A 72089-nucleotide genomic window follows, 5' to 3' on the forward strand; every position below is an offset into this window, starting at 1 on the left:
TCCAATTATAACAGTACCTGATGTATTTTAGAGAGTTTTGGCATCAAAAAAATAACTTTACCTACTGATACCTGCAAAAGACATACCCACAGAAAGTCTACTGGAATGTTACAATTGCACTAAAGCTAAATCTCACTTGGGAGGGATGAATGGAAATATATTTGGTATTTCTATCCTGCCACAAGGCACAGCTCTATCCATGTGTGCATTTTTTTCCTCCTTGACTACACTGATAATTTTTAAAATATTTTATACTAAAATTATTCCCAGTTATTTCATATTTCTGGTTGTTTCTGTGAATGAAATCAAATTTTTATGTATTCCAAGTGGTTATTGCTTTTGACTTTCTATCTTGTATCTGACCTCATCAGTAACACCAAGAATCTTAAAGTAAGAATTTCTAGAACCATTTAGTAATTTTCTTTCGGTTCAGTATTTTTTATTTCATTCCCATTTCATGTCTTACTGTTTTGTCCAGAACTTCTAAAACCTAAGAGTGATGAAGAAGGCATTCTTATTTTTAAAAAGCAATGCCTCTAAATCTATCACTTGAGCATTCTGTGTGCCTAAAATTGTAGGGCTAAAACTGATCCTTATGTACATAAGCTAAGATAAATTCCAGATCGTTGAAATCCTTATTATGACCACATGAAAACTATATATGCATGACAGAATATTATTAAAAGGTATAATATAAATAGACCTAAAACTCCCAGTATCTGCGTAGGGAGAAGAAAAAGAGACTTTGGTGAAAATATCTGCAGCAAATACAACAAGGGTGGAGGAACATATAGAAATAAGTAAAGAGAACACCAAGACCAAAGCAGAATGAACAGACAATTCCAAGAGCAGTTTTACACCCGGGGAGGAGACATGGAAAAATCCTATACCTCACTCCTAATCAAAGAAATAAAAATGACATTTCCCTTCTGTTCAATAAGCTTAAAAAAAGGATACCAAACACCCAGGAAAATATATATCACTGGTGTGTCTGAAACTTGATGTAATTATTTGGAAATGAATTTTTCAAGGCAGGTGCTAAAAATAATCAAGCCAAATAATGTTGATTTTTAAAGTAAAAAATGATAAACATTTTAAATTAGGATGTTATTAGGTACACACACATCAAAACTCATCAAATTCTACAGTTCAAATCAGTGCATTTTTATTTATCTATGAGAAAAAAGGAAATCCTGCCACTTGCAACAACATGGATAGCCCTTGAGGTCATGATGCTAAGTGAGAGAAGTCAGAGTAAGACAAATACTATAGAATATCTACTATATGTGAAATCTAAGAAAACCAAAATCGAAAAGCAGAGAGTAAAATGGTGGTTTTCAGGGGCTGGAGGGTGGGAGCAAGGAGATGTTTAAGGGTCCAAATGTGCAACTAGTAAGTAACTAGACATGGAGACCTAACATAATATAGTGATTATAGACAACAAAACTGTATTATAAACATTAAACTTGCTAAGAGACTAGGTTTTAATTGTTCCCAACACCAGAAGAAAGGATAAATATGTGAGACAATAAGATGTTAGCTAATGCTAACTATGGCAATAAAAACGCATCCAGTGAATACTGTTGTACAGCTTGAACTTACACAGTGTTGTATGTCAGATATAACTCATTTTCACTGTACATAATTTATACCTCAATAAAGTTGGTTTAAAAAGCAAAAAACATTTAAAAATAATGAAATGGTCATATCTTTGCTTTCACCATGCAATTTCACTTCAAGGCATTAAAAATTAAATTTTACAGAATATTTAATGCGAAGAAAAAGTCTTATGATAATATTTAAGTAAAAAAAGCATGATAGAAAACCAGAATTTCCAATTATTTGTACAGGCTTTGAAATACATCAATATGTTTATGATGGTTATCTCTAGAAGGTGGAGTTCCAGATCAATTTTTTTACATTTTAGCACTTTCCAATTTTGCATAATACACGCATATTTAGTTAGATCATTAGAAAAGTAAAGTATTATAGATAATCCCATGGACAGGATTTCTTAAAATGTATTCATTCACTTGCTGTTAACACAGACAGTGGACCTACCATCTTTGGGAGACTGGGTGGCACCAGCCTCAGGACGGGCAGACACCACAACCCACTCCATTTGCCTGGTTGGGATCGGGGGTAACTCACTCCAGCATGGAGATCCCTCCTCAGTTTCCTGTCTTCCTCTCTCTGAAGCCAGTAATCCCTCCTGAAGACCAAACTCCTTAAGAAAACATTATGTGGCTTCTCCTCAGTCAATTCTTCAGCCCCTCCCACAGCCACATGGGCTTCCATTAATTCATTTCATCAGTCATTTATTCTGCACCACCAGCAGGGGGCCCCCTCAGCCCCACCTCCTCACCCTCCCATTAAGTTGACCCTTCATCCTCCAGAACTCAACTCCATGGTCACCTCTTCTGGGACACCTGGGGTGAGGGGGCACCTGCCCCAATCAATCACACCTTCTACCAGCCTTGCCAGAGCGCCCTGACTTCTTATTGCCTTGCGCTTGTCACCAGCTCTTATCCTGTGCCTGTGTGATTCTCTCATTAATGTCCATCCATCCCTCCCGCTGGACTATAAACTTGGGACAGCGGCCCCAGGTTCCGGTTTTGTATTTCTCGAGTATTGCATGCTCCCAGTACAGTGTCTGGCCGCTCAAGAAGTATGTGTTGGATGAATGAATGTTTCCTCATCTGTAAAATAAGAAGAGCCCACCTAGATTTCAATCAGCAGGGTTTAAAAGCCCAGATTCTGGAATCCTCCACTCCCTCCAAGGCTGGCTACCCCAAAAGTCCTGGAAACCCCAGATAATATCACCCTTGTTAACATATTCACAACTAGATCATCCTTCAATTCCCCAAGGCACCCAGGCCCTAGAGATTTAAGAGCAGGAGTGAGGTAGGAAATCTTGGTGAGTCACCAAAGGTGATTACTGATTTGGAAGATTTTTTAAAACTACTGTTGCATCTCCCAACGATGCAGTAATCAGATGAGCATGTGCCTGGCATGGGAAGAAACACACAGAGGTGACCTCTCTCCCTGCTCTGGGTCTCTGCAGGTGAGCAGGTATAATGGGAAAAACAAGTACCTCCTAAGGGCCAGGCACATTCTAAGTGCTGTACCTTTAAGTCATTTAATCCTCACCGCAACCTTATAATAACGTAGGTACCACTATGGTCCCATTTTACAGATGAGGAAAGTTGAGGCACAGAAAGATTTGAGAACTTGCTCAAGGTCACAAAGCTCCAGTGACCTTGCAGTTAACCACTGTGCTATGCACTAAAGCTCTATCCTCCACCCCTCCCCATTCCACCTGAGGTTTCACTTTCTGCGGTTTAGGTCTGGAAGCAGATGATTCTCCTTCCAACAAATTGTCAGGTCAGTGGTAGCCTAAGGCTAAGTCAGAATGCTTTGTCATCCACAGCACTTGACCTTATCAAGTAGGCATTCTATTATATCACATCCATAAAAGAAGGGTGAGTACAGTAGAATAAGATACTTTGAGAGAGACCATCTTCACATAACTCTTTTTATAGTATATTTCTATAGTTGTACTATTATTAGTTATTGCTGTTAACCTCTGACCATGCCTAGTTTATAAATCAAACTTTACCATAGGTACATGTAGGTATAGGATAAAAGGGTGTGAATACGATTTGGTATTATCTTCGGTTTCAGGCATCCACTGGGGGTCTTGGAACGTATGACCCTTGGATAAACAGGGACTAGTGTACTGCCTTTCATATTTAAAAAGCAAATGTTGCCAAAAAGAGATACAAATGACGTCCATTTGACCCACCGACTCTTGCTGAACAGTGCTTCCCTAGTGGAAACAGGAGGAAAATAGAGCTTGGCACCCTTGTGGGTCACGTGGCAAGGACTGGCTTCCCAGGCTGAAACTAGAGAGTGGTGGTGGTTATGGAATGAACACTGACAGGTTCCCCCTCGCCCAAGAACATCACTCACTAGTCTGCAGGGAGCTTCAGCTCTCTGTCCAGAGCTGTGGTCTTCTTAGCAGGAAGCCAGCCCAGCGCATCAATTATCAGGAACTCTTTAACTGGGACCCCAAACACCCTGATTTAACCCTGGATGAAGTGATACACATAACGTCCAAATCCTCATGACCCTGTGGCAAGCCAGTAAGTGGACAGCGACCCTGGGGACTGTGGCTGCACCACCAGGCCAAAGCATTGCAGGGGATTTCACGCACACTAAACAAAAAGAATGCCATCTCCGATGGAGCTCACCCACTGCCTCTCCTGGGCGCTCAGCACAGTACCTGGGCAACCGGTTCTGTTTCCACTGGGCTTAAAATAAAATCTAAACTCCTTACCATTGCTTCCAAGCCGTTGCGCGATCTGACCAACCACCTCCACGCCCCAATCTACCCTCCTGGGCTCCAGCCACACTAGTTTGCTTTCCGTGCCTTCTGTTCCCAGCTACTGCAGGCCTATGGCCTTTGTACTCGCTGTTCCCTTTACCTGGATTATTCCTAGATCTCAACCTGGCTGCGACCTTCTCATCATTCGGATCTCAATGCAAGCATCACCTCCTTTCTCCCAGGCCTTGGCCATCAAAGTCAGACTTCCTACACCGCGTCTCTCCAAACTGCAAAGAAACTATGCCTGGCCTTAGAACTCTGCCTGCCGCAGAGGCCATTCAACAAAATGTTTGCTGAATGCAAAAATGCTGAACCGGGGAGCCAAGATGGCGGCGTGAGTAGAGCAGTGGAAATCTCCTCCCAAAAACACATAGAGCTATGAAAATATAACAAAGAAAAATCTTCCTAAAATAGAGACCACAGGACACAGGACAACATCCAGACCACATCCACACCTGCAAGAACCCAGCGCCTTGTGAAGGGGGTAAGATACAAGCCCCAGCCCGGCGGGACCCGAGCGCCCCTCCCCCCGGCTCCCGGCGGGTGGAGAGAAACCGGAGCAGTTTTTTTTTTTGGCGAGCGCTTTTTGGAAGCCTTAGAGGGACGGGCCCCCGTTGCTGGGGAGGCAGGGTGGTGGGACCGGTGAGGAGGTGCCTGGGAACAGCGCCGGAGGACAAAGAATATCCCGCGTTTCTCCCTGCGAGACCTGGGGGCGGGTGCCTGAGACCGGTGCCTGAGGACGGAGGAGGTCGCGCGTTTTTCCCCTTTTTTTTTTTTTTTCTCTTTATGGCAAGCGCTTTTTGGAAGCCTTGAAGGGACGGGGACCCCAGTGCTAGGGAGGCACGGTGGCGGGACTGGTGAGTGGGTGGCTGGGACCGGCGCCTGAGGACAAAGAATATCCCCCGTTTTTCCCTGCGGGACCGGTGGGCGGGTGCCTGAGACCGGCACTTGAGGACAGAGGAAATCGCGCGTTTTTCCCCTTTTTTTTTTCTCTTTTCTGCGAGTGCTTTTTGGAAGCCTAAAAGGGACAGGGACCCCGGTGCTAGGGAGGCAGGGCGGCGGGACTGGTGAGCGGGTGCCTGGGACCGGCACCTGAGGACAAAGAATATCCCGCATTTTTCCCTGTGGGACCGGTGGGTGGGTGCCTGAGACCGGCACTTGAGGACGGAAGAAATCGCGCGTTTTTCCCCTTTTTTTTCTCTCTTTTTGCCAAGTGCTTTTTGGAAGCCTTGAAGGGACAGGGACCCCGGTGCTAGGGAGGCAGGGCGGCAGGACTGGTGAGCGGGTGCGTGGGACCAGTGCCTGAGGACAAAGAATATTGAGCGTTCCTTCCCTGCGGGACCGGTGGGTGGGTGCTTTTTGGAAGCCTTGAAAGGACAGGGACCCTGGTGCTAGGGAGACAGGGCAGCAGGACCAGTGCGCGGGTGCCTGGGACCGGCACCTGAGGAAAAAAAAAAAAAAAATCGCGTGTTTTTTCTTTTTTTTTTCCTTTCTATTCCCTCTCTCATTGTTGCTGTTGTTGTTTTGGTTTGGAGAATGCTTTTTGGAAATCTTAAAGGGGCAGGACAGGTCACTTAGACCAGAAGCAGGGAATCTGGGGATCTCTGGGCACTCTAACCCCCTGGGCAGCAGGGAGCACAGAGGCCCCTTACGGAGATAAATAGTCTCCTGGCTGCTCCCCCTCTAACGGGGCTCCACCATTTTGGAGGAACAGCCCCAGCCAGGCCAAGCCCACAGCAACAGTGGAGATAAACCCCAAAGCAACTGGGCAGGAAGCAGAAGCCCTGTCTGCGCACAGCTGCCCAGCACAAGCCACTAGAGGTCGCTATTCTCCCAGGAAAAGGCTACAAACCAACAAGAAGGGAAGCTCTTCCAGCGGTCACTTGTACCAGCTCTGCAGACTATCTCTATCACCATGAAAAGGCAAAACTACAGGCAGACAAAGATCACAGAGACAACACCTGAGAAGGAGACAGACCTAACTAGTCCTCCTGAAAAAGAATTCAAAATAAAAATCATGAACATGCTGACAGAGATGCAGAAAAAAATGCAAGAGCAATGGGATGAGATGCAGAGAAAAATGCAAGAGCAGTGGGATGAGATGCAGAGAAAAATGCAAGAGCAGTGGGATGAAGTCCGGAAGGAGATCACAGATGTCAGGAAAGAGATCACAGAAGTGAAACAATCCCTGGAAGGATTTATAAGCAGAATGGATAAGATGCAAGAGGCCATTGAAGGAATAGAAGCCAGAGAACAGGAACGTATAGAAGCTGACATAGAGAGAGATAAAAGGATCTCCAGGAATGAAACAACACTAAGAGAAATATGTGACCAATACAAAAGGAAAAACATTCGTATTATAGGGATACCAGAAGAGGAAGAAAGAGGAAAAGGGATAGAAAGGGTCTTTGAAGAAATAATTGCTGAAAACTTCCCCAAACTGGGGGAGGAAATAATCGAACAGACCATGGAATTATACAGAACCCCCAACAGAAAGGATCCAAGGAGGACAACACCAAGACACATAATAATTAAAATGGCAAGGATCAAGGACAAGGAAAGAGTTTTAAAGGCAGCTAGAGAGAAAAAGGTCACCTATAAAGGAAAACCAATCAGGCTAACATCAGACTTCTCAACAGAAACCCTACAGGCCAGAAGAGAATGGCATGATATACTTAATGCAATGAAACAGAAGGGCCTTGAACCAAGGATACTGTATCCAGCACGACTATCATTTAAATATGATGGTGGGATCAAACAATTCCCAGACAAGCAAAAGCTGAGGGAATTTGCTTCCCACAAACCACCTCTACAGGGCATCCTACAGGGACTGCTCTAGATGGGAGCACCCCTAAAAAGAGCACAGAACAAAACACACAACATATGAAGAAGGGAGGAGGAGGAATAAGAAGGGAGAGAAGAAAAGACTCTCCAGACAGTGTATATAACAGCTCAATAAGCGAGCTAAGTTAGGCAGTAAGATACTAAAGAAGCTAACCTTGAACCTTTGGTAACCACGAATCTAAAGCCTGCAATGGCAATAAGTACATATCTTTCAATAGTCACCCTAAATGTAAATGGACTTAATGCACCAATCAAAAGACATAGAGTAATAGAATGGATAAAAAAGCAAGACCCATCTATATGCTGCTTACAAGAAACTCACCTTAAACCCAAAGATAAGCATAGACTAAAAGTCAAGGGATGGAAAAACATATTTCAGGCAAACAACAGTGAGAAGAAAGCAGGGGTTGCAGTACTAATATCAGACAAAATAGACTTCAAAACAAAGAAAGTAACAAGAGATAAAGAAGGCCACTACATAATGATAAAGGGCTTAGTCCAACAAGAGGATATAACCATTCTAAATATATATGCACCCAATACAGGAGCACCAGCATATGTGAAGCAAATACTAACAGAACTAAAGAGGGAAATAGACTGCAATGCATTCATTGTAGGAGACTTCAACACACCACTCACCCCAAAGGATAGATCCACCGGGCAGAAAATAAGTAAAGACACACAGGCACTGAACAACACACTAGAACAGATGGACCTAATAGACATCTATAGAACTTTACATCCAAAAGCAACAGGATATACATTCTTCTCAAGTGCACATGGAACATTCTCTAGAATAGACCACATACTAGCTCACAAAAAGAGCCTCAGTAAATTCCACAATATTGAAATTCTACCAACCAATTTTTCAGACCACAAAGGTATGAAAGTAGAAATAAATTCTACAAAGAAAACAAAAAGGCTCACAAACACATGGAGGCTTAACAACATGCTACTAAATAATCAATGGATCAATGAACAAATCAAAATAGAGATCAAGGAATATATAGAAACAAATGACAACAACAACACTAAGCCCCAACTTCTGTGGGATGCAGCGAAAGCAGTCTTAAGAGGAAAGTATATAGCAATCCAGGCACACTTGAAGAAGGAAGAACAATCCCAAATGAATAGTCTAACATCACAATTATTAAAACTGGAAAAAGAAGAACAAATGAGGCCTAAAGTCAGCAGAAGGAGGGACATAATAAAGATCAGAGAAGAAATAAACAAAATTGAGAAGAATAAAACAATAGCAAAAATCAACGAAACCAAGAGCTGGTTCTTTGAGAAAATAAACAAAATAGATAAGCCTCTAGCCCAACTTATTAAGAGAAAAAGAGAGTCAACACAAATCAACATAATCAGAAATGAGAATGGAAAAATCACGACAGACTCCACAGAAATACAAAGAATTATTAAAGACTACTATGAAAACCTATATGCCAACAAGCTGGAAAACCTAGAAGAAATGGACAACTTCCTAGAAAAATACAACCTCCCAAGACTGACCAAGGAAGAAACACAAAAGTTAAACAAACCAATTACAAGCAAAGAAATTGAAACAGTAATCAAAAAACTACCCAAGAACAAAACCCCGGGGCCGGACGGATTTACCTCGGAATTTTATCAGACACACAGAGAAGACATAATACCCATTCTCCTTAAAGTGTTCCACAAAATAGAAGAAGAGGGAATACTCCCAAACTCATTCTATGAAGCCAACATCACCCTAATACCAAAACCAGGCAAAGACCCCACCAAAAAAGAAAATTACAGACCAATATCCCTGATGAACGTAGATGCAAAAATACTCAATAAAATATTAGCAAACAGAATTCAACAGTATATCAAAAGGATCATACACCATGACCAAGTGGGGTTCATCCCAGGGATGCAAGGATGGTACAACATTCGAAAATCCATCAACATCATCCACCACATCAACAAAAAGAAAGACAAAAACCACATGATCATCTCCATAGATGCTGAAAAAGCATTTGACAAAATTCAACATCCATTCATGATAAAAACTCTCAGCAAAATGGGAATAGAGGGCAAGTACCTCAACATAATAAAGGCCATATATGATAAACCCACAGCCAGCATTATACTGAACAGCGAGAAGCTGAAAGCATTTCCACTGAGATCGGGAACCAGACAGGGATGCCCACTCTCCCCACTGTTATTTAACATAGTACTGGAGGTCCTAGCCACGGCAATCAGACAAAACAAAGAAATACAAGGAATCCAGATTGGTAAAGAAGAAGTTAAACTGTCACTATTTGCAGATGATATGATACTGTACATAAAAAACCCTAAAGACTCCACTCCAAAACTACTAGAACTGATATCGGAATACAGCAAAGTTGCAGGATACAAAATCAACACACAGAAATCTGTAGCTTTCCTATACACTAACAACGAATCAATAGAAAGAGAAATCAGGAAAACAATTCCATTCACCATTGCATCAAAAAGAATAAAATACCTAGGAATAAACCTAACCAAGGAAGTGAAAGACTTATACTCTGAAAACTACAAGTCACTCTTAAGAGAAATTAAAGGGGACACTAATAAATGGAAACTCATCCCATGCTCATGGCTAGGAAGAATTAATATCGTCAAAATGGCCATCCTGCCAAAAGCAATATACAAATTTGATGCAATCCCTCTCAAATTACCAGCAACATTCTTCAATGAATTGGAACAAATAATTCAAAAATTCATATGGAAACACCAAAGACCCCGAATAGCCAAAGCAATCCTGAAAAAGAAGAATAAAGTAGGGGGGATCTCACTCCCCAACTTCAAGCTCTACTACAAAGCCATAGTAATCAAGACAATTTGGTACTGGCACAAGAACAGAGCCACAGACCAGTGGAACAGATTAGAGACCCCAGAAATTAACCCAAACATATATGGTCAATTAATATTTGATAAAGGAGCCATGGACATACAATGGCAAAATGACAGTCTCTTCAACAGATGGTGCTGGCAAAACTGGACAGCTACATGTAGGAGAATGAAACTGGACCATTGTCTAACCCCATATACAAAGGTAAACTCAAAATGGATCAAAGACCTGAATGTAAGTCACGAAACCATTAAACTCTTGGAAAAAAACATAGGCAAAAACCTCTTAGACATAAACATGAGTGATCTCTTCTTGAACATATCTCCCCGGGCAAGGAAAACAACAGCAAAAATGAGCAAGTGGGACTACATTAAGCTGAAAAGCTTCTGTACAGCGAAAGACACCATCAATAGAACAAAAAGGAACCCTACAGTATGGGAGAATATATTTGAAAATGACAGATCTGATAAAGGCTTGACGTCCAGAATATATAAAGAGCTCACACGCCTCAACAAACAAAAAACAAATAACCCAATTAAAAAATGGGCAGAGGAACTGAACAGACAGTTCTCCAAAAAAGAAATACAGATGGCCAAGAGACACATGAAAAGATGCTCCACATCGCTAATTATCAGAGAAATGCAAATTAAAACTACAATGAGGTATCACCTCACACCAGTAAGGATAGCTGCCATCCAAAAGACAAACAACAACAAATGTTGGCGAGGCTGTGGAGAAAGGGGAACCCTCCTACACTGCTGGTGGGAATGTAAATTAGTTCAACCATTGTGGAAAGCAGTATGGAGGTGCATCAAAATGCTCAAAACAGACCTACCATTTGACCCAGGAATTCCACTCCTAGGAATTTACCCTAAGAACGCAGCAATCAAGTTTGAGAAAGACAGATGCACTCCTATGTTTATCGCAGCACTATTTACAATAGCCAAGAATTGGAAGCAACCTAAATGTCCATCTGTAGATGAATGGATAAAGAAGATGTGGTACATATACACAATGGAATACTACTCAGCCATAAGAAGTGGAAAAATCCAACCATTTGCAGCAACATGGATGGAGCTGGAGAGTATTATGCTCAGTGAAATAAGCCAAGCGGAGAAAGAGAAATACCAAATGATTTCACTCATCTGAGGAGTATAGGAACAAAGGAAAAACTGAAGGAACAAAACAGCAGCAGAATTACAGAACCCAAAAATGGACTAACAGGTACCAAAGGGAAAGGAACTGGGGAGGATGGGTGGGCAGGGAGGGATAAGGGGGGGGAAGAAGAAGGGGGGTATTAAGATTAGCATGCATGGGGGGGAGGGAGAAAGGGGAGGGTGGGCTGCACAACACAGAGAGGACAAGTAGTGACTCTACAACATTTTGCTAAGCTGATGGACAGTAACCGTAATGTGGTTGTTAGGGGGGACCTGATATAGGGGAGAGCATAGTAAACATAGTATTCTTCAGGTAAGTGTAGATTAAAAATTTAAAAAAAAAAAAAAAAGAAAGAAAGAAAGAAAAGGGGGATTACTCCTTAACAGGATAAAACTATTGGTAAATCAAAGATCAACGCATGCTTTAAATATCCTTAATGTTGATCACTTAAAGGGTGTCAGATGATCAGCTATGGAGGTACTCTTTTCTGATAATATTCCTTTCTCTTAATTAAAAAAAAAAAAAAAAGCAGTTACTGTGTGCTGACCTCCAATGAGTTCTGCACAGTGGTATAGAGGGCATGTCAAAGTGTGGGCAAAGGGTCTGTTTGTTTCTACGCAGAAGATCAAGGCCTAGCTTGGATACCCAGAAAATGAAGTAAGATACGATATGAGGAGGAGCTTCCGGCATCAGCACTCTCTGGAGGACTCGTGCCGGGGGATGATCATCAAAAAGCCTCCACAGGGATCCGGACGATGCTGCGGTTGTGGCTGCATCCAGCCCACCATCTCCTGGACTTGCCATGAGAAGGAGGAGGGAGATGTCTAGGCTTGCATGTGCATACAGTGAGACAACGAATTTGACTGGATCTGTACTGTTGGAACTCAACCAGGAGTTGGGAGGGGTGCAAGTTGTAGCACCCCAAAATCTCATGACTATAGACTATCTATGGTTAAAAGAACATATGGGATGTGAACAGATCCCAGAAATGGGCTGCTTTAATTTGTCTGATGGTTCAAGTACAGTTGGAAAATATCCATCATATCATAGATAAATTTTCACAAATGCCTAGGGTGCCTAAATGGTTTTCTTGGCTTCACTGGAGATGGCTGGTAATTATAGATTTGCTTTGTTTATGTCACCGTATTCCTATTATGTCAATATGTGTGTGCAAATTAGTTAGTAGTTTAAAACCTATACATACTTAAGGTACTATACAAGAAGATATGTCAAAGAAATAATCAATCCTCCCAAGTTTCCTTCATATGCTACATCTATAGCTTTTCTTCTTCCTTCCTAATTACAAACTTTAAATAGAATTCGTGCCTCATATCGAATTTACCGAGTATCATAATTCCTCCAGGTGGTAAAGATACCTCGAGACAAGTGCTGGGCATAGAAGCCACAGGGCATAAATCTGCAAAGAAGTAAAAAGCTAACCTTTGCAAACAATATGGCTTCTCTCTCACTTACCAACTTTACATTTCCCTGTATGGCCCCGGAAGATGACTGGTTAGCCAGAGACGGGTAAGATTCCTCAAGGGAGGAACAACCTAAGACAGGCACAGTCGCAGGGGGGCCATCAGGTGAGAATTTGGGGATCAACAGAGGTGAGGCTCAGAACCTCACCCCCCCTGCTTTGAGAGAAATCTTCTGCATCCGTGGATGTTTTGCTGCCCTTGTCTAGCCTGGATTAATACTTAGTCCATAGGCACACACCTGATCATCTGATCATCTACATTTGCCTTCTTACAGCACTAAACTATGTTTTCTACCTTTATCTTGCATCTACCTACCACTTCAGCATTTTATTAAAAATAAAAATAATAATAATAATAGGAGAAATGTGGGATCAACATATAAATCAAGTACAAAAATCAAATGAATATTCATATTTGACCTGATGGTTTATAGGTCATATTGCATGATCAAAACCGAAAGTTTCTGTGATGACTGCCCTTGTACTGTTCACCATGTAAGAATTTATTCACTCTGTAAGAATTCGTTCACCATGTAAGAACTTGTTCGTTATGCTTCAGAAGATTGGAGACTGACGAGAATTAGGCTTGAGATGGATTAATGATTGTACATTGAGCATTGACCCCCCTATACTGAATTTTATTGTTGTTAACAACCATTTGATCAATAAATATGAGAGATGCCCTCTCAAAAAAAAAAAAAAAAAAAAGAGCCCTAGGGTGCTCAATCTGTACATGTTATTGTCATAAAATGCATGCTAGTGATACAAAAAAAAAAAAAAAAAAAAAAAAAAAAAAAAAAAATGCTGAACCCACTCAAATCTACTCACCCCCCTCAAAATACCTGGGAGAGAGTCATAAGGAAAACATGGACTAGCGACTGCACAAGTCAACTCAAGACAAAGGCAGTAACCAGAGGATGAACTGGCAAATGCCATCTAAAGGAGGCCCCAAGAAAACCCCTTTCGTGATGGAGCACACACTTTCCGAGGAGAGAAACCAGAAGGACCGGAACAAGACCGCCGCCTAGCGGCGAGGGCGGCCGTCTGCAGCGTGCCGCCTACCTTGAACTCCGGAAAGTTGAGGCGTGTATTCGCGGGTCCAGAGCGCGCGCACCAGCGCCGCCAGCTGCTCGGTGACCTCGGCGCGGCCCGGCCCCGCCCCTGATTCCCTGGGTTAACTGGGGGCCTCCACTCGCTATCCTTTATAAACCGTCAGGTTAATGGTGAATCCCGTAAAGCCTTGCAAAATGAACTAATCATCAAATTTCTAACTAAAAAAGGAGATCAGCCGGCTGCATTATTACATCAATGCTCTGAAATGTTACTGACTACTTGATAAATAAGTGATCATCATTTTGAATACCTGCCTTGATATGTCAAATAGGGCAGCAGCAGGTTACCTAATGCAAACAAGAAGCATTTGTTAAAGCCTAAAGATGCTTAGAACGAAAGATTGCACTGTGAATTGGAGACTTTAAGTGTTTCTAGAAAAAGCCAAAATTTTCCCTCTCTGGAAAAGGATACCTGTTTGAATGCACAAGGTACTTTCCATGACCTTCTGATTTTCCATGACCACTGGAAATTTTATGGCGGACTTCAGAAAAGCATCTCTGAAATTTCATCTTTGATAATCATGCCAAGCTCCTCAACAGCACACCTTTTCTTTGAGAAAACACTAATTCATGTTTAACTCTCTGCTGTGTCAGGAATTCTGCTGATGCTTTGATACATTATTCAAACCCAAGTCTTGCCCCATGCAGCTTGATCAGTGAAATGCTGGAAAGAAGGTAAGCTCACCATTCTTATTTTAAGAGAGTGACAGCAATGATATCTGTGGACAAAATACTGAGAAAGGGCTGTGGGGTTTGTAGTCATAGAAGAGAGGTGTAACAGGAAACCAACAACTGGGGATTTATTCATAATAAACTTTTAATTACAGTCTGGACAAATTACCCTTGAACACATTTGAATTTTAATATACAATTCAAGAGTGCAATGCATTCCATAAAGGAGAAACTCACAGATAAAATATTTTCACTAAAGAACAAAAACAGAGGTAAGAAATCAAAGAGCATTCTTGGTTATCGAAATTCAGCCTTCAACAGAACTGTGGGCAGTGCCCGGCACCCGGGATGTGCCTGCAGCTTATGAGGCAAAGGGGTACTTCCATCTCAGAATGGCTCCATGGGCACTTACACTAACAATGTACTGGCTTCCTGGACTTATCCAGATGCGGGTAATGTTACCGCTGTGTCCCACCCCGACGTGAGTCACTTCAGCTTCATTATAATCCCAAACTTTGACCAGATGGTCATTTCCACCTGAAAAAGTCAAACAGTTTTCTGTGGCACTGCAGCAATAGAATAAATAGCCCTGACCTCAAATCACTGGATTAGTTTCAGTACATTCCCTGTGTGCCTGCTTAAAGGAAGAAAAACCTGCCTTTATAATAACTCTTTTCCTCGATTATAAAATTCCAGGTCTATTGTAGTCAAAATTGGGGGAAAAAAATACAGAGAGGGGACATCACCCTTGATCCCACCACAGAGAAGTAACCACCAGTAACATCTCGGTTTAGTTCCTTACAGTCTAAGTATACAGGTATACATCTGTATATGTGATTGGGATCACATCGTGTCTGGTTTTGTATTGTGCTTTAGGTAAATGTAAATGTGAGCCATGAATTCATTTGGAGCATTTATTTGTTAATGGCCTGAAGAATCAAAGAGTCCGGCAGGAAATAATATTGGTGGTATTCCTACAGGCATGTTGTGTGGAAAGTGCCCCCTGGAAATGACTTACAGGCCTAGCATTTAAGGCTTCAGTAGGAAATAACAAAGCAAGGCACGCTGGACAGCCCAAACCATTTAAAGTCAAACTTCGTTCGGTCATTAACACCCACAACAAAAAAACAAGCAATGTAAGGCTTGGCTTTTATTTGTCCTCCTGAGGCTCATGGGAAAACATTCCCTCTCACTGAAATGGGATTTCTGCATTCTGCTTTGGCGGCCACACCTAGGGCAGCGTTTCAGGCCTGAATCTGACCACATTGCCCTTCGGATCCCTTTGTGGTCTGGTCCCTTCCTGCTGCCTTCCGCCTGGCAGGTTCCTAGTTCCCGTTTAATTCAGCTGGGTTTGACTCTGTCCTTATGCCAGGAACTAACCTGTGACAAAGTGCACTCCTTCCAGTGTGGTATCCATGCCATTGACTGACCCAGACAAGGAACCTTCCAGCTCTCTGATCACTGACCCATCAAATACTTTCCAGTAGGCAACCTGGAATTCAGGAAAGAAGCATTGGGCAGGAATCAGCTCAGTGGAATCATCCACACCCAGGCTAACACAAGATGGTTCTACTTTAAATAGAAGGTAGCAAAAATATACTCTGGGTGATATATCTGCTGAAATTATGAACAGGCTAAAGGAGGGGGTGGAGAAACCATTTTAATATTTTTAGTATTGGGTTTTTAATTCGCATCTATTTACAGAGATGCTGATGGGCTGCTAAAACCAGATTGTGACAGAAAGTGCCTTTGCTTAGACTAAGCACATTGAATCTGAGGCAGGCGGTTGAAGGAGGAAGGAAACCACCACAGAATCCAGTTTCCTGTGTGTGTTCCTAGGAGAGGGAGGCTTCAGGCCTGCAGGAAGGGGAAGCGGTTCCTTCCTTCAGCTTGGGGAATGAGCCTGCAGAGAGTTCTGGAGACCAAGCCTTCCAAAGTCCCCTTCCCACTGCGACTGGTCCCCCCACCTCTTCCTCAGCCCACCCTTATCCCCACCTTTCTCTTCAGCCTCAAAGCAATAAAATATTCCACAGGGTGGATTTAAAGGCAAACTGATAGTAAGGTCCCCTCCTGGGGGAGGGAAGGAGGTTAGGGGTGGGGGGTGGGGGGGAGACAGGCTCAAGGGAGGAAGATTTTGCTCTGAATATACTACTTTTATACTTTCTGAACTTTGTAAATGTACAACCTATTCAAAAATAAAATTGCTTTCCAAACAAAGAGTTCTTGAGCAGGAATCATAAGTGTGAACTCACAGTTCACCCCCTTGTTTGTGAAATGAGAGGTTTGTTTGATGCTGATGGAAACTTTCTATGATCCACTAATTATGTCAGGAATCGGTATTCAGAACCTAGCTAGAAATTGTGGATGCTATTTAAGAAACTATTTTCTTTTTTGCTTCATAATTTTGACTGGCACTTGATTACTTCAAGAAAACGTTCTGTTTTCAGAGCAAAAGCATAAAAGAGTATAAAAGCTCGCCAAAATCCTTGTTTCTCAGGAACCGTATCTACATTAGTAGCTGGTGCTTGACCACCTGCTTTCTTGGCAAAAAGATCAAAGTGACGCTCTTCTGGGCAGCCTTATGGCACCTCAGGCTTTCCCAGGTATCCTCCACCTGGGCTGGTCTTCCCTGAGGTCTAAGTATGGCTCGGTCCTTGTCACTCAGGCCTCAGCTCAACTTGACCTCCTTAGGGAGGCATTGCTGACCATCCTCACTAAAGCAGCTTCCTTCCACCCAGACAGTACAACCGAGTCTATTTTCTTTTTAGGCCTTTCAGCAACTTTATCATTCTGTTCATTTCTTACTCATAGTCCATTTATGTATTCATTTACATGTGAACTGAACAACCCGTTCCCTCCCACCCAAAATAACTCCCCACAGGATGTAAGCTCTGTGACAGCAGGGACAGTGTCCTGTCCCCAACCCTCAGAATAGGTTGACAGATTTATGACGTATGGTTTGAGTACTCTGGTGAAAATGCCATTAAGAAGGAAGCAGGCTGCTTCAAGTCTCATGAGCTGAAACCTAGAATATGGCAGAAGCTTTTTGAACCATAGAGCAAAACATTTATAGAGGTGCTGTGATGAACTCCCTAATATCCATTCCACGCCAGTTGGAAGAGGAAGCCTATTTAGACCACAGGGGCGCCATGGGGTTGGCGGGTGGGCAGGCTTTTAATCCCGTTTGGGCCAATGAGACACAAACTGAGAAGGTCAATCTGCAGAGACTAGAAGGGAAGCCAATCTCCGTGCCCTCCCACAACATTCCATCTGGGTCAGCAAATCCTGGCTCGGACCAGGATTTCTTGCGTTTTTATGACAGTGTCTTTGAGCAGTAGTTCTCAATCACATGGAAAGCTCAGGCAGAAAAAAGCCCCACTCTTAAATTCTAATTCTGTAGGGGGCAGCAGGTGGAGAGGCACGTTTAGTATTTTTCCTACTATATTTTTATACTTTTCACTTATCAGCCTTTTCTGTAACTAGTGAAAAGATAAATATGCACCTTCTTCAATGATCTCAAAGTCATCTCAAATCCAAATCAGGGGAGCCCAAATCCATCAATTAGACCAAGATCTGGCTCATCTGTACAGCTGGATAACACCCTGGCATCCTTGTGCCCCTCCATGTGACTCTCCTGAAGCCTTTTGCTTGCCCCAAGAGGAAATATTTCCCCCAATAGAGGGACCGATCTTTACTCAAAGACATGGACTCCCCAGCTAAAGAAACTTGATATACTGATGAACTAGAGCAATGAGAAATGAGGAGCTCTACTGTCATTTGATTTGAATTTAGTAAAGGTGACAGCTGGCTTGGGCACAGCAATTCTGTTCCAGCCTCAGAAATTTCCTAATAATAAAAACTGATATTTATTGAGCACCTACTGTGTTTCAGGCCCCTGCTATTAGCAGTACGTGAGCATGGCTGTAATCATCATGGCAATTCTGAGGTTGACAGTATCATCATTTCCATTTTACAGATGAGGAAGCAAAGGCACTGAAAGGTTATGTAGCATTTCCAAAGCCACATGGTGGATCTATGGCAAAGCCTCCTTCTTTGTACTGGTATGGCTTGTTTCTGGAGCCTGCACTCTCGGCCACCATATTTCACTTTTCTGTTGTACCAGAAAGATCTTGACTCTTGCTGACAGTACTTAACCTTTCTGTCTGTCCCACTGGTGATGATCTGAAACTCTTCAGGGTGGTAACAAACACACTGGAATAAGGTGTTGGCCAGAATCATCTGATTCCTCCTAAGACACCTGAAAAAGAAACTCAAGAGCTGTGAAACTCAACTTTCTCTTTCTTAGAAAACATCTACTATTCAAACTAGATTTGGTACAAGCTTGGATTTGGGTTGATTTGTCTATCCCAAACAGATTTCCTGTTAACTCTGTCCACTCCATTTCTGTGTCCTCACAATGCACCTTACCAGGGGCAGTCAGAGCATGCTGGGTGGGGTCCTTTTTTTAAAGAAAAAGCACAGAACTCCATGGGAAGCCTCAAGTTCCTGTGAGAAGGAAGTAGCAGAGGCTGACCTCAGGTCAATCTGCCGTCTCCATACCAGGTACTTTATTCCTGAGGCCACCATTTTGAAGTGAATGCCTTTACAAGCTGAGCATCAAAGGGTGGGGAAGGGCTTTTTAAAGGTGGATATTATTGGGCTTTACCTCTAGGGATTTGGGTTTAGGAGGCTGGGAGAGGCCCATACATTTACATGGTAATCAGTACCACGTGAGTCCATGTGCACAGTAGTTTGAGAAACATTGCTTTAGCTATTGTACTGAGAAATATGTAAATCAAGCTCCTCCTTCCATAGGAGATAGGTGACCATCTCACAGGCCAGGCTCTGCTGGCTGCAAAAAGCCACCTTCTGTAGTTTCTTCTCATTAGGGAAGTTTTCGCACAGGGTATCTGAGCTGAGCATTTTTAAAAGATTCTGGTACAAATTAACCAAATATGTCTGCTACACAAAAGGGAGGCTTTAAAGATTTGAGGTGGTCACAAGCATCCACAGAAATAAGTTCAGACATGCCGTTCTCGTTATGTATTTTCCCAATGGGAAGTTCAGGAGTAATGTGAACATGACCTGTAAGTGCAGCCCTTGGACCAGCACCGGGAACATCACTTCGGAACTTGTTAGAAATGCGGAATCTCAGGCACCACTCTAGACCTACTGAATCAAAATCTACATTTTAACAAGCTCCCCAGGTGATTACTGTGCACATCAAGGTTAGAGACACAGGGAGGTAGAAGACAGAGGTTTGCTTAGTTTGGGGTTTTTTTTTAATGCCTTAAATAAAAAGTATTCTGTCTTTGCCTTTAGTTCCATTCTCCTCTCTTCAATCAAGACCATCTCATATTTTTATACAATATCTGTATCTATAACTATATATCCCTATCTCTTTTCTCCCAGCTCCATACATATCCAAGTCTCTAATGCAGTTATCACGGTGGGGAAGCATCTTAGGAATGGTAGAGGGGTGCTAGGCAGGGAGAGGGGTTGGAGGAATAGGGTCTAATACTAAGTAAAATCAAGCAACAAACATGCATATAGAAAATAAAATAAAATAAAACACTGTCATTGAAAATCCTTTGAGTTACTCCAAAACTAAAGTTCACACTTTGGTCCAGTGACCTTGGGGTCAGCCCCTCTATGGGGATGGCAGTGCGCTTACAGCATGAGAGCTCCCCGACAATGAAAGAAGGGCAAAGTCACACCCCTCACCCCCACTCCTACCCTGTCCCCCATGGCAAGCTCATTCTGGGTTTGACTGGACTGGGCAGAATGCCCAGAGGAACTGCCTACATTATTTAAGTTATTTCCCTTCTCCCTTTTTGGGGGATTCTCAGAGTTGCATTACTATAAGTTCAATCATGCATCACTGTGGGTATCTGTAAAGCTACTTTCCATCCATCCAGAAATTTCTAATGTCCTGCTCTTCCTGGAAATGACACCCTTTCTGCCAGCATCTGTAAACCCTGCACAGTCATGCAGATAAATAGCTTCCGGTGAGCACCCCTTTACTGTTGCCTTAAATAAGATTCCCACCTTGTGTGTGAACCTTCTGTCAAGTTCAATAATGCATTTTGTGTCACTTTGCCCTCCCCATCATAGGTAACCTACACAAGGTCCCAAATGATGCAGGTCCCATCCGTGCTGGCGGTGACACACTGCTTATTGTCCTTCTTCACCCGAATGCAGGACACAGATGACTTGTGCTCCTTCAGAGCCTCCTCCAGCTTCTGGGTCTGGCAGCCTATCTGCCACACCCTCACCTGAGAGCCACACACCCAGGCTCAGTACAGACGGGCACTTTTGAAGGGATAAAAAGATTCCAAGAGCTTTTTCACCTCTGCTGTGCTGGACTTGTTTTCTTTAGCTCCCTGTTCTCATCACAGTTGAGCGGGGTAGGAATGCTAAGTTGTGGGGCAGGAGCATTCATCCGTGGAGCCAGGAAAATGCTACCACTGGTCCTGCCCCTGCTTCTACTTTGAGGGCTGAGAAATCTATCAGATACCCGCTACTAAAACCCATACTGCCAGGGCTGCTGCTAAACCAAGGGAAATAATGTGTCTACTCATTTCTGCTGAGCGTTGCTCTCAAATTTCTGGTGCCATCAGGAAATCTCTTGGGTACCCATAGCCATATTTAACTTGCACATCAGCTGCTTAGTTTTAATCATTTAGAATCATCAGTTCTCAACCTTGTCACAGTCAATACCCACTTTCTATAATGAGTATTTTCCAACACCCCTTTACTATTCTGAAAGGAAACCCATAGGTAATACAACTACTCGCCACACAAAATTCCACAACAAACAATATGATGCCCTAGTTGGCAATAAAAAGGATACATAAAAGGGAAGTTATTTATCTGTCTTATAATAAACACTGTCACAACTATACCAGAAAACATAATAATTTAGTCAGATGCATATACCGTCTTATAGCGAATATGTTGGACATAAAAAATAAGAGGAGGAATAGCTTTTTGTGAAATAAAATTATTTCATGTGAAAGAACCATAGTCGAGGTGAACACTAGACTAAAACTAAGTGTTAGGATAAGTAATAACAGACTAATGTCTTTATACCTGGTAAGAGCAAAATAAGCTTCAATGAAGGAAGGAAAACATTCTAAGATACGTTCTTAGTAAAGAAGATGAGGAAACATGAGGTTATCTCAAATGAGCTGGGCCAGATTCATTTCTATAGTGTCCGAATGATTCCCTGTTTCTGACCTGGGATGGGATAGCGACTATTGCCAAAGAAAACAAATCTTCCATCTTAAATGCCCACTGCATTTGGAAGCATACATTCACTCTTTAGCAAGAGTGATATTCTAATTTTCTTCCTACTATGGTGTGGGCACCAGCCAAACAGCCCGAGACCGGAACTTTAGATGTGCTGGGCATTAGCCCTTTAGAAGCGGGATTGCAGGGAGGTGTGGGCATGCATGGAGGGAAGAGGACAAGGTGTTGGGACCGGGGTCTTCAAACTCTGGCATTGGCCATGTGCTAGTGAAAATGAAGGTAGTTGAGTATTTCAGCAACTACTGCATTCATAGCAGTGCACCCCTGCTGCAAATCTAGTCTCTAGCACTTACAAAGACCTTCTAGACTATGTCTTTTGGAAGAAAAAGTCTGTAATAGCTGCATGGAGAATGGGAAGAGGAGCTGACATTGTTCTTGAAAAGATAGCTGTGCGGAGCCAAGGGCAGTGAATTGGTAATGTGTGATTTCCTGAGTAACTCTCATCAGCCTGGGCTCAGGCACCTAGAACACCAGTGGTCTGGCTGAAACCCAGTTGAGGCATCAGCGAGGCAGATGTCCCAGAAGACTGGAAGAGCAAGCAAGGGCGCTGAGGGTGTCAGCAGCAGCGCGGCCGAAGGGATAAGGAAGGGAGTAAAGCAGTGACGGTGGTGGTAGGCAGAGAGCAGGCAGATGGTCTGAGGCTGAGTATGTCTATGGAGCACCTGGAATGTGCCTAGTCCTGATGACCATGGGCTCTGAAGGTAAAATGTGCACCAGATTTTGAAGAATTAATACAAGATAAAGAGTGTAAAATATCTCATTAATAAGAGTATTGTTATCTTCACTTTACACGCAGGAAATGGAGCAGAGATAGATCACACAGCGGAGAAGTGGCAGAAGTGAAATTTGGGCCCAGGCAGCATGACTCTGGATCCCAAACACTCAGGCACTCATCAGATTGGCCCAAAGTCTTCTGGAGACTACATCAAGATGCTGTATCTTTCTCTCCCTGGTAAGTTATTCCCGTGATAGCATGCAGAAAAGAAAATACCCTATGTTGAGAAAGGGAAGGCTTTGAAATAGCAAAAAAGCTGGGGAGAAGGGCAGGAGAAACCCTGAGATGACTGTGTGAGTGAAAGATGTTTTAGAAGTCTTGAGAAAGTGTAATAATTTTAAATGAATGGTCAAAGTGTCTGGGTAGATTGAAGAATTTATTCTAAAAATAGCATCTTCTTTAAAAGATAAGATGAAGACAATTTATATAACTGTGGTCTTTGAAGGAAAAGAGCAAATATTCTAAAACTCTGGCAAAATGCCAACAGTGATTCCACGGAGAATGCTTTTATGTTTGTATCTGAAATGTCCTTTCTGTGAATAGATACATTTATATGCATATTTATATTATCAGAACTTCAGTTTATCATGTATTTTAGGGTTTCATCCAAATCTGAATTTGGTCCTGCTTGACTCCTAGTACAGGTTAAAAAAATCAAATAAGTGGCCTCCTATAAGGCCATTACTCTAAGTCAAGGGCTATTTGAAAAACATTCTGCTTTTAACAGTAGTACCTCCCCTTCCCCACCGCTGCTGATGACCCTTTTACAGTCGCTGGTGGTGGCGATGGCCGTCACTCCAATCCTGTGGGCATTGTTAATGACATATATCAACCGGCCTGTCTCTGGGGCGAAAGCTCGGATTTTCCCATCGTCCCATCCTGGCATGAAGGAGAAACAAAAGGCAAAGATCAGTGTATTCATGCTCTTTCCGTAGGCTGTTACATCATAAATGAGATTCAGGATTGGGAAGCAGTCATACTGATGGAGGAAAGAGGCTGTCATCCCCCAATTACCAGGAAATCACACCCCCTTTCCTCTGACTCCTCGAACTGGTCACACCTAACTGAGGGAAATGAGTTGCCTTAGTTGAACCTGCCTCTAGGTGCACCCCAGTCCAGGAGAGAGAAGTTGGGGTGGGGAGGAAGGAGTGAGACAGCTCACCTTTCTCACAGGCTGCAAAACTTGTGAATTCAACTAGCCAGTTGATATTGCACCTGGGACATAGAATTTAACACCTTCAAATAAATGGTGGCTTCCCATCCCTCCCCCTCCCCTTGAACCTGATGCTCATTCCCCCACTCCCACCATCTTCTCCATCTCAGTGAAATGATGGTGGCATCGTCCAGTTGTTCAACCCAAGAACTTCAGAGTCATCCTTGAATCTTCTCTATTCCATTGTCCAACCCAAGCCAATACCCTGTGCGTCAGCAAGTCCCATCAACTCTACAGTTGAAAGACATCCTGAATCCGACCACTTCTCAACCCTTCCCCTGGGACCACCCTTGTCCATGCCACCAGCATCTCTCTCCTGGATTATTATAACAGCTTCTTCCCTGGCCTTAGACTCTTGCTCCCCTCAACCAATTATCAATGCAGGGGCCAGGGTGAACTTCTTAAAATCATGCTACCTCCTTGATCAAACTTTCAGAAGCCTTTCCGATCTACAGTGAAAATCCAACACTTTATCCCTCCACAGTTATTAGTCTCTCTCTACCCACCTCAACTTCCTCTGTACCACTGTCCTCCAGTTCTGACCCCAGCTTTACCACTAAGCTGCAGATACACTACTGGTCCTCTTTCTTTTCTTCAAATATGCCAATCAATTTTCCCACCTCAGGGCCTGTGTAGTTACTGTTCCCTCTGCCTGGAATGCCCATTCCCTACGCCTTAGGTGACTCGCTCCTTCTCTGGGCTTTAGTGTCACCTCTTGACCTTAGCATTTTTAAATAAGATGCTCAAGGTAGATCCCATTCCAGCAAAGACTTGAGGAAGTGAGGGGGTGAGGGAGGGAGTTATGAGGCTGGCTAACTGGGGAAAGAACATTCCAAGCAGACAAAATAGCTAGAGCAAAGGCCCTATGCACAATGTTTGAGGAACAGCAAAAGAAAAGGAAATATGACTAGAGAGGGGTGAGCAGTAAGAGGCCAAGTCTGAGGTGAGAAGGTGGAGGTTGGAAGGACAGAAGGTCATGTAGGCAACTGTAGAAACTTAGAAATGAGTCCCCAAAATGGCTTGATCTGACTTAAGTTTTAAAAAGAGATCCCTGACTTCTGTGTTGAGAACAGACTGGAGAGAATAGATAAGGGTAGAAGCAGGGAGACCTGGTGCAAAGCTATGAGAATAGTCTGGGAGAGAGATGGTCATGGCTGACACAGGTTGGAGATGATGAGAAGTGACAGAATCTTGGGTATGCTCTGAGGGGAGAGCCACTGGGGCAAATGGATGTGGGGTGTAAAAGAAAAGGAGGAGGTGAAGACTCCAAGATTCTGACCTGCGGGTTTGTTAGCTCTAAGTATAATATAAGCCAAGAGCTCCTGGGGCCACTATGTGGAGAAGACATTACCAAGGGTGAAGCCAACACAGAGGAAACAAAGCCAATAAAAATGGGGATGAAATGGGTTCCTGGTATCACCATTTAATAGCTGTACTGAAAGATCCACTTGACTTTGCATGGATGTGAACAAGTGAGTTTACTTTTTGAGCCCTGAGGAAATCTGCATATGGACTGAACATAATGATGTTTAAAGTTAAAATATTTTGGCATAAAATAAATTCCCTTTGAGGCATAACATAGATTAAGTCAGGTTTTTTAATCTCTTGAACAACAAAAGGGGTTCTAACACAAGGCCTCCGGTCCATTTTGTAATTGAATTAGTAAATTTCCTTACTAGAGTGGAAGCTACATGTTATATGCAAAAATGTGGGAGAAGGGAAATTGTGACTTGGTAATTCCTAGCTCAGAAAGTCTCCCAGATGGAAGGGAACCCCAAAGCGAGGCTAGATGGGAAGTAAGGAGGAGGTAGACAGTGGAAGGCCGTTCCAGGTTATCCACATGTAGAGACTAGCATACGGGGAGAATGACAAGATCCAAAGCCACAAGCCAGAGCCCAAAGCCAAACTTTGGTATGTCAACGTTACCCGAAATGATGCTCTTGCCGTCTCTCATGAAATCAATGCCATGGCAGGTCATGTTGGGTACAGTGATCCGCAGCAGCTCCCTGTTGGACAGCGTGTGCCACACCCTGATGTCTTTCTTGGCACAGGTGGCAAACAGCTCAGCAGTGCCGCTGTGAAGAAGCAAGCCCCCGGGAGAATAAGAGATGCAGCCATAAAATACAGTGTTTCTTAGACGCGTATTTGACACATTTGAGTTCCATAAGGATGTAGGGAAGGGAGCCTTTTAGACATAAATTATCTTGAGGCTTAATGGCCTTATAGATTTCTTGTATAAAATGGCATTTGATGCCCATGAATCACGTGTGGACCATCTTTTGTAGTCCTTTCCCTTTGGGAACAGTTGGAACAAAGTTGCTCAAAAAGGAAATGTCAGTTTGAAAGTCTTTCAATGCCTTGGTGCACTGAAGGATAGTAACATTTTTGAGGTAAAATACACTTTGTGGAATATTTACCTTAAAAGAGCCTAAACAAAACTTTTCCTAAAGTAGATAACTTAAAATTTCAAAGTCGAAAATGAATTAATGTTTGCAGATAATCCAAAATATGACTTTGCTTAGTTATGAGAAAATATGAGATTGTGGACAAAAAAAGAGAATCCCAGAATAATTGGTCTATCAGGTTTTTTTTTAAAGGACAACTTGTGAACAGAATGAAAAATCCCAATATGTAAAAAAATTACAGATTATTCCAATTTGTACTTCCCTTTGAGGGAAAAAGGATTAATACTGGAATACAAGAAATACTATCTTCTTTGTAAGTATGCATTTCCAGTTATAGTTTATGTGAAGACAGAATTAACTAATGTTCTATCACTTACACAGGTATATAAAATTGTCAGAAGCATTGAACTGAACACCTAAGAATATATTATTGTATGTTACTTATACTTCAATTTTTTTAAATGTTAAGGAGTCATAATTAATCCAATAGTTAAGGGATCCAGCATAAAGAGTTTGCTCTTGTAAAACTGCAACTGGAAAGGGTTAACAATTGTTACTGTGCTTTCTACCCTGAAGGTGCCCAGAACTCCCATAGCTATGGTGTCTGTAGAAAAAGGTGGCAGGAAACCCATAGCCTTACCAGCTAAACGGGCCAGAAATTAGAGTTAAGGGCTGGAAACCAGCTGGAATTTTAAGGTCAAATCCTGGCAGCATGACAACAACAGGAGTAGAACCTAAATTCAGATTCCAAACACTGCCCAGATTCCTGTCTGCTGAATTTCTTCCAGGAGGAAGAAAAACGAGGAAGAGACCAGAAATGACTCTAATTTTCTTTTATTCCATTAATTTTATTTATTTATTTTTAGGATTCTGTTTTTGCAGATAGACCCACATGTGATCAATCTCAGACTTTCTTGCCTTTTTAACTAAATACATTCATCAACTGTGCTCAGCTTGGCACAGTGGCAGGAAGCTGAAGCTTATAGGCTTAAAGTGTCAAAAGCCAGAGCCTAAGGTTGTAACCACACCTGGAATTAGGGCAAAATCCCTACAAGCAAGGAAACCAGGGAGATGATGAGCTTCATCTCTACATAAATCCTTGGGTGACTAATTACGCAAGCCCACAGGAAAACCCAAAACCAGTGTAAAATAGTAGAATGGAAAGCCATGAAAACATTAGCCTCTGTATGCTATGAGGAAGACAAGCTGGCAGTTTGTGTTCAGGCCATAGGTCCTCAGAGAATACTATGGAATTCAAAGTTACTATGACATAGTATTTATAATACTGAGTTTTCAACAAAAAATAATTGAGCATGCAAAGAAATAGGAAAGTATGGTTCAGGAAAAAGGCAATCAAAAGAAACTAAGTCTAAGTAGACTGAGGTATTGAATTGCCAAAGACTTCACAGCAACTATCAAAAATATACTCAGAGTATTAAAGGAAACTGATATTAATGAATGGAAGAACTAGAAACTAAAAATGTACATAAATATATAACATATATATGTAAGTTCTATAGGTGAAAAGGACAGTAACTGAAATAAAGAATTTACTAGATGGGCTCAACAGACTGGAGATAGTGAAAGAATCTGTGAACTTAAAGGTAGATTTAATAGAAATTACATGATGACAAAAACAGAAAAACACTGAAGAAAAATGAACAGCCTAGAGATCTGTGGGACAAAATCAAATTTCCAGCATGTGTAACTTGAATCTCAATACAGGAGAAAGAAAAGGTGAATACATAATAACTGAAAACTTTCCAATTTGGTGAAAACATCAGCTTACAGATTAAAATCTCCTAACAAACCCTAAGCAGGATAAACACAAAGAACACTACCTCAAGACTTATCATAGTCAACCCAATGAAAACAAAACAAAAGAAATAAAAATCTTGAAAATAGATGTTGTAATGAGAAAAACCACATGGTACAAAGAGGAGAATGATACGAATATACATCATGAGTGCTTATTAGAAACTATGGAAGCCAAAGGCATTGTAATGATGTATTTAAATTAATGAATAAAATGTATCAGTGAAGAATTCCATAACCAGTAAAATAATTATTCTTCAAAAGTGAAAGCTTTAAAAAGGTATTTATAGATAGACAAAAACTGGGAGAATTTTTCATCAGAGATGTATATATTTTTTAAATGCCAAATAAAGTTTTTTAGGCTGAAAGGAAATGATACCAGATGGCAACTTAGGTATTTAAGAAAGAATGAGGAGCATCAGAAATGCTCAAATATGTGCGTAAGCACAAAAGGCATATCTTTTTATTTCCTTTTCTTCTCTTAAATTCTTGAAAAGTTTATTACTGTTAAATCAAAAATTATAATGTTGTATTGATAGATTTATAATATAAATCAGTATGCATGGAAATAGTAGCACTAAAGATCACAGTGGTATTAAGGGAACTATATTGTTGCAAAGTTCCTATATTGTATTTTACTTGAAGTAGTTTCAACATTAACTCTAAGCAGACTGTGATAGGTTAAAGATATATGTTGTCATCCTTAGAGCAACCACTAAAAAAATTAATGCAAAGATATATAGCTAGAAAGCCAAGATGGCAATTAAGTCAGTAGAACACTTTAAATCGAATGCTAAAATAATTTTTCGGATTAAAACAAAAGTGGCAGGAAAGAAGTAATAAAAGAACAAAGAAAAGATGAGACAACAGGTGGCAAATAACAAAATGGAAGATTTAATATAACCATATCAAAAACTACATTAAATATAAATGGACTAAACATTTCAAATGAAAAGTAGAGATTATTAGACTGGATAGAAAAGGCAAGACTAATTATGTGATATTTCAAGGGATGCACTTGAAATATAAAGATCCAAATATCAAATTTATATATTGAAAATTAAAAGATGTTTTAAAAGTAATATTCAAAGAGTACAAAAGCTAGAATGAATATATTAGTAGCATAAAAAGGAGATTTCAAATCAGAGAGGATTACTAGAGACAAAGAGGAATACTTAACAGAGATTAAAAATGTCAATACCATCTGTAAGATATAACAACCACCATATATGTATACAATATCTATGTACCTACACCTAATAACAGAGCTAAGAATATAGGTAGCAAAAACTGACAGAAATAAAGGGAGAAATCTACATTCATTACTTGAGACTTAAACACATTTCTCTCAGTAACTAAAAAAACAAGTAAACAAAAAATCACTAAGGATAGGAAGACCTGTATGACATTAACAACAGTAAAACCTTTCATAGAGAAAAAGAAATTACCTCCAAAGTACATTTGAATTATTCCATTTATATAAAGTTCTAAAGCAGGTAAAATTAATCCATAGGGCTAGAAGTCTGGATAGTGATTATCTTTAAGAAAGAGGATGAGGGTAGTGATTGGGAGGGGTGTTTTTGGGTGATGGAAATATTCTATTGCTTGATCAGGGTGATAGTCACATAAGTGTGATATTTCATTGAGGTGGTTTCCTTGTGATTTATGTACTTTGGGCATGTAGATTATATTTCAGTACAAAGTTCATTAAAAATCTTTTTAACCTAGCCAAATCATCACTCAAGTCTGAGGTAAAACAAAGATACATTCATGTAAGTAAGGACTACATTTCCTATACAGAGATTCTGAAAGAATTACCAAACATACAAATGTGATGCGGTCCAGCTGCGCCGAGTCAAGCAGGTCCTGAAGTGCGGAAGGGGGGGTGAAGAAAAGAAAGAAAGACAGAAAGAGCTGGGAGGGCTGATGCTCCCGTGCATCGCCAGCAAAACTTCACTGAAGGTCCAGGGTTTATATAATGCAGTGGGGTTACATGATTCCAGGACATAGCATTATCCAATAGACAATCAAGCACAGTATTGATGTCAGCGGTAGCCAGGCAAAGGTAGGCTCAGCAGGGTTCCAGTTAGTTGCTCATGGAATGTGTAAACAGAATGTTCTTTGTTCCTCATCCCCACCACATCGGCAAGTGGGGGAAGGGCATAGCCAGAAGCAGGGGCGGTGTTTCCACACATCTTCAAGGTCTCCCTATTTTCAGAGTGAGGAGTCTTGGCTTGTCTTTGAGGACAAGATATGTTTTTGTGGACAGATAACTTCCAAGAACTGCACTGGTTGTTCTCAAGCAGGTGCTTTCCCATGCTGCGTTCAGACATGGGGGAAGGTGCTTTCCCATTCTGCCTACAAACATGTGAGAAGACAAAGGCGGTCCCCAACATCTCTCCCTTTTTTCTTTAATAAAACAACCAGCCTAACTCAGACTGGGTCAAGGTATGTGCCTGTCTTAGGTTGTATGGTTGAAGTAAATCCTTACCCATCATGGGGCTATAGTCCTCTGTCGACCACTCCCTGTCTTAGGATGGTATTTACAATTCAACCATATCTTACCCGTCATTGGCTACCATACTTGACTTTAGAACTTATTATTTTCAAGTGGGGGGAGGCCATCTGCAATTTCAAATAACACAGGTCTCAAGGCTTGTTGGATGAGTTTCTACATGCTGTGAGGGACACAAGGCCCTAGTAACAGCAACAGAAGACATAAAATGCTTAGGGTTAAGAGAGGTGTGACAGCATGCCAGAGACTATTCAGGGGTTCTTTGCACATGTCTTTTATCTAATTTAATATATCAGATGCAGTTTTAGCTGCAAATAAGATATGATTTAAATGGTTCTGTGGTGACTGGGGATATAACCCCCCCTTTTTTGTTTTTTCCAATTGAGCTTTAAGGGTGCCATGGGCATGTTCCACAATTCCTTGGCCTTGTGGATTATATGGTATCCCAGTTTTGTGGGAAATATGCATTACATGGCTGAGATCGAACATGTCGAAAGACAAACATAACTTGAATATATATATATATATATATATATATATATATATATATATATATATATATATATATATATATATATATATATATAGGTTTTGACAAACTACTAGTTAAATTGCATACACACATTAACAGAATAGGAATACAGATACATAACAAAGGCAGACTTACAATTACTAGTTATATCTAATGAAATTAAGAAAACTAGTTAGATAGCTTAGGCATTTGTAAAAACTTATTGACAACATGAGGGATATCATCTCATTGATTTTGGGTATTTTGAGAAATTGAAACAGCACATTCTTGGAAATAACTATAAGGACATGTCCATATCAGTTAAGCTTATATTAGCATTAATGCATAATATTTTTTATTAGATTTTCTGGAAGTTTTAGAATGCCCAATTTTCACAAGTGCTTGTTTTTAAATCAATTTTAATAATACCTTCTGGAGGTAGAAAATATTTTTTGTTACACACTTAGACACACAAACATACACACCGAGACATAATGACTACGGTTAGCAACACTTTTCATATAAATACATATACACAGACAAACTGACATAAAGAATTGATGAGTTTCTAATATTCAATGGTCTTCTTTCTTCTTAGTTTATTTGATTAAAAGTACTTCAGTTTTCAAGAATACACTCTAAGGGCAAGCAGTTTACATAACTGGGTTAAGGTTTAGACGGCCCCAGACTAACAGGGCCGATGAAGGCTCTGAACTGATGGGGACTGTGTGTGTCCAGGGGGCTGGAAGTGAAATGCAAGTACAATTCTAGCTCCAGTCATTTAAAGCCAGGCTGTATTGCAGAAAAATTTCTTCTATCTCAGGGAGTTTACTTTAAGACTTCTCAATTCTCAAAGATAATGATGAACTTAATAGGTAGAATAGATGTTCACTAAAAGAATTTAGAAAACTAGCTCCATATTGTAGTAGTTCATGGAACTTTTGACTATTTTCTTCCCTTGTGGCAAAATATATTTAGCTGCATAACGTTCTATTGCATACTTCTTTTTAGAGTTTAGGGATCGAATTGCTCTCAGTTAGTTTTCCTAGTTTTTTCTGCCTGAGCTATAGTCATTCCTCAAGAGGCCCCTGCCTGTCTGATAAATGCAGGGACTGTGTGACTTTTCCCTACTAGAGCCCTGATCTGAGTCACAAGCTTGTTTGGCTTCCCTGGGGCTGTTGAGGAGGAAATGCTTAGCTCTAGGATGACTGCCTCTAAGGAAAGCTGTTAATAGAATAGAGCTATTTACATGTTGATCTGAGGGTTCAGCTTAATCACAGGCTCTATTTACATTACACAGGAGGAAGTAACGCAGGCCTAAGAGGACTGCTTTGAATGGAGAGCAAGGTGAAAAAGCAATCTTTAAGGTCAATGATAGCCATATTCCAGTCTTTTGGAATCATAGCCGGAAAAAGGGAGGCCTTGTAGTAAAGGTCCCATAGGTTTAAGAACCGCATTAATTTGCCTTAAGACATGTAAGAGTCTCTAATTAAGGTCCACAGGCCAAATGTGTCCACCGGAACCTTTTTTGGACCATGGGTAGAATAATAAGTTTGTAATTCCTCTCCTACTTTATTCCATAAATCTATGTCTACTGTCCCGTCTTCTGGAAACCACGGGCAGACTTCCTTAATAAAGTCTAAAAATCTTTCTAGTTGGGGCTTCCCTACTTTAATTCCCCTAACAGCCAATAATTTCTTCAACCCACAGACATAAAGCTGTTTGCTTTTTGCCTGTCCCATATTGGACTCCCAGAAAAATCACTTATCACATCCACGTTGCGTGCGCGCCTCTTTCATGCGTCTTCTCCGGTTACCTTGGCCAAGGCTTTCTCTTCTCGACGTGGTGGCCCTCACCTTCTCCCTCTTCTTCAGGTCCCTGTTCGGGCATCACTTGACGCGGTCCAGCCGTGCCTAGTCGAGCAGGTCCTGAAGTGCGGAAGGGGGAAGAAGAAAAGAAAGAAAGACGGAAAGAGCTGGGAGGGCTGACGCTCCCGTGCGTTGCCAGCAAAACTTTATTGAAGGTCCAGGGTTTATATAATGCAGTGGGGTTACATGATTCCAGGACATAGCATTATCCAATAGACAGTCAAGAACAGTATTGACATCAGCGGTAGCCAGGCAAAGGTAGGCTCAGCAGGGTTCCAATTAGTTGCTCATGGAATGCTTAAACAGAATGTTCTTTGTTCTCCATTCCCACCACATCGGCAAGTGGGGGAAGGGCATAGCCAGAAGCAGGGGCGGTGTTTCCACACATCTTCAAGGTCTCCCTATTTTCAGAGTGAGGAGTCTTGGCTCGTCTTCAAGGACAAGATATGTTTTTGTGGACAGATAACTTCCAAGGACTGCACCGGTTGTTCTCAAGCAGGTGCTTTCCCATGCTGCGTTCAGACATGGGGGAAGGTGCTTTCCCATTCTGCCTACAAACATGTGAGAAGACAAAGGTGGTCCCCAACACAAATGAAAAAAAAAAAAGAGGGAGATGTGTGAAAGGAAAAACCAGTGATAAAAGCAAAAAACAGAAGTCATAGTAATTAATTTTAAAAAAGCAATAATAATATAATCTGGATCTATAATTCCAAATAATGTTAGCATGGGAGATGATGAGAGAAAGTAAAGAGGGATGTGAAATATACTGAGACTCTTGCTTCTTTGGAAAATCTGATACAAATATTGGTTAACCGTAGCCTTTGCCAGAAAAATGTTTAAATATGATATTAAAATTCAGGGGCAATCACCAAATGAATAAACATAAAGTGAAGAGATTCCAAATCATGGGCATTAGAGAAAGGAAAGACTGGATAAAAAAAAAGATCACTGCATTAAAAGATAAGAAAAGGAAAAATGAAAAAAAGAAACATATTAAATAGGAAACATCTATAAGCTTATTAGGTAGTAATAAGTATGAATGGGTTAGATTCTATTAAAAGACCAAGACTTATCTAAAACTAAGCAATGCTAATAGGTTGAAAATAGCATGGAAAAAGATGTTCAGTTTCTTTTGCTACAATGGATGTTCTGTAATAAATATTAGCTTATGTGCAATTGGTAAATAGACAAATGATAGCAGAATATTGCGGAAGCTGCATCTGTTCATACATATTTTTTTCCAATATATGAATGCTTTGGTACACAATGTAATAGCAGTTGAAAACAAAGTACATTAACACAGCTAAATTAGAAGTAAAGGAAGAATACAGTTGTGTACATGATACTCATTTACTCCATGTTCTTCCTCTTAGCCCAGGGTTCTCCACAACTCAGTCGTGTAGAAGGAGGAGAATACAAGGGGGGAAGGGGTAGTGACTGTTAGTACGTTTCATTTAGGGTAGTAAGATGCCCTAAAATTAGACTGTGCTGATTAGATTACACAACTCTGTAAATATGCCAAGAAACAGTGTATTGTATACTCTAAATGGGTGAACTTTATGGTATCTAGATTATATTACAATAAAGCTGTTTTCAAAAAAAAAAAGGAAAGAAAAAGAAGAGTTACAAAACCTGAAGAGCTCAATGACTATTTTAAGAATTGAAAAGATAGTTAAAAGTCTACTCATAACAGGCACCAGGATCAAATAATTTTACAGATTGATTGCACCAATCTCCTTAGAAAAGGAGGAAAAAAATAAGACAGAAAGGAAATGACCGATCAATTTTCAAAAAAGGTTCACCACCAGCCATTTTCACTATTAGAAATATTTACAAGAATCTAATCACGACTCAGGGAACCAAAAGTACATTTCATGATCTTAAAGATGGAGTTTTCAAAGGAGTCTTTCTACCTATAAAAAAATGATTTTGAGTTTTATAATGTGTTTCAATATCAGAGAGTGGCAAACTATGACTGAAGCTCTTTTTGATATCAAAACTGCTGGTGGTTGTTTGTTTCAGTTGTTTGCTGTGGGACTGACTAAAAATTACAGCAACTAGATCCAGAAGACCTCTTTTACCCACTACCATTAAGAATCCCATACCTGAAAGACCCAAGAGACATAAATAAAGGGTTTGAAATAAGTTTGAGAAAAGGTGGCCAGTAAGCTTTTTTCAGACAGCAGTGGGACAACAGAAATGTTTTGCCATCTATTTAAATTTTCCATGATGGATTTGTTAGAAAACCCAACATTCCAAAGAAGCCCAAATTAGAATTGTGAAAACTAATGTATCTGCATGGTGAAAGCAATGGAAATAATCTTTGTTAATAAAAATTAAATAACAATGATAATCAAATATAAGTGTTATATACTATGATATTAAATAACAAATATTAAAATAATTGACTCTAATAGAAAATTTAAGGAGAAAAACCATAATTATCCTAATAGATATTGAAAATACATTAATAAAATGAGGTTTCCTTGCACACTGCATCAGATGTTCATTTTTTATTGTTTTTAGGGGCAAACATATTTTCCTCTTCTACTTACAATGGAAAGACAATGTCCCGGAAAGCTTCAAAGCGACAAGTTGCAATGAGAGTCTCTTTGAAATCTGTGAAGTTGACACGATAAATCTGTGATTCTTCTGTTCCTACGAAAAACTGGTGTCCTTCCCCTCAAAGAGTGATAGAAGTGATGGCACCTTGTAACTGGGTTTTCCTTTGAAGAAAAGCAAAGAGGTGAAGTAGACCCATTAAGTCGATGAGTATTTATTAGCCATTTAAGTATGACGGAGGACATAAATCAGGCATGTGACCTGGGATATCCTTCAAGGAGGTGACACAATTGGAAAGGCAGGAGTTTATACACAATTTTGGGTACACAATTTTGGGTACACATGGTCAGTAGAGGGAGAGGCCAGCAGTTTACACTGCTTCATCTGTGAGATATAGTATGAAATAGGTTATGCAGCACAGGTGGAATTAGCATAGAAAAAACATTCTAGGCAGGCATATGGACACAAATAACCATGCAATTAAATACTTGATTAATTCCATTTCTGGGAAATAACCCCAAAATTGGGGGGAAACCTTTGTGTTAAAGGATGCTATTATAATTGTATTTTAAAAGACTAAAAAGTTGGAAACAACCTAAACATACAATTGTAATGAAATAGTTAAATGTTCTTTAAAACCATGATTAAGGGATTATAGAGTACATGCATATTTTACCACAATAACAAAAAGAAAGGTTATGTAGTGATATAGAAAATGTTCATGATGTTTACATCAAGTAAAAAAAGTAGAATATAAAGTTTTATATACAAAATAAGTACAATTATTTTAACATTTATATGAATAACACAGTTAAGAAGAAATAACAAAGTGCTAATAGTGGCTATACTCACTGAAGTTTTCAAAGATTATTTTATGTTCCACATTCCAGATCCCTCTGCTCACCAAATGTTCAATGAATATGAACTTTTTCAAATAAGAATGTATAGGAGGCGGAGCCAAGTTGGCGGTGTGAGTAGGACAGTGGGAATCTCCTCCCAGAAACATGTATATTTTGGAAAATACAACAAATACAACTAATCCTAAAAGAGAGACCAGAAGACACAGGACAACAGCCAGACTACATCCACACGTGCGAGAGCCCAGCGCCTGGTGAAAGGGGTAAGATACAAGCCCCGGCCTGGCAGGACCCGAGCGCCTCTCACCCCAGCCCCCAGTGGGAGGAGACGAGTCAGAGCGGGGAGGGAGAGGGAGCACAGGACTGCTAAACACCCAGCCCCAGCCATCCGCACCAGAGCGCAGATACAGTGTGCATGCATGGAGGGCTGGAAACTAGGGAAACAGGGCAGGAAGACCTCTGAGTGAGTCCCGAAGCTGATGCCCCTGTGACAAAGAAAAGTGAATGATTTTTGAAACTCTTAAAGGGACAGGGATGCAACAGTTGGACCGAAACAACCCAGGTCACAGTCCAGCAGCTGGAAATTCCAAGGAAACCCGGGCACGCTAACCCCCTGGGCAATAGCTCTGAGACCCCTCATGGAGGTAAACAGCCAAACAGCCCCCCGTCCATTACCCCTCCAGGGCATGGCCTTAGCAGAGAAGCAGCCTGAGGCTGGCCACGCCCTAAGCAAGTGAGCTTCCTCCATACGGGCCGGCGGGGCAAGGCACAAAGACCCACTCTACATGCAATTGCCCAACACAAGCCACTAGGGGTCGCAGTTGCCCCAGTAAAGAAAGGCCAGTAGCAAGTGGAAAGTTTGGCTCTCCCAGCTGACAGTCAATAGCAGATATCAACATAAAAAGGCAAAAAAAAAAAAACTGATCCAGACAAAACTAACCCAGACAGCTTCGGCATCTGCTATATCTTCAACTGAGATGGAACCTGGGGAGATAGATTTAACCAGTCTTTCTGAAAAAGAATTCAAAACAAAAGTCATAACCATGCTGATGGACTTGCAGAGAAATATGCAAGAACTAAGGAAGGAGAATACAGAAATAAAACAAGCTCTGGAAGGACTTCAAAACAGAATGGACGAGATGTAAGAGATCATTAATGGACTAGAAAACAGAGAACAGGAATGCAGAGAAGCTGATGCAGAGAGAGATAAAAGGATCTCCAGGAATGAAAGAATTCTAAGAGAGCTGAGTGACCAATCGAAAAGGGACAATATCCGCATTATAGGGGTACCAGAAGAAGAAGAGAGAGAAAAAGGGATAGAAAGTGTCTTTGAAGAAATAATTGCTGAAAACTTCCGCAAACTAGGGGAGGAAATAGCCTCTCAGACCAGAGGTACACAGAACTTCCATGACAAGGGACTCAAGGACAGCAACACCAAGACACATAATAATTAAAATGGCAAAGATCAAAGACAAGGACAAAGTATTAAAGGCAGCCAGAGAGAAAAGAAAGGTCACCTACAAAGGAAAACCCATCAGGCTATCATCGGACTTCTCAACAGAATCCCTACAGGCCAGAAGAGAATGGCATGATATATTTAATGCAATGAAACAGAAGGGCCTCTAACCAAGACTACAGTATCCAGCATGATTAACATTTAAATATGAAGGAGGGATTAAACAATTCCCAGACAAGCAAAAGTTGACGGAATTTGCCTCCCACAAACCACCTCTACAGGGCATCCTACAAAGAGTTCTCTAGATGAGAGCACTCCTAAAAAGAGCACAGAACAAAACACCCAACATATGAAGAAGGGAGAAGGAGGAATAAGAAGGGAGAGAAATAAAGAATCATCAGACCATGTTTATAATAGCTCAACAAGTGAGTTAAGTTAGACACTAAGAGAGTAAAGAAGCTAACCCTGGACCTTTGGTAACCACAAACTTAAAGCCTGCAATGGCAATAAGTATATATCTTTCAATAATCACCCTAAATGCAAATGGACTGAATGCACCAATCAAAAGACACAGAGTAATACAATGGATAAAAAAGCAAGATCCATCCATATGCTGCTTACAAGAGACTCACCTCAAACCCAAAGAAATGCACAGACTTAAAGTCTAGGGATGGAAAAAGATATTTCATACAAAGGACAGAGAGAAGAAAGCAGGTGTTGCAATACTAGTATGAGACAAAACAGACTTCAAAATAAAGAGAGTAACAAAAGATAAAGAAGGACATTACATAATGATAAAAGGCTCAGCCCAACAAGAGGATATAACCATTATAAATATATATGCACCCAATACAGGAGCACCAACATATCTGAAACAAATACTAACAGAACTAAAGGAGGAAATAGAATGCAATGCATTCATTCTGGGAGACTTCAACACACCACTCACTCCAAAGGACAGATCCACCAGACAGAAAGTAAGTAAGGACACAGAGGCACTGAACAACACACTAGAACAGATGGACCTAATAGACATCTATAGAACTCTACATCCAAAAGCAACAGGATACACATTCTTCTCAAGTGCACATGGAACATTCTCCAGAATAGACCACATACTAGGCCACAAAAAGAGCCTCAGTAAATTCCAAAAGATTGAAATCCTACCAACCAACTTTTCAGACCACAAAGGCATAAAACTAGAAATAAACTGTACAAAGGAAGCAAAAAGGCTCACAAACACATGGAGGCTTAACAACACACTCCTAAATAATCAATGGATCAATGACCAAATCAAAATGGAGATCCACCAATTTATGGAAACAAATGACAAGAACAACAACACTAAGCCCCAACTACTGTGGGATACAGCAAAAGCAGTCTTAAGAGGAAAGTATATAGCAATCCAGGTATATTTAAAGAATGAAGAACAATCCCAAATGAATGGTCTAATATCACAATTATTGAAATTGGAAAAATAAGAACAAATGAGGCCTAAGGTCAGCAGAAGGAGGGACATAATAAAGATCAGAGAAGAAATAAAATTGAGAAGAATAAAACAATAGCGAAAATCAATGGAACCAACAGCTGGTTCTTCGAGAAAATAAACAAATTAGATAAGCCTCTAGCCAGACTTATTAAGAGGAAAAGAGAGTCAACACAAATCAACAGAATCAGAAATGAGGAAGGAGAAATCATGACGGACCCCACAGAAATACAAAGATTTATTAGAGAGTACTATGAAAACCTATATGCTAACAAGCTGGGAAACCTAGGAGAAATGGACAACTTCCTAGAAAAATACAACCTTCCAAGACTGACCCAGAAAGAAACAGAAAATCTAAACAGACCAATTGCCAGCAACGAAATTGAAATGGTAATCAAAAAACTACCAAAGTACAAACCCCCCGGGCCAGATGGATTTACCTCGGAATTTTACCAGACATACAGGGAAGACATAATACTCATTCTCTTAAAGTTTTCCAAAAAATAGAAGAGGAGGGAATACTCCCAAACTCATTCTATGAAGCCAATATCACCTTAATACCAAAACCAGGGAAAGACCCCACCAAAAAAGAAAACTACAGACCAATATCCCTGATGAACGTAGATGCAAAAATACTCAACAAAATATTAGCAAACCGAATTAAAAAATACATCAAAAGGATCATACACCATGACCAAGTGAGATTCATCCCAGGGATGCAAGGATTGTACAACATTCAAAAATCTATCATCATCATCCACCACATAAACAGAAAGAAGGACAAAAACCACATGATAATCTCCATAGATGCTGAAAAAGCATTTGACAAAGCTCAACATCCATTCATGCTAAAAACTCTCAGCAAAATGGGAATAGAAGGCAAGTACCTCAACATAATAAATGCCATATATCATAAACCCACAGTCAACCACTATACTGAACAGCAAGAAGGTGCGAGGTTTTCCTCTGATATCGGGAACTAGACAGGGATGCCCACTCTCCCCACTGCTATTTATCATAGTACTGGAGGTCCTAGCCATGGCAATCAGACAAAACAAAGAAATACAAGGAATCCAGATTGGTAAAGAAGAAGTTAAACTGTCACTATTTGCAGATGACATGATACTGTACATAAAAAACCCTAAAGACACCACCCGAAAACTACTAGAACTGATATCAGAATACAGCAAAGTTGCAGGATACAAAATTAACACACAGAACTCTGTAGCTTTAATATACACTAACAACAAACCAATAGAAAGAGAAATCAGGAAAACAATTCCATTCACAATTGCATCAAAAAGAATAAAATACCCAGGAATAAACCTAACCAAAGAAGTGAAAGACCTATACTCTGAAAACGACAATTCACTCTTAAGAGAAATTAAAGGGGACACTAGCAAATGGAAACATCCCGTGCTCATGGCTAGGAAGAATTAATATTGTCAAAATGGCCATCCTGCTCAAAGCAATATACAGATTTGATGCAATTCCTATCAAATTACCAGCACCATTCTTCAATGAACTGGAACAAATAATTCAAAAATACATATGAACACCCCGAATAGCCAAAGCAATCCTGAGAAAGAAGAATAAAGTAGGGGGGATCTCACTCACAAACTTCAAGCTGTACTATAAAGCCATAGTAATCAAGACAATTTGGTACTGGCACAAGAACAGAGCCACAGACAGGTGGAACAGACTAGAGACTCCAGACATTAACCCAAACATACATGGTCAATTAATATTTGATAAAGGAGCCATGGACATACAATGGCAAAATGACAGTCTCTTCAACAGATGGTGATGGCAAAACTGGACAGCTACATGTAGGAGAATGAAACTGGACCATTGTCTAACCCCATATACAAAAGTAAACTCAAAATGGATCAAAGACCTGAATGTAAGTCATGAAACCATTAAACTCTTGGAAAAAAATCATAGGCAAAATCCTCTTAGACATAAACATGAGTGACCTCTTCTTGAACATATCTCCTCGGGCAAGGAAACCAACAGCAAATACGAACAAGTGGGACTATGTTAAGCTGCAAAGCTTCTGTACAGCAAAAGACACCATCAATAGAACAAAAAGGAACCCTACAGTATGGGAGAATATATTTGAAAATGACAGATCTGATAAAGGCTTGACATCCAAAATATATAAGGAGCTCACACGCCTCAACAAACAAAAAACAAATAATCCAATTAAGAAATGGGCAGAGGAACTGAACAGACAGTTATCCAAAAAAGAAATACAGATGGCCAACAGACACATGAAAAGATGTTCTACATCGCTAATTATCAGAGAAATGCAAATTAAAACTACAATGAGGTATCACATCACACCAGTAAGGATGGCTACCATCCAAAAGACAAACAACAACAAATGTTGGCGAGGCTGTGGAGAAAGGGGAACCCTCCTACACTGCTGGAGGGAATGTAAATTAGTTCAACCATTGTGGAAAGCAGTATGTAGGTTCCTCAAAATGCTCAAAACAGACTTACCATTTGACCCAGGAATTCCACTCGAAGGAATTTACCCTAAGAATGCAGCAATCAAGTTTGAGAAAGACAGATGCACCCCTTTGTTTATCGCTGCACTATCTACAATAGCCAAGAATTGTAAGCAACCTAAATGTCCATTGGTAGATGAATGGATAAAGAAGATATGGAACATATACACAATGGAATATTACTCAGCCATAAGAAGAGGGCAAATCCTACCATTTGCAGCAACATGGATGGAGCTGTAGGGTATTATGCTCAGTGAAATAAGGCAAGCAGAGAAAGAGAAATACCAAATGATTTCACGCATCTGTGGAGTATAAGAACAAAGGAAAAACTGAACGAACAAAACAGCAGCTGAATCACAGATCCCAAGAATGGACTAAAAGGTACCAAAGGGAAAGGGACTGGGGAGGATGGGTGGGTAGTGAGAGATAAGGGGGGGGGAGAAAAAGGGGGGGTATTAAGATTAGCATGCATAATGTGGGGGGTCTGAGAAAGGGGAGAGCTGTACAGCACAGAGAGGACAAGTGGTGATTCTGCCGCATTTTGCTATGCTGATGGACGGTGACTGTAGAGGGGTTTGTGGGGGGGACCTGGTATAGGGGAGAGCCTAGTAGACATAGTGTTCTTCATGTAAGTGTAGATTAATGATAACAAAAAAAAAGAAAGAAAGAAAACGGGGATTACTCCCTGATTGGATAAATCTAACTGTAAATCAACGATTAATGCATACTTTAAATGTCCTTAATTTTGATCACTTAAAGGGTGTCAGATGATCGGCTATGGAGGTACATTTTTCTGATACTATTCCCTTCTCTTAAAAAAAAAGCAGTTCATGTGTGTTGACCTCCAATGAGTTCTACACAATGGTATAAAGGGCATATCAAAGTGTGGGCAAAGGGTCTGTTTGTGTTTATACAGAGGATCAAAGCCTAATTTGGCTACGAAGGAAATGAACTATGATACGATATGAAGAAGAACTTCCAACATCAGCACTCTCTGGAAGAGTGATACTAGAAGATGATCATCAAAAAACCTCAACAAAGATCCAGGCGCTGCTACAGTTGTAGCTGCATTCATCCCACCAGTTCCTGGACTTGCCATGGGAATGAAGAAGGAGATATTTAAGCTGGCCTGTGCATACAGTAAAACAACAAATTTGACTGGATCTATACTGTTGGAACTCAACCAAGAATTAGGAGAAGTGCAAGTTGTAGCGCTCCAAAATCTTATAGACTATCTACTGTTAAAAGAACATATGGGATGTGAACAGTTCCCAGGAATGGGTTGTTTTAATTTGTCTGATTTCTCTCAGACTGTTCAAGTTCAGTTGGACAATATCCATCATATCATAGATAAATTTTCACAAATGCCTAGGGTGCCTAACTGTTTTTCTTGGTTTCACTGGAGATGGCTGGTAATTATAGTTCTGCTTTGGTTATGTAACTGTATTCCTATTATGTTAATGTGTGTATGCAATTTAATTAGTTGTTTAAAACCTATACATGCTTAAGTCTCTACAAGAAAATATGTCAAAGAAATCAATCTTCCCATGTTTTCTTCTGTCTGCTACTTCCATAGCTTTTCTTCTTCTTTCCTAATTACAACCCTTAAACAGAATTTGTGCCTCATATCGAATTTACCGAGTATCACAATTCTTCCAAGTGGTAAAGATACCTCAAGACAATTGCTGGGCATAAAAGCCACAGGGCATAAATCTGCAAAGAAGTAAAAAGCTAACCTTTGCAAACAATATGGCTTCTCTCTCACTTACCAACTTTACATTTTCCTGTATGGACCCGGAAGATGACTGATTAGCCAGAGACGGGTGAGATTCCTCAAGGGAGGAACAACCTAAGACAGGCACAGTCGCAGGGGGGCCAGAAGTTGAGAAATTGGGGATCAACAGAGGAGAACCTCACACCCCTGTTTTGAGAGAAATTTCTGCATCCGTGGATGTCTTATTGCCCTTGTCTAACTTGGATTAACACTTAGTCTACAGGCACACACCTGATCATCTACATTTGCTCTCTTACAACACTGAACTATGTTTTCTTCCTTTATCTTGCATCTACCTACCACTTCAGGATTTTATTTAAAAAATAAATAAATAATAATAATAATCATAAGGGAGAAATGTGGGATTCACATATAAATCAAGTATAAAAATCAAACGAATATTCATATTTGACCTGATTGTTTATAGTTCATAATGTGTGATCAAAACCGAAAGTTTCTGTGATGACTTCCCTTGTACTGTTCACCATGTAAGAACTTATTCACTATGTAAGGCTCTGTTCACCATGTAAGAACTTGTTCGCTATGCTTCAGATGATTGGAGACTGATGAGAATTAGGCTTGGGGTGGATTAATGATGGTGCATTGAGCATTGAGTCCCCTATACAGAATTTTATTGTTGTTAACAACCATTTGATCAATAAATATGAGTGATGCCCTCTCAAAAAAAAAAAAAAGAAAGATAAAAACTTGGTTTCAGTTCTCAGTCACCACCTGGAACTCTGAAGAAACTCAGGACCTCTTCCAGTGGGGTCTTCCAGGACCCCATCCTTCAGCTGTTTGCCAAGAATAATCTCCAGAATTACAAACCTATGTAATGTGTAATTATTTTGTAATAATTTGTAATAAAATAAAGTAATATTTTAATATGCAACAGACATAAGTTCCCCCTTATCACTCATCTTTGGTCAGGAATCTTTTGGTTATTCCTATTTATTTTGCAATATAAACTTTAAAGTCAGCTTGACTGGTTAAAAATCATTTTTAGTGGAATAGTATTAAATGTATAGATTAATTTCAGGCAAAACAATTTTTATATACTACATTATATCTCCTTTCTAAACAAGGGTATGTTTCTCCATGATGGTTCCTTTTATGTTTCCCAGTAGCATTTTCAATTTTTCTTCATAAAGAGCTCCTACATGTATTATTATATTTATTCCTGGGTATTTTTAAATCCTTTTTATTGCTATTTCCTACTCCATCACATCAAAAGAGTCATAAATATGCATTAATACAGTCTCCTGGTCTTTTAACGGATTCATCTTCTGTATTTAACTCCCTCTGGAATTTATTTTGGTGCATAATGTGATTCTAGTAGCTAAACAGTATCTTTTTTTGCTCAAAAGGTCAATGTATTTAGTGAATAAATGATTTCTTTCATTTTAATTGTGATCATTCCCTTTTTATATACTAAGTTCTCATAATACTAAGGTTGCGTTTGGGTGGAGGTGATCTTTTCCTACTTAAAAAAATGTGTGTATATATATATATATTTTTTAAATTGCAGTCTCCTTATAAACAATCACATGGCTATCCATATGGAAAAAGTCAAGTTAGATCCCTATTTCACACCATCCTAAAACAATATACTCCAGGTAGATCAAGGATATCAATGTGAAAAACAAGACTTGATGTATACACACATTGTAGTAAATAATGACTTCCTAAATATGACATGAAAGAGCAAATCCTAACAGAAAGGCTAATATATTCAAGCACTTATGTTAAAAATTAAAGAATTCTAATGACAAAAGAGAAAATGAAAAGAAAATCCAAACCAGAGATATTGGCAATGTAACAGACGAAGGATTATATTCAGGGTACACAAAGCACTATTGCAAAGAAATATGAAACACACAAGCTGCCCAACAGAAAAATGAGCAAAGGATATGAACAGGCAATTTATGATGGAGGAAATTGAAAAGCTAATAAACATATGAAAGATATGTAACCTCACACGTAATCAAAGGGGAATGCAAATTATATCCAAAATGAGACACCCCTTCATCTCCATCCAAGTGACTAAATTTAAAAAGGCTGGCAACACCCAGCACTGGTGGTGATGTGAAGTGGGTGGAACATACTCTGATTCATGGGAGGGTAAACTGGTAGAATTGCTCTGGAAAACAACGTGTTCATATTGAGTATGGTTGAATATGCACATACACTAGGACCCAGCCATTCCCCACTTTGGTATATAACCTAAGGAAATCCTTGTAACTGCACTCGTGGGCCTCTACTCAGGTGTGCACTGTGGCATTGTTTGTATTAGCAAAAAGTTAGAAATAAACTAAAAGGCATCAAGAGGGAAATAGATAACTAATATTGGCATGTATACACAAGGGAACAGTGGGGTTAGCATGAATTAATCAACATGAATCAACATCGATACACTGCACAAATAATGTCAGATGAAAAAAGCAGGTTTCAACATGTGCACAATGTGCTGCTATTTATGTAAGATAAAACATGCAAATTGTTTTGTATATAATGTTTATATAGTATAGTATATAATATAAGTTGTTTATATATAGTATAGATATATATAGTGTGTTTATTACTTTGTTAATGTACACATTTTTATATATAGTTATTATTGCTGTTTTCAGTTTAGGGAGTCTGCAAAATAGGAATATCATGGGCTTATTTACTCCAGTTAATTGATTAATGTGGCTATTCTTGTGTCATTACAAACTGTTAGGAACTACAGTTTTATAATGTTTTCATAGGCAACATAACTATATTTAGTTTGATTAAATAAAAATTTCCTGTCAAAAGACAATACCTAGAAGAATAAAGTACAGTTATATATTTATACTCTCAAGTTAAAATTCATAAACTATTGCATAACTACAATGAGTGTTCTAGTGTCACAATGATAAAAGGGGCTTTGTTTTTGCTCCTCATTTGTTTCCACATGAAAAATAAACACGATTACCTTGTACTGCTCCAGGAGGAGGTCATTCCCCACCCAGGGCAAGTTCCCTATAAATATGGTGAGACAGAATAAAGGCAATGGCAAGAAGCTGGGCATCAGGAGGGGTTCATGCCACGTTCATTCGCTCGGGCACTGCTCCTTCCCGCTCTCCGGCAAAGGCTTACTCCTCTCCTAGCTCCGGGGTTCCACGGCTTCCCTCTGCCAGCCGCCATTCTTTCCTAGTTCTCCCTCCACACTTGCCTTTTTGGCTCTCTCCCATTCTCACGGCTCCTGTTCAGACCACTCTCTCCCCGCTCTCAGGGCCCTCTACTTCCCCGCCCCTAGCACTGGGAGGAGCTCTGGGAGTGGGCCTCTGAGGACTGGCAGATGCCTGACCAATTATGTGCAAGGAACTGAGGACCTGAGAAAATGGGTGTTTCTTTCTGCCTCTCCCCTAGGCCAATACTCCCAAGACCCGTGAGCCTCTCTGTCCCCAGTAAGGGCCCCATAGATGTGTGAACAGGCTCTTATATATATGTATATACAATAGGTGCTATTAAGGCGAGGGGAATCCTGGTCAGAAATTTCCATTTTCTCCACACCTGGTTTTAAGGCCTCTAAAATCAAATGTCAGGCCCTCTTTCCTATGTAATGCTGCCGGTCTCTGAAACCGAGGCCATTTTTGCCATTCCCCATTCAGGCCCCACATTCTTCACCTTCTTCTGGTGTTCACACTATTCTTGCTACTCGGAATACTCTACTCCTCGGTTTTTATCCACTGACTTCTACCCAGCTTTAAAGATTACTTGAATTGACCCTTCCTTGACCTCACTCAAGCCTAGAATAGAATCTTTCTCCCAAACTTTCATAACATTTTGCTTATTCTCTTTAATGAGTATAGCCTTTTTAAGTAAACATTTTTCACTGAAGACAAAAATACAGAAAACTCATTAATTTTTTACCAACACACCAATTTAATGATATCCCAGACCAAGAAGTAGATTACTACCACAACCCAGCCATTTCCCATGTGCCTTCTCCCAGTCTACATCTCCCAAAGGGTGATTGCTGTTTTGATTTCTATTCCCATAAATTAATTTTCCTCATTTTAGAACTTCATATGAATGGGATTATATGGTATGTATTCTTTTGTGTCTGGATCTTTTCATTCAAATGTTATGTCAGGGAGCTCCATTCATGCTGTTGCATGTAGCAGTAGGTCATTTTTTTGTCATTGCTGCAGAATACTCTATTGTATGAATATAACACAATTTATTTGTCCTTTCTACTTTTGATGGAAATTTTGGTTGTAGTTTTTAGCTATGTGAAATAATGCTACTATAAATATTTCCACAGATATACTTTTGGTACACATTTCTATTGCATATATTATAGCATTTAGAGGCTTATTAAAAGTCTTTAAGAGGTATTCAGACTTTATCCTAAAGGAGACAGTTAGAGTTAAGGTTTGGCTATGCAGATGTTCTTTGTATCATCTAAAAATAAATGCAAAACAATGGAAATTATGCTAAATTCTTAAGAACAAGGCATTGTTTAAATAAATGGTCACATTATGCAACAGAATATTATATTGAAGTATTATGTTCAAAATCATGGCATAGAGTATATGTACCACTAAAAAAGATTTATAAGGCATATTGTTAAGTGGAAAAAAGACTGATTATGAGAGTATACATACAGCACTGGGAAACAGTCTGACTATAAGAGAATATATATACAGCATGAGTCTACTTTTATTTTTAAAATATTTATAGGGAATTTTGGGGAACAAGGGTGGTGGTGTAGGAAGGCGAGGCAAAAACCTCCTACCAAAATCACATAGAACACAAAAATAAAGCAAATACAACTAGGCCTGAAATCAACCTGAAGACTGAAGAACTAACTGATCACCTACATCTGGGAAAGAAGAGAAGACCCTACAAAAAAGGATAACGTGACAAAGCCATGATCCAGTGGGACCCAATCCCAGACCATAGGTGGGAGGAAGAGGAACGGAGCACAGAGGGAGTAGACGACCAGGACCCTGAACACCTGGCCCTGGAGATCAGCTCCGGGAACATAAGCCCACACTGCACAGTGCCCTGGTGATTGGTGAGGCTGGACAACAGAGACAGGTGGAACACTCAGGGAGGCTGAGAACCCAGCCACCTGTGGAGAAAAGTCACTCTACAGGCCCCCCTGAGAAGGAAAACAGAGCAGGCAGTTTGAAAGACTTCCCAGCAGTGAGAGGGGTGCCAGAGGGGCAAGGATTGCCCAGTGCTCTCTGTTTAGGAGAAAGGTCAGGTGAATAATACCTCCCCAGCTTGCCCTCCTCAGCCCAACAGGTTAGGAGCCATCAGGAGCTTCAGATGCTCCATCCTCCTCTCTAGCAACTCAGCCCAGAGACTCCTTGAAGTGGCACATGGACTGCTGGCTGGCAGTGAAATCACACTTTATTTCCAGATAGGCAGAGTGAGAGCCCCCAGCCTGCTCAGCCTTATTTTGGGCCAGCTGGGGAGATGTATGCAAGAGCCATCCCTGGGAGCTCTTTCTTCCTGGCAGGCACTGGTCCTGTTCACCAGCCACCACCATCACAGGAGGCTGCCTGGAGGGAAGCTCAGCCCACAACAGCTCCAGCCCTGCAGCCCATCGCACATGAGCAGCCCAGCCCCAGGAGCAATTTCCTCCCCACAGGTACAGGTCCCACTTGCTGCCTCCACCCAGCCATTGCTGAAGGACAGAGTGAGGGCAGCTCTGCCCACAACAGCTCCAGAGAGTATTCTCCCTGCTCCTGTGATCAGCTGATGGCCCACACAACCCACCTGAAATCAGAACACTATGAGCAAGGCAGGCAGGTGCCATACTCACTGCATACAAACAGCTGGAGTTCCCACACAGAAAATTGAGCTTCTGAGTACTAGAAGCCTCCTACACAAATCTATTACCCCATTAGAAACACTAAAAAAAAAAAAAGAAGAGACAGAGGAATTTGGCCCAAACAGAAATTCAAGAAAGACACCAGAAAGAGGGCTCAGTGAAACTGAAATCACCAAACTTCATGATAATGACTTCAAAATTAAAGTCATAAATAGATTTACAGAAAAGTATTCAAGATCTCAAGGAGGACTTCAACAAAGAGACAGACATCCTCAAAAAAAGCCAACCAAAGCTGAAGAATACAGTATCTGAAGTGAAACATACAGTGGGGGGATTTAAAAGTAGATTAGATGAGGAGCAGGAGACTGTAAATTAAACAGAAATTAGAGAACAAGGAAACAAAGAAGCTGAGGAACAGAGAGAAACAGTATCTCTAGGAATGAAAGAATAATAAGAGAGCTGTGTGACCAATACAAATGGAACAACACTCACATTATACGGGTACTGGAAGAAGAAGAGAGAGACAAAGGGATAGAAAGTGTCTTAGAGGAAATGATTGTTGAAACCTTCCCCAATCAAAGGAAATAGATCAGGAACCCTAGAAAGACAACACCAAGACATATCATAATTAAATTGGCAAATATCAAGGACAAGGAGAGAGTACTGAAAGCAGCGAAAGAGAAAAAAGATCACTTAAAAAGGAAACCCCACCAGGCTATGAGCAGAAACTTTACAGGCTGGAGTGTCATGATATATTTAACTTAATGAAACAGAAGGGCCTCCAACCAGCAATACTCTACCAGGCAAGATTATCATTTAAATTTGAAGCAGGGATCTAACAATTTCCATATAAGCAAACATTGATGGAATTCATCACCACCAAGCCATTTCTATAAGATCTCTAAAAGGGACTGCTCTACATGGAAATGATCCTAAGGCTAAATAGTTGTCACCAGAGAAAATGAACCTACAGTAAAGGTAGTAGACTAATTTATTACTAAGCAAATGCAAAATTAAATAAACTACTCACAAAGTTAGTCAAGGGATACACAAAGAGTACAGAATATGACAACTCATAAATAAAGAGTGGAGGAGGAAGAAGAAGGGGAGAAAAAAAACCCTTTCAATTGTGTTTAAAATAGACTAATAAAGTAATTTAACATAGACTGTACGATAGTAAGGAAGCTATTTTTGAACCTTTGGTAACCACAAATCTAAAGCTTGCAATGGCGATAAGTACATATCTATGGATAATCACCCTAAATGTAAATGGACTGAATGTACCAATCAAAAGACACAGCTGCAGAATGGGTAAAAAACCAAGACCTGTCTATATGCGACTTACAAGAGACTCACTTCAGATCCAAAGACATACACAAACTAAAAGTGAAGGGGTGGCAAAAGATATTTCATGCAATAGGGAGAAAAAAGCAGGAGTGGCAGTAGTTATATGAGAGAAAATAGATTTCAAAACAAAGAAAGTAACAAGAGACAAAGAAGGACATTATATAATGATAAAGGTGTCAGTCTAAAAAGAGGATATAACCATTATAAATATCTATCTATGCAACCAATATAGGAGCACCTAAATATGTGAAACAAATATTAATGGGATTAAAGGGGGAAACAGAATGCAACACATTCACTTTAGGAGACTAACACGCCAGTTACACCCATAGACAGATCAACCAAACAGAAAACAGGTAAGGAGACAGAGCACTGAACAATACATTAGAACAGATGGACCTAACAGACATCTACAGACTATTCCTCCCAAAAGCAGCAGGATATATACATTCTCCTCAAGTGTACATGGAATGTTTTCAAGAGTACATCACATACTAGGCCACAAAAAAGAGCCTCAGTAATTTCAAAAAGATTGAAATTGTGCCAACCAGCTTCTCAGACCACAAAGGTACAAAACTGGAAATAAATTATTCAAAGACAACAAAAAAGCCTACAAACACATGGAGGCTTAACAACATGCTCTTAAATAATCAATGGATCAATAACCAAATTAAAACAGAGATCAATTAATATATGAACAGAAATTAAAGCAACAGCTTAACAGCCCAAAACCTGTGGGATACACCAAAGGCAGTTCTAAGAGGAAAGTATATATCAATAAAGGCTTACCTCAAAAAAGAAAAACAATTCCAAATGAACAGTCTAAACTCACAATTAAACTAGAAAAAGAAGAACAAATGAGGCCCAAAGTCAGTAGAGGAAGGGACATAATAAAGATCAAAGGATAAATAAATAAAATTGGGAAGAATAAAAACAGAATCAAAGAAAGCAGGACTGGTTCTTTGAGAAAATAAACAAAATAGATAAATCCCTGGCCAGACATATCAAGAAAAAAAGAGAGTGGACACACATAAACAGAATCAGAAATGAAAAAAGGAAAAATCACAATAGACACCATAGAAATATAAAGAATTATTACAGAATACTATGAAAAATTATATGCCAAAAAATTGAACAATGTAGAAGAAATGAACAACTTTCTAGAAAAGTACAACCTTCCAAGACTGATTCAGGAAGAAACAGAAAATGAGAACAGACAATTACCAGCAATGAAATTGAATTGGTTATCAGAAAACTACCCAAGGACAAAATTCCTGGACCAGATGACTTCACTGCTGAATTTTGTCAAACATTTTGAAAAGACCTAATACCCATCCTCCTTAAAGTATTCCAAAAAGTAGACGAGGAGGAAATACTTCAAACTCATTCTATGAGGTCAGCATCACTCTAATACCAAAACCAGACCAAGACACCACAAAAAAAGAAAATTATAGACCAATATCCCTGATGAACATAGATGCAAAAATACTCAACAAAATATTATCAAAATGAAATTCAAAAATACATCAAAAAAATCATCCATCATGACCAAGTGGGATTTATTCCAGGGATGCAAGGATGGTACAATATTAAAAAATCAATCAACATCATACACCACACCAACAAAAAGAAGGACAAAAACCACATGATCATCTTAGTAAATGGCGAAAAAGTATTTGACAAAATTCACCATCCATTCATAATAAAAATGCTCAACACAATGGGTACAGAGGGTGTGTACCTGAGCATAATAAAGGCCATATATGACACACCCACAGCCAACATCATACTTAACAGCAAAAAGCTGAAAGTTTTTCTTCTAAGATAGGGAATAAGACAAAGATGCCCACTCTCACCACTGTCATTCAACATAGTAGGGGAGGTTCTAGCCATGGCAATCAGACAACACAAAGAAATAAAAGGCATCCAAATTGGTAAGGAAGAAGTTCAACTGTCACTGCTTGCAGACTACTTGGTATTATACATAGAAAACCCTAAACACTCCACCAAAAAACTATTAGAACTAATAACTGAACTCAGCAAAGTTGCAGGATACAAAAATTAATACACAGACATCTGTTGCATTCCTATATACTAACAACAAATTAGCAGAAAGGGAAATCGTGCAAACAACTCCATTTACAATTGCATCAAAAAGAGTAAAATACCTAGGAATAAACCTAACCAAGGAGGTGAAATACTTATACCATGAAAACTACAAGACACTCATGAGAAAAATTAAAGTAGACACCAATAAGTGGAAATACATTCCATCCTCATGGATAGGAAGAATTAATATTGTCAAATGGTCATCCTGTCTAGCAATGTACAGATTCAATGCAATCCCTATCAAAATACCAACAGCATTCTTCAACAAACTAGAACAAATAGTTCTAAAATTCATATGGAACCACAAAAGACCGCAAATAGCCAAAGCAATCCTGAGAAGGAAGAACGAAGCTGGGGAGATTACCCTCCCTAACTTCAAGTTCTACTACAAAGCCACAGTAATCAAAACAATTTGTACTGGCACGAGAACCAACCCATAGATCAATGGAACAGAATAGAGAGCCCAGATATAAACCCAAGCATATATGGGCCATTAATATACGATAAAGGAGCCATGGATATACAATGGGGAAGTGACAGCCTCTTCAACAACTGGTGTTGGCAAAACTGGACAACTACATATAAGAGAATGAAACTGGATTATTGTGTAACTCCATACACAAAAGTAAATTCAAAATGGATCAAAGACCTGAATGTAAGTCATGAGATCATAAAACTCTTAGAAGAGAACATAGGCAAAAATCTATTGAATATACACATTTTCCTGAACACATCTCCCCAGGCAAGGGAAACAAAATAAAAAATGAGGAAGTGGGATGACATTAAACTAAAAAGCTTCTGTACAGCAAAGGACACCATCAGCAGAACAAAAAGGCATCCTAAAGAATGGGAGAATATCATCATTAATGACTTATCCAATAAGGGGTTAACATCCAAATTATATAAAGAATCCACATGCCTCAATATCCCAAAACCAAATAATCTGATTGAAAAATGGGCAGAGTATATGAACAGGCACTTCTCCAAAGAAGAAATTTGGGTAGCCAACAGGTACATGAAAAGATGCTGCACATCGCTAATCAACAGGGAAATGCAAATTAAAAAGACAATGAGATATCACCTCACATCAGTTAGGATAGTCAACATCCAAAAGACAATGCTGGCGAGGATGCGTAGAAGGTGGAACCCTTCCTACATTGTTCGTGGGAATGTAAATTCATTCAACCATTGTGGAAAGCAATATGGAAGTTCCTCAAAAAACTAAAAATAGAAACACCATTTGACCCAGGAATTCCACCCCTAGAAATTTATCTGAAGAAAACAAGATCCCTGATTCAAAAAGACATATGCACCCCTATGTTTGTGGCTGCACTATTTACAATAGCCAGGATACGGAAACGACCAAAGTTTCCATCAAACAGATGAATAAAGAAGATGTGGTACATATACACAATGGAATATTTTTCAGCCATAAAAAGAAATCCTACCATTTGCAACAACATGGATGGATCTAGAGAGTATTATTATGCTTAATGAAATAAGCCAGGCGAATAAGGACAAGTACCCAATGAACTTCACTCATTTGTGGAGTATAAAAACAAAGCAAAACTGAAGTAACAAATATAGCAGCAGACTCACAGACTCTGAGAAGGTACTAGCAGTTACCATAGGAAAGGTGTTGGGGAGGGATTAAGGGGCAATATAATTGACAATCACAATATGGGTAGGTCTTGGGAAGGCAGTACAGCACAGAGAAGTAATGACTCTATAGCATCTTAGTACACTGATAGACAGTGACTGCAATGGGGTGGGGTGGATTCGATAATATGGGTAAATGTTGAAACCACAATGTTGTTCATGTGAAACCTTCATAAGACTGTATCTCAATGATACTTTAATAAGAAATATTTATATGTAAATACATAGTTGAAACGATCACACCAAAAGTTTAATAGTGATATATTTGGGGAATGGAACAATGGCTGATTTTTCTTTTGGTTTCACTGTATTTTTCCAATTTTCTATACTCCCATTCCTATGTATGTAGTTACCCCTGTATTCTCAGTGCATAGTTAAGTATTGAGCATGTACGTATAACTGTATATTTGACTATATGAAAGAATATCAATTGTCGCAAAACCAACAAAGTATAAACAGTTCAATTCATTTGGAACATTTTAAAAGATCAAGATCATTAATAATCGCCATGGAACACATCACGATACAGTATACCATATATTTACTCTAGGAGCTCTACAAAACAGCATGAGTGCAGTTGCAGAGCTGTTTGAGGTTTCACACTGGTAACCAGTGTGCCCCCTTTGCACTCACTGTCAGTCACTCACTTCCTTTACCAATGGTGTGGTAAACAGCTCTAAAGATGGCTAACATCTCAGTTGTACTAAGTGCCCACTTTCTATTAGAGACTACTAAAGTAAACAAAGCGTCAAGACCTAAGTCCCAGAATGTGCTTAAAGCATTTTTAGTCATTGATTAATCGACATATACATTATTAAAATTTTATAGCTTTCAGGAATCACAATGAACTTTTTAAAAAGTTTGCTCTTTCTAAAATACCGAAATGCCTGTTTTCATTCTTCTCAAAAAACAAAAACAAAAACAAAACAAAATAGCCTTTTTCCCCCTTGATGTTCAAATGCGCAGCATAAATAAGATTTGAGCAGACCAACCAGACCTCCTCTGACCAAAGCATCTTTCCCCTCCAGCTACCCCTGGCGTCCCCTTCGCCTCCTATTGTCGCCTGAAATCGACGGTTAGAATCCTTTCTTCGCGTTAGAGGACAAGACCTTCTCAAACGGTTGCTCAAATACACGTTCCTTCCCCTGCCCTTTCTCACTGATACGTCAACTGGTATTTTGGAAGTTAGTTGGTCCCAGCGGCAGATACAGACTCCATAACCTAGTGGTTTGGAAGGGGCGGGAAGATTTGAGAGCTGCGAAGGAAATAGAGCGACGGGAGAGCTGACCTAGTGGGATAAGGGCCACAACCTTCCGTATTCATCCTTCCAGCCCTGAGAGGAGAGGCATTTGGCTCCTTTTAGGTGCTGGCAAAAACCGTCCCACTCCTTGAGGCTCGGAGCGAGGAGGTGACTCTGAGACTTTGTCCTGGAGAGGCTGTCTGCGCCCCCTGTGCTTGGCCCTAGCCTGTGCTCATGCCAGTGTCCCACACTGCCTTCCAGGTGGCACCTGGTGTCTTACTGCTCCTGATTGTGTCACAAGATCCCGGGGTTCTGTTCGAAGCCTCACCATTGAAGCCGATGACGGCCTCTAGCTCCAGATCGGCCACGTCTGCATCGGGCGAAATTCGTTTCTCCATCTCCCGGAGACTCGGTTCATTTTCCTCAGCCTCCCGTGCAGCGTCTTTAGGTCGTTATGGTAACGGTTTGCGCACGCGCGCCAGCTTCACGCGTGCGCTGTAACCTAGCCTGCGGAATTCGGAGTTTTCGTTCAACAAATGCAGAGGGCTTTTTCCTTCCTATTTCTCTGAAAATTTAACAGGCGCTAAATGCACAGAATAAATTCCCTCCTGTATGTAAAGAGTCCGTGACCTTTTTGGTAACTATATAATCAAGCACCTAATGGCACTTAGGGGAAGGCTGCTGGAAAATAATATATAGCTTACTTCTTTGGGTCTCCGTTTGCAGCCGAATTTTTTAAAGCTTTATTGAGGTATAATGTACATATCAAGATTCATTTAAGTGAGTTTTGGTAGATCCATACAGTTGTGTATCTCTACAGTCCACTTTTTTGTTTTTCTTTCAGTTTTAAGCAGGATAAAACTTTAACTGCTAGAGTAACAAGTAAAATTTGGTAAATTTTAAGCATCTTGAGATGCTCCCACTTTCCTAGGAAAATGCTTAGATTTTGTTCAACAACCGTTTTCTTTTCACTGCGCCCAGCTGTTCCCATCTCTTAGTGGGAGCAGACTGCTGCAACTTAATGTTCCATGGGGGTCCGGTTTCCTTTCTTTATCACAGTTTTGAGGCCTTAGTGTATATTTACTTTGCAAACTCCAGGTTCCGGTCGCTCACGGGTCTAAGAGTGGAGTGTGAGCCTCGCGGGCTGCCGTAGTCAGCTGCCGCGAGCAGGAAGTGTCCGGGGAGTGGGCGGAGACTGCACGATGGCCCCGGATCCCTGGGGAGCCCCGGGTGAGGGCCGCCGCGCTCGGAGAGCCCTTCGGGGAGGCCAGGCTTCCTGGGACTGGGCGAATGCTAGGTTTTGGGGCTAGAGGATTTTCGGGATGAAGGGAAGAACGGCGAAGACCCTTTCCCTGCTGAGGGGGACCTTGCCGCATCCCTTGGGTGCTTGCAGGTGTGGCCTGGGAAGGACAGTGTGTTCCCGGGAAGCGGAGGCTAAGTGGCGAATCTCTGAACATTTCTCCAGCCCATATCGGCTGCATCTCGCCGCGGTGATTTCCCGCCCATCCTGCTTGTGCAGCTGGCTGGGGCAGGCTTCCCTGGACTCCTGTGAAAACAAGTAACCTTTTTGTGGAATGCCGCCAGCCTATCTGGTGAACCCGTTATTTCACTGGTGGAGAAAACGAAGTTGAGAATTCATGGTCAAGCAAGCCCGTTAGTAACCAGTTGGCTCTAGGACCTAGGATCTTGTTGACCCTTCAAAAAAGTTGTAGGACTTTGGCAGAGAAATTACGCATTTTTAAATAAGGCTTTTTATCGTTAACTGAGTATCATGATTCTTTCTAGGGAAGCAATTTATGCAGTAAAACAATAACTGCCAGAAGGGTCATTTATTAAAAAATTAAGTGCCAAGGAGTAATGATGAAATACACAAGTTCTGATCCCGGGGAACCTATTGTTATCCTATATCAATCTTGAGATTTTTGTTTAGTAATTGGAAACATATAACAGTTTTATAAAGTTCTTGTTGGAGTGTATGTCTTATGTTGGTGTTTTTAATATAATTTATAATTTTTTAACTTGCAGACAGTATGCGTATGAGAATGGATTGCAGGGTCGAAGTTAGCACTGTCCGAGGATCTAGGTTAACCTGGGTCAATGGCTTAATTGGTTTAACACGAATTTTTTCCTACATAATTTTAACAATCTATACACATGGATAGAAAATTTAGAAAATACTGAATATTTGGAGAGGGAAGAAAAACCCATCTTTAATGCTATCATTTGGAATAATTACCACTACTGGTTTTTAATGAATTTATTGCTTTATATAATATGTCTGTATATATGCATATATATGCTTTACAAAACAGTAAACCTTCCAAATCATTTCCTGACAACATGATTTTTTATGGTGCATAGTAGTGCATCATACGAACGGCCATAATTTTTTAAATTATTCCCCTCTTTATACCTCTTGTAATATTAGGGTATTTTTGTTTGTTTTTTAACTGTTGCAAAGACTGCCCCTTTGTTTCATACCTTATTTCTTTGGCTCACTTCCTAGAAGTGGAATTTGGGGTCCAAGCTTATGAACATTTTTAAGGCCCTTGCTAAGTTGCCCTCCACCTCCTGGAAGCTAACTCCCTCCCTTTACACAGGAGGTAGGAAATAAAGCTCAGAGGTAAGGGGGAGGTACCAGGCTATTCGTTTACACTGGTGGAAGCTACCCCTGGACCCCAAGCCTCTTCCAAAGTTAATGCTGAACAAGCATTTATAATTATTCCTGTTAACTCTCAAGTAGTTTGACTCACTGTTTTTCTCTTTGACTGTTGAAAGTGAAACAGTGTGCACATCTGCTACGCTAGCATCTACGAACTTGCCTAATCAGTTGGTGGTCAGGAAGGTAAAAAAGAGTATGGACTGAGACTTTGGGAAACCTATAAAAAACAGACTGGACTACAGCTTTGCCTTCATTCTATTGAAAATCATAGGTCAATGATGCTTATTAGTGCTCTGATGTTTAGAAATGGAATATAGCAGTTACTGTTTTAATAGCTTATCAAAGTAAGTGGTCAGCTCACTTTTTATAGAAATAGCAAGTGCTTACTGTCTGATTCTTTGCTAAACTTAATTAGCTTTACTGCTAGGACAACTTATTTGTTGATGGACAATTTCTGGAAAAATTTAATAAATTAAACCTTAACAGTTTTCTATTCCAGTTGGGCTTTTTGAGGGGGGAGGTCTATTTATTTTATAAAGTATGTATTATGGAATGTAAGAAAATACCAAGTGGATTAGTATAATAGGCCCTTTTATACTCATCACCCAATTTCCATAATGTTCAATATTCTGCCATTCTTGTTTCCACTCTGCCTTCTACATCTTTTTAAGTGTATTTTTAATGTAAATCTTATATATACATATATGTCAATTTAATGTACAGCCAGTGTTTTTGTGATCAAACAGAGACCCAGTTCATAGTCTGGACGCTTATTTTCTGCTCCCCTTTCTAGTTTCTGGGTTTCTGTCATGGCATCACCATCCTCTTTGTCTTGCAGGCCTGAAAACTCTAATAATCCACTCTTTCTTCACTCCTCACATCAGATTATTCACTAATTTTGTTTGTTTTTTTATTTTGAATACCCTTAATGTCTCATTTATGCTGTTTTTTTCTGCTATAGTCCCATCCTTTTGGCCTTCTGACTTGCAGATAGTAAATACTGGTGACTAGTTATGGAATTGAACAGCTGTACAAGTCTTCTACTAGTTCCCTGCCACTCTACTCTCATTCCCAACTATTTAGGTAAATGGAATTCACGTTAATTTTCCTGAATTAGTACTTTCGGCGCTTGTGTGATACGACGATGAGGTTGCCCATTACCACTAGGCCAGTGGTTGTCAGACTTTGCTACAGACTGGAAACACCTGGGGAGCTCACACAACTCACGTCCAGGGCAAACCCCGTACCAGTTCAGTCAAGAGTGCTTGGGGGTGGGAGCCAAGACTTGTTTTATGTTTTGTTTTGTTTTGTTTTTTAAGGATTCTCCAGCGATCCCAATGTATAGCAAAGCTTCAGAACCACTGTTCTTTAGGGCTAAAGTGAGAACATGAGGATCGGGTAAGACATCTGGATTTTGGCCTTCAATACTTCATATAACCTCACCAAGGCCTCACTTTGTGTATGTATAAAATATCCCATACAGCTCTAAAATTCTCTTTTAAAAGCCTAACGTTATTCTCATGTCGAACGCTCTGCAGCACCAGCTTCCATTCATCCCTATTGTCTTTTACCTTATGCTTCTGCTCTGGGCACCAGTCAAATGTGCAAGGCATCTTCCTTTCAGTTTTGCTGGCTCCCTGTGCCTCTGCCGAGTATAGAATTTGCTCCTCCTTCCTGTGGGAATGAGAGGTCTGCTTTAACCTTATGGTTCAGCCCAAGATGTAACTAACCCCTGCATGCAGCCTTGTCAGATCTGAGTGCCTCGGCCAATGGTAATTTCTCTCACGTCCAAACTCCGAAAGTATTTACCATTTATACTCCACACTTGGCAGGAAGTGTATTGTACCTTATTATTGATTTGCATAGGTATGGTCTGGAACCACAGAGCCAGACCTGAGCATCTCCTTTCATAGATGACAATATGGAAGGAAGAAAGGGGAAATGTGGCAAAGCTGGTACCAGGATCCAGTTTTCCTTGTCAGCTTACCTCCTGTTCTCTTAATTATGTATTGCATACCTGCTCTTGTTTTATATATGTGTGTGATTCGCACATACATACACACACAAATATATACATACATGCGAATGATGTTACTTTTGAGTGTAGTGGTGAGTTGTTGAAGATCCTGCCTCACGGGATCCTTGTGAAGTTTAAAATGTAAAACTCTTAGTGTAGAACCTGGCCCAGATCAGGTTCTCAGTTGTCAGCCATTGCTATAATGACTATAGTGAGTATCCTAAAGGAAGCAATTGAGGATTGTTTTTCCTTCATTCAAAAAGTGTATTTGCCAAGTTTTGTCAATGTACACGTGATATGTGGGAATAAGATTTTAAGAAATGGATTGTTCATTTTTTCAAGCAAAAAATTGGGACATAAGGTCAAACAGCACTTTTCAATATTTTGTACTGGGGCAGTCCTGGAAAATACATTTGTTGTATCATACGGCTAGGTCCCTGTGCTTTAGGAGCAGACCATCAGATAGGAGAGGTGAAATGTGTATGCACAATTAAGTATTTTCTATAAAACAAATAGAAAGTAAAAAGTCCGTCACAAAAGGAAAAAAGGAGGGACTGCTGGGGATTTGGTGTGAATCCTTCAGAGCCCCCAGTGCTGCTGAATAACAAACAGAATCTCAGTAACTGTTTTGAGAGAATTCTGGTGAGCTTACCTGCCTCGTGGGTGTGTGTCCTTTGTCACCAGAGCCTTTGTTGTAGGATGTAAAGTACGTGCTGTTCCTGTCCTATAAAGCTCTTCACCAGATATCTATGGGGCTGGCTTCCTCACCTTGCCTGGCACCTTCTGTCCCATTATCCTGCTTTATTTTTCTTCTTAGCCCGTATCAACGCTATGTATTTGCTTTATGCCTTTGTCCCTTCACTAAGCTCCTTGGAAGCAGGGACTTTTGTTCACTGCTATATCCTCCAGGGCCTAGAATAGGGCTCACTACAGAGGAGGACCTTCGTAACTGTTTGTTGAATGTTTTATGAATAAGTGAATACAAACGTGTTATGAGTGGCAGAGTGGTTAGGAGCAAAGGCTCAGGGCCAGACAGCCTTGGTTTGCAGCTGATGGTACCACTTGGGCAAATGGCTCAACGTTTGTGCCTGGTTTCCTCCCATGTGAAATGGACATGGTGACAGCACTCCCTTCCTAGCGTTTTTGGGTGGATTAAGTGAGTTATTACAAATGAAGCATTCAGAATAAAGTCTGGCTCACAGTACCATTCAGCATGTTACTATTACTGTTACTATCCTCCCTTCCTGTTTGAATTTGTGACTAGAATTAAAAACTCAAAACTTAGATAATGCAGAAAATTCTTTAAAAGGACCTTAAACATTTTTCTCCCCTTGTGACTCTGATACAGGTTCTCCACATACGATTCTACTTGCCAAATTGCACAAGAGATTGCTGAGAAAATTCAACAGCGGAATCGGTATGAAAGAAATGGTGAAAATACAACCAAGGTAAGCCAGGAGAGAATTAGTACTTGGAAGGATTTGTGTGATCCTTGAGGTCTGCAAACTCTCCCATTTCTGAGGCTTTGTGTGTGCGTGAAGAGTGGTTTGTATATTTATGTGTGTTGTATTGACATCACAACCAACCAGTTAATAGTTACTTAATCACTGAGATTAAATGAAGCATGACATCCATTTAATTTCTTCAGTTTTTACCTTAGAAGTGTCTAACAGTATTAGAGTCTAGTCAAGGGTACACTTTGCACAGATAATAAATCTTTTAGGGTTTGTAGGACAAGAGGCAGAGTCCTCACCATTTTGAGTATCTGTTCTCAACTAAAAGATAATAGTCTTTTTTACATATTACTTGTAAAAATGTAAACAACTTGCAGGCTGTATAAAAACAGTGGTGGGATTTGGCTAGGAAATACATTTTTTAGAAAATCATGAGTTCATACCAATATCTTTGGTTCAAATCCAACACCATGGGTTTCCTTCTGACCTTCCCCCTTCCAAATTAGTATTTTACTTCTTCTATAGTGAGAACCCAGGTTTCCAAAAACATTGATAGGTTTTTGCTCATTTGGTCTCTCATATTTTATAGAAAATAGTTTCAGAATTACCGTACACATACCACTGCAACCACTAAGTAAAGTTTAAGTTTGTGTCTTTTTTTTTAACTTGGAATATCCCATTAAGAATATTGAGGCTATTCTGTTCTCATATTTCTAGAATTGATTCTTTTTTTCCATGTCTCATGCTTTCATTTGTATCTGTTTATATTCATTTTTAGGGTTTGCTTTTTTTCCCTCAACTTGTGATTTAATTTTAAGTATGTAAAATATTTACATTATTTGAAATCAAAATTATATACATTGGTAAATTCAAAGTGTTGGTTTAATCCCACTCTTTTCCATCCATTCCTCACCTTCTTGCTATACGTAACCATTTCATTCATTTCTGATTTATTATTCCTGTGTTTATTTTATTTATTTATTTTTTTAAATTTATTTTTATTTATGTTTATTAGGCTCTCTCCTACCCCAAGACCCCCTCTTCAAACCCCATTACAGTCACTGTCCATCTGCATAGTAAGATGTTGTAGAATCACTACTTGTCTTCTCTGTGTTGCACAGCCCTCCCCTTTCTCCCACTCCCCACATTATACATGCTAATCATAATACCCCCTTTCTTCTTCCCCACCCTTATCCTTCCCTACCCTCCCATTCTCCCCAGTCTCTTCCCCTTTGGTATCTGTTAGTCCATTCTTGAGTTCTGTTATTCTGCTGCTATTTTATTCCTTCAGTTTTTCTTTTGTTCTTCTACTCCACACATGAGTGAAATCATTTGGTATTTGTTTTTCTCCGCTTGGCTTATTTCACTGAGCATAATACCCTCTAGCTCCATCCATTGTTGTTGCAAATGGTAGGATTTGTTTTCTTCTTATGGCTGAATAATATTCCATTGTATATATGTACCACCTCTTCTTTATCCATTCATCTACTGATGGACACTTAGGTTGCTTCCATTCCTTGGCTATTGTAAATAGTGCTGCGAAAAACATAGGGATGCCTCTGTCTTTTTCAAACTGGAGTGCTGCATCCTTGGAGTAAATTCCTAGAAGTGGAATTCTTGGGTCAAATGGTAAGTCTATTTTGAGCATTTTGAGGAACCTCCATATTGCTTTCCACAATGGTTGAACTAATTTACATTCCCACCAGCAGTGCAGGAGGCTTCTCTGTTCTCCGCAACCTCACAAACATTTGTTGTTGTTTGTCTTTTGAATGGTGGCCATCCTTACTGGTGTGAGGTGATATCTCATTGTGGTTTTAATTTGCATTTCTCTGATAACTAGCAATGTGGAGCATCTTCTCATGTGTCTGTTGGCCATCTGAATTTCTTCTTTGGAGAACTGTCTGTTCAGCTCATCTACCCATTTTTTAATTGGATTATTCGCTTTTTGTTTGTTGAGGCGCATGAGCTCTTTATATATTTTGGATGTCAACCCTTTATCAGATATGTCATTTACAAATTCTCCCATACTGTAGGGTACCTTTTTGTTCTATTGATGGTGTCCTTTGCTGTACAGAAGCTTTTCAGCTTGATATAGTCCCACTTGTTCATTTTTGCTTTTGTTTTCCCTGCCTGGGGAGATATATTCATGAAGAAGTCGCTAATGTTCACATCCAACAGATTTTTGCCTATGTTTTTTTCTAAGAGTTTTAAGATTTCATGAATTATATTCAGGTCTTTGATCCATTTTGAATTTACTTTTGTGTATGGGGTTAGACAGTGATCCAGTTTCATTCTCTTACATGTAGCTATCCAGTTCTGCCAGCACCATCTGTTGAAGAGACTGTCATTTCCCCATTGTATGTCCATGGCTCCTTTATCGAATATTAATTGACCATATATGTTTGGGTTAATGTCTGGAGTCTCTAATTTGTTGCACTGGTCTGTGGCTCTGTTCTTGTACCAGTACCAAATTGTCTTGATTACTATGGCTTTGTAGTAGAGCTTGAAGTTGGGGAGTGAGATCCCTGCCACTTTATTCTTCCTTCTCAGGATTGTTTTGGCTATTCGCGGTCTTTGGTGTTTCCATATGAATTTTTGAAAGATTTATTCCAGTTCGTTGAAGAATATTGTTGGTAGTTTGATAGGGATTGCATCAAATCTCTATATTGCTTTGGGCAGGATTGCCATTTTGACGATATTAATTCTTCCTAGCCAAGAACATGGGATGAGTTTCCATCTGTTAGTGTTCCCTTTAATTTATCTTAAGAGTGTCTTATAGTTTTCAGGGTATAGATCTTTCACTTCGTTGGTTAGGTTTATTCCTAGGTATTTTATTCTTTTTGATGCAATTGTGAATGGAATTGTTTTCCTGATTTCTCTTTCTAATGGCTCATCGTTAGTGTAGAGGAAAGCCACAGATTTCTGTGTGTTAATTTTGTATCCTGCAACTTTGCTGTATTCCAATATCAGTTCTAGTAGTTTTGGAGTGGAGTCTTTAGGGTTTTTTATGTACAATATCATGACATCTGCAAATAGTGACCGTTTAACTTCTTTACCAATCTGGATTCCTTCTTTTTTCTTTGTTTTGTCTAATTGCCATGGCTAGGACCTCCAGTAATATGTTAAATAACAGTGGGGAGAGTGGGCATCCCTGCCTTGTTCCCAATCTCAGAGGAAAAGCTTTCAGCTTCTCGCTGTTCAGTATGATGTTGGCTGTGGGTTTATCATATATGGCCTTTATTATGTTGGAAATACTTGCCCTCTATTCCCATTTTGATGAGAGATTTTATCATGAATTGATGTTGAATTTTGTCAAATGCTTTTTCAGCTGTATGGAGATGATCATGTAGTTTTTGTCTTTCTTTTTGTTGATGTGGTGGACGATGTTGATGGATTTTCAAATGTTATACCGTCCTTGCATCCCTGGGATGAATCCCACTTGGTCATGGTGTATGATGCTTTTGATATATTTTTGAATTCGGTTTGCTAATATTTTATTGAGTATTTTTGCATCTATGTTCATCAGGGATAATGGTCTGTAATTCTCTTTTTTGGTGGGGTCTTTGCCTGGTTTTGTTATTAGGGTGATGTTGGCTTCATAGAATGAGTTTGGGAGTATTCCCTCCTCTTCTATCTTTTGGAAAACTTTAAGGAGAATGGGTATTATATATTCTCTGTATATCTAATAAAATTACATGGTAAATCCATCTGATCCAGGGTTTTTTTTCTTGGGTATTTTTTGATTACCACTTCAATTTCTTTGCTGGTAATTGCTTTGTTTAGATTTTGTGTTTCTTCCTTGGTAAGTTTTGGAAGGTTGTATTTTCTAGGTAGTTGTCCATTTCTTCTAGGTTTTCCAGCTTCTTCTTAGCATATAGGTTTTCATAGTAGTCTCTAATAATTCTTTGTATTTCTGTTGGGTCCGTCGTGATGTTTCCTTTCTCATTTCTGATTCTGTTGATGTGTGTTGATTCTCTTTTTCTCTTAATAAGTTCTGGCTAGAGGCTTATGTATTTTGTTTATTTTCTCAAGGAACCAGGTCTTTGTTTCATTCATATTTTTCTATTGTTTTATTCTTCTCAAATTTGTTTATTTCTTCTCTGATCTTTATTATGTCCCTCCTTCTGCAGACTTTAGGCCTCATTTGTTTTTCTTTTTCCAATTTTGATAATTGTGGTATTAGACTATTCATTTGGGTTTTTTCTTCCTTCTTTAAATATGCCTGGATTGCTATATACTTTCCTCTTAAGACTGCTTTCGCTGCATCCCATGGAAGTTGGGGCTTTGTGTTGTTGTTGTCATTTATTTCCATATATTGTTGGATCTCCATTTTAATTTGGTCGTTGATCCATTGACTATTTAGAAGTTTGTTGTTAAGCCTCCATGTGTTTGTGAGCCTTTTTCTTTCTTGGTACAATTTATTTCCAGTTTTATGCCTTTGTGGTCTGAAAGGTTGGTTGGTAGGATTTCAATCTTTTTGAATTTACTGTGGCTCTTTTTGTGGCCTAGTATGTGGTCTATTCTGGACAATGTTCCATGTGCACTTGAGAAGAATGTGTATCCTGTTGCTTTTGGGTGTAGAGTTTTATAGATATCTATTAGGTCCATCTGTTCTAGTGTGTTGTTCAGTGCCTCTGTGTCCTTCCTTATTTTCTGTCTGATGTATCTGTCCTTTGGAGTGAATGGTGTGTTGAAGTCTCCTAAAATGAATGCATTGCAGTCTATTTCCTCCTTTAGTTCTGTTAGTATTTGCTTCACATATGCTGGTGGTCCTGTGTTGGGTGCATATATATTTATAATGGTTATATCCTCTTGTTGGCCTGAGCCTTTTATCATTATGTAATGTCCTTCTTTCTCTATTGTTACTCTCTTTGTTTTGAAGTCTATTTTGTCTGATACTAGTACTGCAACACCTGCTTTTTTCTCCCTATTGTTTGCATGAAGTATCTTTTTCCATCCCTTGACTTTTAGTCTGTGCATGTCTTTGGGTTTGAGGTGAGTCTCTTGTAAGGAACATATAGATGGGTCCTGTTTTTTTATCCATTCAGTGACTCTGTGTCTTTTGATTGGTGCATTCAGTCCATTTACATTTAGGGTGATTATTGATAGGTATGTACTTATTGCCATTTCAGGCTTTAGATTCGTTGTTACCAAAGGTTCCAGATTACTTTCCTTACTGTCTAAGAGTCTAACTTAACTCACTTAGTATGCTGTTACAAAAACAATCTAAAGGTTCTTTTCTATTTCTCCTCCTTTTTATTCCTCCATTCTTTTTTTTTAATTGAAGGGTAGTTTACACACAGTATTACATTACTTTCAGGTGTACAACACAGTAATTCAACATTTATATACATGATAATTCTAGGTACCAGCTATCATCATACCAAGTTGTTAGAATATTTTGACTATATTCCTTATGCTATATATTATATCCTGGTTACTTATTTATTTTACAATTGGAAGTCTGTACTTTTTTTTTTTCTTCTTGAGAGGGCATCTCTCATATTTATTGATCAAATGGTTGTTAACAACAATAAAATTCTGTATAGGGGAGTCAATGCTCAATGCAAAATCATTAATCCACCCCAAGCCTAACTTTCGTCAATCACCAATCTTCTGAAGCATAATGAACAAGTTCTTACATGGAGAACAAATTCTTACATAGTGAAATAGTTACACGTTGAACAGTACAAGGGCAGTCATCACAGAAACTTTCAGTTTTCATCATGCATTATGAACTATGAACAATCAGTTCAAATGTGAATATTCGTTTGATTTTTATACTTGATTTATATGTGGATACCACATTTTTCTCTTTATTATTATTATTTTTAATAAAATGCTGAAGTGGCAAGTAGATGCAAGATAAAGATAGAAAACATAGTTTAGTGTTGTAAGAGAGCAAATGTAGATGATCAGGTGTGTGCCTGTAGACTGTTAATCCAAGCTAGTCAAAGGCAATAAAACATCCACGGATGTAGAAGATTTCTCTCAAAATGGGGGGGGGGTGAGGTTCTAAGCCTCAACTCTGTTGATCCCCAGTTTCTCACCTGATGGCCCCCCTGTGGCTGTGCCTGTCTTAGGTTGTTCCTCCCTTGAGTAATCTTAGCCGTCTCTGGCTAACCAGTCATCTTCCGGGGCCATACAGGGAAATGCAAAGTTGGTAAGTGAGAGAGAAGCCTTATTGTTTGAAAAGGTTAGCTTTTTATTTCTTTTCATATTTATGCCCTGTGGCTTTATGCCCAGCATTTGTCTAGAGGTATGTTTACCACTTGGAAGAATGATGATACTCGGTAAATTCGATATGAGGCACGAATTCTATTTAAGGGTTGTAATTAGGAAGGAAGAAGAAAAGCTATAGAAGTAGCAGGCAGAAGAAAACATGGGAAGATTGATTATTTCTTTGACATATCTTCTTGTAGAGTAACTTCAGCATGTATAGGTTTTAAACTACTAATTAAATTGCACACATACATTGACATAATAGGAGTACAGTTACATAACCAAAGCAGACCTATAATTACCAGCCATCTCCAGTGAAACCAAGAAAACCAGTTAGGCACCTTAGGCATTTGTGAAACTTATCTATAATATCGTGGGTATTGTCCAACTGAACTTGAGCAGTCTGAGAGAAATCAGACAAATAAAAACAACCCATTACTGGGGACTGTTCACATCCCATATGTTCTTTTAACAGTAGATAGACTGTAGTTGTAAGATTTTGGAGCACTACAATTTGCACTTCTCCTAATTCTTGGTTGAGTTCCAACAGTATAGATCCAGTCAAATTTGTTGTTTTACTGTATGCACAGGCCATGTTAGACATCTCCTTCTTCATTCCCATGGCAAGTCCAGGAACCGGTGGGATGAGTGCATCTACAGCTGTAGCAGCGCGTGGATCTTTGTTGGGGATTTTGATGATCATCTTCTAGTAAGAGTCTTGCAGAGAATGCTGATGTTGGAAGTTCTTTTACATATTGTATCTTAGTTCATTTTCTAGGTAGCCAAATTAGGCTTTGATCCTCTGTATAAACACAAACAGACCCTTTGCCTACATTTTTATATGCCCTTTATACCATTGTGTAGAACTCATTGGAGGTCACCACACAGGAACTGTTAGTCCATTCTTGGGTTCTGTGATTCTACTGCTGTTTTGTTCCTTCAGTTTTTCCATTGTTCTTCTACTCCACACATGAGTGAAATCATTTGGTATTTCTCTTTCTCTGCTTGGCTTATTTCACTGAGCATAATACCCTACTGCTCCATCCATGTTGCTGCAAATGGTAGGATATGCCCTCTTCTTATGGCTGATTAGTATTCCATTGTGTATATGTACCACATCTTCTTTATCCATTCATCTGTCGATGGACATTTAGGTTGCTTCCAATTCTTGGCTATTGTAAATAGTGCTACGATAAACATAGGGGTCCATCTGTCTTTCTCAAACTTGATTGCTGTGTTCTTAGGGTAAATTCCTAGGAGCAGAATTCCTGGGTCAAATGGTAAGTCTGTTTTGAGCATTTTGAGGAACCTCCATACTGCTTTCCACAATGGTTGAACTAATTTACATTCCCACCAGCAGTGTAGGAGGGTTCCCCTTTCTCCACTGCCTTGCCAACATTTGTTGTTGTTTGTCTTTTGGATGGCAGCCATCCTTACTGGTGTGAGGTGATACCTCATTGTAGTTTTAATTTGCATTTCTCTGCTAATTAGCGATGTGGAGCATCTTTTCATGTGTCTGTTGGCCATCTGTATTTCTTTTTTGGAGAACAGTCTGTTCAGTTCCTCTGCCCATTTTTTAATTGGATTATTTGTTTTTTGTTTGTTGAGGCGTGTGAGTTCTTTATATATTCTGGACATCAAGCCTTTATCGGATCTGTCATTTTCAAATATATTCTCCCATACTGTAGGGTTCCTTTTTGTTCTATTGATGGTGTCTTTTGCTGTACAGAAGCTTTTCAGCTTAATGTAGTCCCACTTGTTCATTTTTGCTGTTGTTTTCCTTGTCCGGGGAGATATGTTAAAGAAGAGGTTAGTCATGTTTATGTCTAAGAGGTTTTTGCCTATGTTTTTTTCCAAGAGTTTAATGGTTTCATGACTTACATTCAGGTCTTTGATCCATTTTGAGTTTACTTTTGTATATGGGGTTAGACAATGGTCCAGTTTCATTCTCCTACATGTAGCTGTCCAGTTTTGCCAGCACCATCTGCTGAAGAGACTGTCATTTTGCCATTGTATGTCCATGGCTCCTTTATCAAATATTAACTGACCATATATGTCTGGGTTAATGTCTGGATTCTCAAGTCTGTTCCATTGGTCTGGGGCTCTGTTCTTGTGCCAGTACCAAATTGTCATGATTACTATGGCTTTATTGTAGAGCTTGAAGTTGGGGAGTGAGATCCCCCCTACTTTATTCTTCTTTCTCAGGATTGCTTTGGCTATTCGGGGTCTTGGATGTTTCCTTATGAATTTTTGAATTATTTGTTCCAGTTCATTGAAGAATGTTGCTGGTAGTTTCATAGGGATTGCATCAAATCTGTATATTGCTTTTGGCAGGACTGCCATTTTGACAATATTAATTCTTCCTAGCCATAAGCATGGGATGAGTTTCCTTCTATTAGTGTCCCCTTTAATTTCTCTTAAGAGTGACTTGTAGTTTTCAGAGTATAAGTCTTTCACTTCTTTGGTTAGGTTTATTCCTAGGTATTTTATTCTTTTTGATGCAGTTGTGAATGGAGTTGTTTTCCTGATTTCTCTTTCTGTTGGTTCATTGTTAGTGTATAGGAAAGCCACAGATTTCTGTGTGTTAATTTTGTATCCTGCAACTTTGCTGTATTCCGATATCAGTTCTAGTAGTTTTTGGGGTGGAGTCTTTAGGGTTTTCTATGTACAGTATCATGTCATCTGCAAATAGTTACAGTTTAAATTCTTCTCTACCAATCTGGATTCGTTGTAGGTTTTGGTTTTGTCTGATTGCCATGGCTATGACCTCCAGTACTATGTTAAATAACAGTGGGGAGAATGGGCATCCTGTCTAGTTCCCGATCTCAGAGGAAAAGCTTTCAACTTCTCGCTGTTCAATATAATGTTGGCTGTGGGTTTATCATAAATGGCCTTAATTATGTTGAGGTACTTCCCCTCTATTCCCATTTTGCTGAGAGTTTTTATCATGAATGGATTTTGAACTTTGTCAAATGCTTTTTCAGCATCTATGGAGATGATCATGTGGTTTTTGTCTTTCTTTTTGTTGATGTGATGGATGATGTTGATGGACTTTCGAATGCTGTAACATCCTTGTATCCCTGGGATGAATCCCACTTGGTCATGGTGTATGATCCTTATGATGTATTTTTTAACTCAGTCTGCTAATATTTTGTTGAGTATTTTTGCATCTAGGTTCATCAGGGATATTGGTCTGTAGTTTTCTTTTTTGGTGGGGTCTTTGCCTGATTTTGGTATTAGGGTGATGTTAGCTTCATAGAATGAGTTTAGGAGTATCCCCTCCTCTTCTATTTTTTGGAAAACTTTAAGGAGAATGGGTATTATGTCTTCCCTGTAGGTCTGATAAAATTCCGAGGTGATTCCATCTGTCCCAGGAGCTTTGTTCTTTGGTAGTTTTTTGATTACCACTTCAATTTCGCTGCTGGTCTGTTTAGATTTTCTCTTTCTTTCTGGGTCAGTTTTGGAAGGTTGTATTTTCCTAGGAAGTTTTCCATTTCTCCTAGGTTTTCCAGCCTGTTAGCATATAGGTTTTCATAGTACTCTCTAATAATCCTTGTATTTCTGTGGGGTCCGTCATGATTTTTCGTTTCTCGTTTCTGATACTTTTGATTTGTGTTTACTCTCTTCCTCTTAATAAGTCTGGCTAGAGGCTTATCTATTTTGTTTATTTTCTCAAAGAACCAGCTCTCGGTTTCATTGATTTTTGCTATTGTTTTATTCTTCTCAATTTGATTTATTTCATCTCTGATTTTTATTATGTCCCTCCTTCTGCTGTCCTTAGTCCTCATTTGTTCTTCTTTTCCCAATTTTGATAATTGTGACATTAGACCATTCATTTGGGATTGTTCTTCCTTCTTTAAATATGCCTGGATTGCTATATATGTTCCTCTTAAGACTGCTTTTGCTGTGTCCAACAGTAGTTGGGGCTTTGTGTTGTTGTCGTTTGTTTCCATATATTGCTGGATCTCCATTTTGATTTGGTCATTGATCCAT

General features: G+C 39.8%; 1 protein-coding gene across 4 annotated transcripts; it reads right to left on the reverse strand.

The window, feature by feature from the left end:
- Positions 1-14670: 14670 nt before the first annotated feature.
- LOC140849026 (cilia- and flagella-associated protein 52-like) lies at positions 14671-56190 on the reverse strand. Of its 4 annotated transcripts, none has more exons than XM_073234820.1 (6): positions 29857-31077; positions 25736-25884; positions 23330-23475; positions 18666-18768; positions 15891-16002; positions 14671-15047 (listed from the first exon to the last, which is right to left on the reverse strand). In XM_073234820.1, the coding sequence occupies exons 1-4, from the start codon at positions 29967-29969 to the stop codon at positions 18760-18762; spliced, it is 417 nt and encodes a 138-aa protein (XP_073090921.1). In that variant the 5' UTR covers positions 29970-31077; the 3' UTR covers positions 14671-15047; positions 15891-16002; positions 18666-18759. The 4 variants fall into 4 exon arrangements, with proteins under 4 accessions (XP_073090921.1, XP_073090920.1, XP_073090922.1 ...); XM_073234819.1 differs by having other exon boundaries at positions 18392-18768; XM_073234821.1 differs by lacking the exons at positions 14671-15047; positions 15891-16002; positions 18666-18768; positions 29857-31077 and adding exons at positions 32872-32983; positions 35479-35649; positions 56070-56190 and having other exon boundaries at positions 19907-23475.
- Positions 56191-72089: the final 15899 nt, after the last annotated feature.

Source organism: Manis javanica, chromosome 4 (assembly GCF_040802235.1).
Source record: "Manis javanica isolate MJ-LG chromosome 4, MJ_LKY, whole genome shotgun sequence".
Classification (NCBI taxonomy): Eukaryota; Metazoa; Chordata; class Mammalia; order Pholidota; family Manidae; genus Manis; species Manis javanica.

Bases quoted from the DNA above. Each gene is read 5' to 3' on its own strand.
- LOC140849026 (XM_073234818.1), bottom strand. From the start codon at position 29,969: ATGCACGGGAGCATCAGCCCTCCCAGCTCTTTCTGTCTTTCTTTCTTT. The intron at 25,885-29,856 runs GTATGTTTGGTA...GCTTCTTCACAG, and splicing joins AGCTGGACCGCATCACATTT to CGGCACTGCTGAGCTGTTTG. The intron at 23,476-25,735 runs GTAACGTTGACA...CCTTCATGCCAG, and splicing joins CGGCAAGAGCATCATTTCGG to GATGGGACGATGGGAAAATC.